This window comes from Lactuca sativa, chromosome 6 (genome assembly GCF_002870075.4).
Source record: "Lactuca sativa cultivar Salinas chromosome 6, Lsat_Salinas_v11, whole genome shotgun sequence".
NCBI classification, from domain to species: domain Eukaryota; kingdom Viridiplantae; phylum Streptophyta; class Magnoliopsida; order Asterales; family Asteraceae; genus Lactuca; species Lactuca sativa.
Genome location: NC_056628.2, coordinates 14,884,680 through 14,956,768, shown reverse-complemented (window position 1 = coordinate 14,956,768; position 72,089 = coordinate 14,884,680). Strand labels below are relative to the sequence as shown.

The window sequence follows — 72,089 nt, the reverse complement described above, 5'->3', positions numbered from 1 at the left end:
ACCAATCAAGGCTCTGATACCACTGATGGGTTTTGGTCATAAGACATCCTATGTGCTCATACAAACCCTAATGCTTGGATCTAGGTTTCTATATTGTACATGCTTTGAATCCAAGACTATAAACCCTAATTCTAGCATATGGAAATCAATATTAACATATAATTAGGTTTATGATATTACCTTGATTGTTATGTAGCAACAACAATCCCAATTCCTCCTTGAATTGGCTTTGGAAGGCTTAGAGTCACAAGTGTCACTCCTCTAATGGCTTACAAACACCATAAGCAAGTGGAGAAGGTATAAGGAGAGAGGGGAGGTATTGAATTCGTTTCTAGGACCTCTTGGGAAGGCTTAGACGAATTCATGAGGCTTAGGGGGTTTATATAGGTGTAAAGATTAGGGTTTTAGTCCTTATCCTTATCTAGTTGCTTGCCCACCAAGCAACCATAAGATAAGTCTTAGAAACCCTTATCCTAGTCGAATTCTAAGGCATTATCTCCTTAGATTCGTTCACCATATATTTAAGATAATCCTTACCTTATTTTGTAACTATCACATAATTACAATTCAGCCCCTCTAGTTTAATTAATTACACTTGATCACAAGATTAATTCTTAATTAATTATTGACCAATATTAATTAAACAAATATGATTTCTCCTTTAATATATTATTCTTATAACATATTAATAAATCATAATAACCTCTCTCTCTATTTATTTCTCCAATCAAGTTGCTTTGGTGAAGGCAACCCAAAAGGACCATGCACCATCGGGCCAAGTACATACCAAAATAGTTATGGACTTAGACACTAATCCAACATATACGCCCAGCGTACTAGGGTGCGCCTAGTACAACTTAGCGTACAAGTCTTGTTTTCAAAGTTTCAACTTTAGCCCTTAGGCTTCTCATGGCTCGACTCTTCCAAACCTAGGGACTATAAATGACAAAATAAATAAAGATGATTCGGAAATACCTGCAAATCTCGAGATGTTAGATAAGCATAAAATTAAAATATTACATCAAAACACAACAAACCTATTATTATAAAATTAATTATAATATTTATAAATGTACATTTATTTATTATTGACTTAGATTAAAATATTCAATGAGAGTTTGCATTTGTTTATGAATCAAAATACCTGAGATATACAATTTGTTAGTTGATATACATATACATCCATTGTGTTATTTTGTTGTATAGTATTCTTTTAGTTTAATCTCTTGTTATTTTTTTGTTATATGGTTTTTAGCATTGTAATTGGTTTGAATCTTCTCTCATTTACATGATCATCTTATAATGTATGGATGGCTCATATGTATATGTTATTAATAAATGTTTATAACATAGCAAAAAACAAAAAGTAATAATGATGATTTTATGATAAAAATTTATTGATAAATTTATTTTGCATTACTTTATATTGCAATTAAACACCTCATAATGTTGTCAAAGATTTTCTAATCATATAAATTTATATAAAATATTCATCAATAATATAATTATACATACGATGGATTCTCATAACCCTTAGGAAAAGTAAAATTTCTATTGTTCAAACTTTTGCCACAAAATTTTCATGACTTTGCCTCTTTCCGTGTTGCCTCAATTTTTTTTATCACATTAGCCACAAATGTTTTTAGCTTTTAGTGTTTAAACTTTTGCCACAAAAGTTTCATGACTTTTCCACTTTTGGTTCATCCTCAACTTTTTACCATATTAGCCACAAATATTTCTAATATTAACACATTTAGTCTTCATGAATTATAAACATTAAGCAAATATTTTTAATATTAACACATTTAGCCCTCATGAATTATAAATTTTAAGTAATTCTGATTTTTACCACAAATGTCTTGACTTTGTCACTTTCGGTCTCTTCTCAACTTTTTACCACATTAAACACACATGTTTTTAATTTCTATTGTTCAAACTTTTGCCACAAAAGTTTCATGACTTTGTCAGTTTTGGTCCATCCTCAACCTTTTACCACATTAGCGAGGAATAGTAAAGTTTCTATTGTTCAAACTTTTGACATAAAAGTTTGATGACTTTGCCACTTTTAGTCCCACCTTAAGTTTTTACTTCATTAGCTACAAATGTTTTTAATACTAACACATTTAGTCCTCATGTTATAAGCTTTAAGAAAATATTTTTAATATTAACACATTTGGTCATCATGAGTTATATAAGCTTCATGCAATTCAGATTTTCACTACAAATGTCTTAACTTTGTCATTTTTGGTCCCTCCTCAACTTTTTACCACATTAGCCATAAATGTTTTTAATTTCTCTTGCTATATTAGTTACATATCCAAGGACGGAACCGAATAGAAACGATTTTATAAGATTTTGCAAACTAAGATAATACATCTTCAATTAATTATAAAAAAATAAAATTAAATAGTCATATTTTTCTTTTGCCTCCAAATATATTACCAATAATATTTTCTTGAAATCTAAAAAAATAGCATGAAAAATATATGAATATAATCTTCTTATATAGGAAAAATATTTCAATTAATTAAGTAGTTTATTAACATAAGATGAAAAAATGGGAGTTTTAAATAAATATGGTTTAAGATAGATGATTTTTCTTGAACTATATAACCATATTGATTTGAATCAGGGCAGATGTAGTATTTTGTACTAGGTGTTATTGCTGACACTTTTTTTTTACATAGTGACACATTTTTTTAAGTAGTTGCACAATAATAGAAAAAAATCAATAAATTTTGCATTTCACACAAATATGTGAAGTGTTGCCGTTGCCACCACTAGACACCAAGCAAAACCATCATTAATTTGAATTATCTCATTTACAAAAGTTATAAAAATAAAGATATAGATAGATTGATAATATATTAAATTACAAATATTGATCTTACAGTGATGAGAGGCCTAAAATGAAATATATATATATATATATATATATATATATATATATATATATATATATATATATATATATATATATATATATATATATATATATATATATATATATATTATCCAATTAAAAAACTAATCCATTACTTTGGCATCTACCTAATTTAATTAATTAGCGATGGGTTGTGTTAGCCATGTGATACCCACTTACCCACCCACATGAATCTCTCCCTCTCCCTCTCTCTCTCCAAAATTTCGTATAATCTATATGCAAATTAAAATTTTTATTTAATTGTATTCATCGGAATTAGTTTAAGCTTATTTATATTTACAAATTTTGATTAGTTAATTTAAGATAAGCGAGAAGATCTAACAAAGAAACGTGGACATTTAGATTAAGTTCTGTTGCGTAAAAATATATATATTTAATACTATCCCAAAAAAATTTGATAATATATTCACATAAAAGATTTTTAAATCTGTCACCAAAAAGGAAAAATTAAAGAATAAAAAAATTAAAAACATAAAAAACATAAAAAAAATTCAAGTTTGTTGTGTCATATGGTGACGAATGTGACAATTGTACTTATGCTATTTAAACTTTAACTTAAGATTGTTTATTACAAGAAACAGAAATTGTTACATACGAAGTCGTTGACTATCAGAATTAATTGCATAAAGTTACATCAGATAATGATGTATTTTAAATAATTCAAAAAATTTAATGAAAGTTTAAGTGTCTTTTATATATATATATATATATATATATATATATATATATATATATATATATATATATATATATATATATATATATATATATATATATATGCTAGGTTATTTTGTTTCTTACATCTATTGTGTGCCAGAATGCACCAATAAAAATTTAGTAAATTAAGTAATTATTTAATTAAATAAATATAGATATTAAATGATTTCCATAATTATATATATATTAAATGATATCCATAATTATAATTCTCTTTTTATAGAACTAATTAAATTAATCATTAATGTCAGCAATAACATTCTTTCAGAATCAATTCGCATCTAGGTTTTTATATATGAGTTCGTATTTTGTTTTAGGACTCACTCACTTAAAATACAATAAAGTTGAATGGAATATGAAGAACGAGAGTGTATTCTACTAAAATACATTTTAGTTTTGCTGGAATATACTTTCATTCTTCTACATATGATTCATTCTAAAAGAATATTATTATTGACATTAATGACGAATTTGATTAGTTTCCATAAAAATGAGTTATAAGTATGGAGAGCATTTAATATACATATAATTAATACTAAATTATTATTGGTGCATTCTAGCACACAATAGATGTGAGAAACATTTGAACCTACCACTATATATATATATATATATATATATATATATATATATATATATATATATATATATATATAGAGAGAGAGAGAGAGAGAGAGGATGGTTCCCTTTAAATTAATAAAAAAAAAATAGAGAGTGAGAGACTAAACATCAACCAATTAAACTTAACATCAACTTCCGTCAACTGTTAAATGATACAGGGGTATAACAGGAAATTTCAACTTAATGTTTAGAAAGCGGACAGCTTCTTTTATCGCTAAATCATTTATTCCCAATATCAATCACGTAATCGTATCATTCAATCTTCAAAAATCATTCAATATCATCATAAAAGTTCATATTTTTACTGAATCTGTTATCAAATTAATCGCAATCTTCCAATCGAAGAAAACGATCGAAACAGAACATCAGTTCATATCTTCATAAATACGAGAAATAATCCTCAAATCGAAGTAACAAGCACATCGCACTCATCAACGCAATTCAAGATAGCATTTGAAAATTGAATCAAAATCAATTTTCATAAATGATGTTGAATTCAAAAGAAATTGACGAGTCGATCGCAACTGATACTATTGTAGCTGAAATAAAATCATCTCGTAAGAACAAACAAACCGATTCAATTTTTTTGACTTCTAAACAACTTCAAAATACGATTCGTATTGAAGGTACAAATAATTTGTTTTAATACTACATATTACATTATAATTTCTACATTTCATTCTGATTTTTTATTATACATTATAAATAACGATTAATTATATGTTACGGTGTATAATCATATACGATAATACATACTAACAATTGATTAATCGTATATAACAATTTAAAAAAACATATGATTTATCATATGTGTTCATAGATCATAATATATATTTAATTAATTAGATATTAAATAGTATGATCATATATGATTATACAGTATAATATGTGATTAATCACTGTACAAAAAAATTATGAATATACATCATCAAATATGATTATATTAGCATGAATAATCATATATGATTATTCCTATATATTTATAGTTTGTAATTCTAATTTATCATATATGTTTCAAAATGAAATATATATTAATCTTATATTAGGATGAATAATCATATATGATTATACATCATAAAATATGATTAATCATATATTACAAACTACAAATACACATGATTAATCATAGATGATTAAACAGTATCAAGTATGATTACCTATAAATTAATATGTATAATCATTTATGAATACAAAGTACAGTATATGATTAATCATATAAGACAATGAACAAAAACATATGATTTAACATCTAATAATATATTAAATTTATAATCATATATGATTTTTCATACTAAAATATAATGAATAATATATTACACTATATAAATATATATTGTTAATCACATATGATTATTACAACATAAAATTATATAATAACATATTTGATATTCTCTTCTTTTATCAGGTGAAAGTTCCAATTCAACAAATGAATCAAATTGTGGTAACATAATTGAAGAATCTGAATATAAACCAGATGACCCTATTCCCTACTGAATTTGTACCCGTTGTAAATAATGTTTTTAAATCACTAAATTTGGAAGTAAAAATGTATATTGATTATGTAGAAATTGTATGTGACAACCCAAAGTTTATTCCGTTACATTACCCCGTTACCGTTAACGGAATATTCCACTGTATAAAGGTTCCGTTCATTAGATGTCGTCAATTAAATAAACATTTCATTGTTTATGTTTAATAGGCCGTTAAGTCGTGATGAAAGAAAATAAAAACACATAACATACATTTCCATTTAATTGGTAAAAGTTAGTTTTTATTATTACGACCACTAAATTGGATGCGACCAAAAGCCCCGTATGACGGCAGTATCGGGTAGAATTCCACTGAGCTCCAACTCCCACCCATATATAAAGGGGAGTAAACTCCATTTGGAGCTCTTTCCACCCTCTCTCTCTAGACTCTCTCTCTAGACTCATTTTCGCCCCGAATCCGCAACCAAACGCTTCCCAATTGTAAGTCCGCTTACCCTAGCTTGTTCTAAACATTACTAGCTGTAGTTATACACCAAAAATCGTCCAAGAAGGCAAGGAGTAAGGAGTTTACGGCCCAAGAACACTCTAGGGCCGTAAACCCCTAAAATGATACCAAACTTGCCTTTAAACTCACCCTTAAGCTTGGAAACTAATTGGGGATTTAGCCTAGGAGTGTTTAAACATCAAAACATAAAGTTTTAGGACATAAAAGAGAGTTTACGGCCCAAGCACATGCTTAGGCCGTAAACCCCTCTAAACCATGTCAAAATGCCCCAAAAACACCCCCAAACCACTCTTGGACTTAATTCATGAATTAGGGGCTTATCCTCTTGAGTTTAGACCATTTAAACATAAGGATTTAGGGTGTAAAATGGGGTTTATGGTCCAGGTATGTACCAAGGCCGTAAACACCCCTAAATGTGCCAAAATGATAGTTTTAATCCCCCAAATTGGCATAACACTTCATTATAAATTACTAACAAGGTATTAGGAGCTTTAAACTTCACAAAACTCTAAGGATGAGAGTTTACGGCCGTAAACTCCCTTAGGAGTTGTCCCTAGGCCGTAAACTCCAATATAATGCCCTTAGAAGCCTTAAACCCACTCATGCCTTTTTGGAAAAGTACTTAGAAAAATCCCATGAACAAGCTAGAAGCCTTAAACACCCTAGAACCCATCACCATGAGTTTACGGCCGTAAAATCATGGTGAGTAGTCCCTGGGCCGTAAACATGGTGTTAAGGTTTTACTCTCGGAGAGTAAACTCCATTCCTAAGCCATACACACCTTTAGACGCTACCCGGGACACCCAAACACTTATTTAAAGTGTTTTCCGATCCTTTGAGTGCGTATATTTGTTTAATTAGTATTAAATATACTAATTGTATGTGAACATATGTTATCATATGTTAAATAGGTCATTGTGTGTGTTCGAGTCCTTGCGTGACACCGAACGCCCAAACGACACCTTCATCGGACCTACTTACACCAGGTGAGTTCATACCCCTGAATGAACCTTTTAAATGTTTTCACATGTTTTATAGGGGGGAATACAAGTTAAACATGCTTGTTATCATATCAATCACATGTGATTGATAACCCGCATGCACCAGATTTTACTGCACTGTACACTGTTTTACCGAGTAGGACACTATAAATGGCTTTCAAAAAGGGTTTTCACTTGTTCAAGTTCTTACTTTTATTGCTTTATCAAAGTTCCATTTCAAAATGATTTATGAAAGATTCCCAAAGATTTCTAAAGGTTTTCACACTTATTTTACCAAAGAATACAAATGCGATTTTCCTGAGTATAAAGGTTTTTCCAAGGTTTTCGTGTATACTTTTACTTGTTAGTTACTGTTGCTTCACTTATACTTATTTTTAAACTCCTACTCGATAACGCTTTCACTTCGTGATGCGTTTATACTTGTTATTGTCTCTATACTGCTTATACTTGTAGCCTCTTATACTTGATAGACGCTCTTACTTCACTTATCGTAGTCTCCACTTCGTGATACACTTACACTTGGTACACTTATACTTCACGATTTGATTATCCCACTCTGTACGCTTATACTTCACGACTCGGATGTTCCACTGTACGCTTATACTTCACGACTCGGATGTTCCTCTGCATGCTTATACTTCGCGACTCGGATATCTCACTGTACACTTATACTTCACAAGTCGGTTATTCCACACCGTACACTTATACTTCACGATATGATTCGACTTGATACATACTCAAGCGTAGTTAGATGTATGTCTGTGCTTGTATAGATGCATGTAAATAATGATTGAAGGACTTAGTAAGGCTTTTCCGCCCTATTTCCTTTTCTTTGTTGAGATGTGGTCTGGTGGGATCGGATGTCCATCCGAAGGTCGTTGATTCATTAGTTATATATTATGTACACAAGCATAAACATACGGGTTTATTCCAGTCAATTCAGTTAAGAGTCTCTACCTCCAGTTCAACACTTACATTAGAAACCCACTAGTTGGAAGTCTCTACCCACTATTTGGGATGCATCTTCAGGACACGACCTTCTCCGTAGTCTAGTTGGTAACCAGAGTCTCCTGTAGGGAGAGCGGACATTGTGTGTATAGATCTATACGGGATTGACACCCCCGCACCCTGACTGCTAGCTACAGTCCATGGCCCACCAAGCCAAGGGGTGACAAATGTCATATTCTTTAGACGCTTGTAGGGTGTCTGGTACTCTAGTGTCGGTTAGTATGGTTACGAGTATCCCAGGTTGCCTTATAATTCATGGCCTTAAGTTAACGGTATCTCACCGGCAATTTACACTGTATGCTGGTAATTCATTTTCAGAGTCACACTGTTTTGACCTTACAAGACGTATCTTTCATTTGATATTGTCTGGGGTCTGTTATCTCTGTTTTGACCTTACAAGACGTATCTTTCATTTGATATTGTCTGGGGTCTGTTATCTCTGTTTTTGACCATACAAGACGTATCTTTCATTTGATACTGTCTGGGGTCTGTCTTTCACTGTTTTAGACCTTACCAGTTGTACTTTTCATTTAGTACCTTCTGGGGTTTGAGTCTCTTCTTGTTAGACTGAACCAGGCGTGTCGTTAGTTCGATACTCTCCTGTAGTCTATGATTCCCTGCCTTAGTCAGCAGTCCTCACTACTGAGGCATATGTATTTACCTGATGTCACTTGCTTCCTTAATAATAATAAAATTCAGTATTTTGATAATGATAGCAATTTAGGGAAAACTACTTTTTACCACATAACACTGACCAGTCTTGGTAGAAGGCTGCTTTATTGAAGAAAATATAGGATTTTCTGGAAAGAACTTTAATACACAGTAAACACTTAAACTAATACTTTATAAAGTTATTTGAATGAAATGTCACTAAATACTTATGAACTCACCAGCATTTGCAAAAATGCTGATACTCGCTTTTCAAATAACTTGTATTCTCAGGTTAGCATTAGACAGGTACATCCCCGGAGCTGTTGATGAAGATATCTTAGTATCGCGTTGTATTTATTCTATTACTTGTATTACTTTGATGTATTAATGTAACCATGTAAAACTATTACTATTAATGCAATGTTTTGTTGTACTTTTGATTACTATAATGCATCTGTTGTGATACTTGACATGACGTCATCCACCCCAGAACGTTTCCGCCGTTTCGGTTTTGGGGTGTGACATTGTAGGTTTCAAACAAGACTGGGTAGCCAATCAAAATACAATATCCAATATAATAAAAAAAAATATGTTATATGCAATAAGGGTGGCAAGGATAAACCAAAACCTTGTGATACGTTGGCTACAAGTTCTACCAAGAGGAAACCAAATTCAAACAAGATAATTAATGTATGTAAAGGAAATATTATATTTGAAAATGTTTACGGAATAATAGATTACAAAGTTAAGAAATTCTTTGAATTGCACAACCACCCACTGGAAAGTATTGAGGAAAGACCTTATACGAAATAAGCAAGAAAGATGTCATATTCTAAAAAAGAGTTTGTAGTACGTACATCAAAAGCTAAAATTGGTCCAACAATGGCTCACAAAATACGAGCAATTTTGAAAGGAGGATATGAATATGTAGGGGCAAAGGTAATAGACTACAAAAACTTGAGGAAATGAGTAAATAGAATCTTATGTTACAAGGATGCTCAAATAATGATAAACAAAATGAATGATCGTAGATATCATTACCCAAATTATTCATTTGAGTTCCTTCATGATGGAGATATGTTGGCTGACATGTTTTGGGCAGATGAAAGAGAAAAGGCTTTTTATGTAGAGTTTGGAGAAGTTATATCTTTTGATGCAACTTTTAGAACAAACAAGTAAGTTAATTTATATGCTTTACATAAATTTTACATTTATGATTAAAATAAAATGATTGTACTAAACACATTTTCTTTATATAGGTATAAAATGGTATTTGTTACATTCACAGCAGTTGACCACCACAAGAAATCAGTTACCGTTGGCGTTGGGTTGCTGAGTAGAGAGACAATTGAGTCGTATGAATGGCTAATTAAATCTTTTCTTAGAGCTCATGAAGGGAAAGAACAAAAATTGTTCTAACTGATCAAGATCCAGCAATAAAACAAGTAGTGGAATTTGTCTTACCAAATTCAAGGCACGGACTATGCATGTGGCACATAATGAAAAAACTACAAGCAAAAGTATAATAAAAATAAAACTATATAATCATATATGATTAATTATTCTAATAATATCAATTATTAGATATCATAATGTATAATCATATATGATTAAGCATTGTAAGAATATGAATTATCAGATACCATAATGTATAATCATATATGATTATATAGTATGATATATGATAATACAGTATATAATCATATATGATTGTATAGTATGATATCTGATAATTCATACTATTATAATTATTAATCATATATGATTATAATGATATGAATTATTAGATATCATATTGTATAATCATATATGATTAACTATTCTAATAATATGAATTATCAGATATCATACTGTATAATCATATATGATTAATCATGTATGATTATAGAGTATGATATATGATAATACAATACATAATCATATATGATTATATAGTATGATATCTGAGAATTCATATTATTAGAATAGTTAATCATATATGATTATATACTCTATTATCGTATATCATAGTATATAATCATATATGATTAATCATATATGAATATATAGTATAATATCTGATAATTCATATTATTATAATAGTTAAATCATATATGATTATAATAATATGAATTAGCAGATATCATAATGTATAATCATATATGATTATATAGTAGGATATATGATAATATAGTATTTAATCATATATGATTATATAGTATGATATCTTATAATTCATATTATTAGAATAGCTAATCATATATGATTATATACTTTATTATCGTATATCATAATATATAATCATATACGATTAATCATATATGATTCTATAGTATGATATCTTATAATTCATATTATTATAATAGTTAAATCATATATGATTATAATAATATGAATTATTAGATATCATACTGTATAATCATATATGATTAACTATATATCATTATATAGTATGATATATGATAACACAATATATAATCATATATGATTACTAATATATGATATATCCAAATAAGTATATAATTTATACTTATATAAGTAAAATTGTTCATTCACAGGTTATTGGCGATTTATTTAAAAACAAAGACTTCAAGAAAAGATTTAACAAGCTTGTATGGAACATGTATATCAAACCTGATGAATTTGAGAAGAAGCGGGAGTTGATTATTAATGAATTCAACCTCGAAGATAAAAGATGGTTCAATGATATGTTCGAATTACGTGAAAATGGATACTTGCATATTTCATTGACACTAGAATGTTTGGATTGATGAAAACCACTTCAAGATCAGAAAGCATGAATTCCTTCTTTAACACTTACTCGCAATCTGGAAATTTACTTTTACATTTCATGATGAACTTTGACACAGCAGTTCAAAAATAAATAAATACACAAAAGGAGCTTGGTCATCAAACAAAAAGAAATCTACAAAGGTTCATGGTACTACCAATACAAACATATTGGAATAAAAAACGAATGGGAGTTATACGAAGTGGAACAACTGAACAAAAACAGTGATCTAAAAACAGAATTTGAGGTAATATATTCTTATTTTAAGTTTTGATGAATCAAAACATAATATACAACAATTTTCAGTTATGATTATAAAACACTTAATGCTTTAATTTTATTTTGAATAGGTAGAAATAAAACTTCCAATAAATGATGTAAAATGTACTTGTAGACACTTCAACTACTTTGGGACTTTGTGTAAACATACATTCAACATACTCATGAAACATGGAATTAAGGAAATACCTTAACAATACATTTAGAATCGTTGGAGAAAGGATGTGATACCAAGGAATTAGCACTTTGGTAGGCATGTATATGATATAGGTTACAGTGAAATTAACAGATCTGTCAATCAATCATACTACAACTTTGAAGCATGCTTGGAATACGTAAGAAAAAATAAAGACAAAATGGATTTGTTTGTTAAGAAAACAGAAAGCATGTTGAAGGAATACAAGAACGGTCCTATAAATGAATTGCAGAAAAATAGGACTGATGTTGAAGAGGTAAGAAAGCTTATGGGCGTTTCTATTCCAAAAGACATTGAAATCAATGTTCCAAATGTTCAAATCAATAAAGGAAGTGGAAAGAAAAATAGAATTCAAAGGGCAGCAGAAATAGCATATAAAAATTCAAACAAGCAAACAAGAAGATGCTCAGGATGTGGAGAAAGGGCTCCTCATAACTTGCGTACATGCCCAATAAAACTTGCAGCGGAATAATCATCAAAATCTACACAGACAATTACTAGTTTAATCAGTAATGAATAATTTAGGATTTTTTCTACTCTTTGTTTGGTACACTTTACTCTTTTTATAAAACATAATTTACTTTGATAATTCTTTCTTTGATTTTATTAGTAGTACAACAAATCACTTTTCTTGAATTTTTTCTATCTTAAACCTTCTTCTATCTAACTTTATGTATTTTATGATTACAAAAGTATATAAGCATTTATGATTAAACAAAACATATGAGGTGGTATTACGTAATCATCTATGATTATACAAATAAAAATAATTATGTAATCTGTTAACTCTTACTCAATACATGCAATCATTTATGATTACATATAAATAACATCTAAGTTCTACTACAAAACTCATTACATATAACCACATACAATATCCATCTGTATAATCATAAATGATTATGTAATACCACTTCATATGTTTTGTTTAATCATAAGTGATTAAAAATATGTTTACATATAAATAACATCAAAGATCTACTACAAAAATCATTACATATAGCCATATACAACAACATAGTTCCTAACAAATATACAACACTGTTCATAAAAAATATAAACATAAAAATATCCATCGAAAAAATCAAATTCTAATCACCCATCATATAATTTCATCAAACATTATAAAATCTTCAATGTCAAATAATATCAAAAGTCTCAAATATCAAGTTCCTCATTTTCCAAGATTCTTGTTCTTCGCATTCCTAGCTAGATTTTTATACAGATTGTAGCTGACTCCAAGAACACTTCCACCATTACTTAGAAAGATTATCTCCATTGAACATACAAAATATTTACTACATATATGAAGTAGAGAAATGTTGTTCATTAAAAAGAAATCTTCTTTAAATGAACAACACCCCTCTACTTTAAAGACATCTAGTAAAGATGTGATATGTTCAATGAAGATAAACTTTTTAAGTAATGGCGGAAGTCGCATTCTTGGAGTCAACTACAATCTGTATGAAAATCTAGCTACAAATAAAAGAACAAGAATCTTGAAAAAATGGGGAACACGTTATTAGATACAGCAAAATTAGATCTTTTAGACTTATAGACTCCATATTTTACCTGAAACAAAATGGAAGTTGTTTACATCATAAATAAATAGTGGTGATATTTAAAATTGAAGAAATTAATAAACAAAACTAACCTATTGGAAGTATAAAGAGTCATCTTTGAAGAAATATAAGGGTAGCACGAGGCTACCCCATTTATACAAACATAATCACTTATCAAAAATACAATACATGGTTGTACCAATCAGTTTTCATTTATAAAGAAAAGTGATGAGATTAAAACTTAATCTTAAAGATCGATTAGATCTCAAACAGGTAATTAAATACTCAACAGCAAGAACATGAAAATAAAGAACAAGTCAAGAATGAATCAAACGTGTCGAATGATTAAAATAAAACCCTCAGAAGAGCTCGATTAAGAACATCAACTGTAGAGGATTAGTAGGTTTACAAGAACGATAAAGAATACTGTAAATCTATCGTATTTCTCTAAAGCGTTAACCTAATATGCATGCAAGCATATACTTATATAATAAATCTAAAAGGCTTCTCGGTTGGACAGGCCCAAACTGGAGCACAAAACATATGGACTAACAGCCGAGCCCAATGACGCAATCTTTGAACGAATCTTCAACCCAACAATCTCCCCCTTTGCGTCAATTGGAGCGAGATCTTCACTTGTTACTTGGGCCAGCAGCGGAAGCAGGTACCTTCTTCTTCACGGTATTAAACAGACGCGAAACAAGAGCCAGTATCGTCTGTCTAAACCTGATGTACCATTGGATCATGTCATTGAAGTACTTAACATCATCCGCTGCATTCTCTTTACACCTTCGGATGATCGACAACACGTGCTCTAGACAAGAAGTGGTGTAAAGATGTTTGTCAGCTAAAGCAAAGAGACATTTCTGTCCTTCTGCTATAGTGAACATGACCGAATTGCGTCTGGGGTCGATCTTGCCCATCTTCATTTGATTGAGATCACTGGCCGATCCCACAGGAGCTATCTTCGGTTTCTTCTTGAAGACAGTGGCTACCTCCTGATCCATTAGGGCTACCTCCATGATGTAACATACTAACATCCTTTTGAGATGGTCTATAATCGGACCATATTCAGCTTCATTTGTCAAGAGGATGTTATGCAAAACGATCCAATCATGAGGATTTAAGTTCGGTAGATCTGCCAGGGATATAAAATGTTCAGTTCTTGCAGATCCTCGAATCACCTTGAACCGAACATTGATGAATCTTCCTTCGGTATAAGGCTTCAAAACCCGAACATTCACTATCTTCTGGGCGCTCCATGTTTGATACTGAGGACGAGCAGCCTTCAGATAGAATTCGATCAGTTCCCTATCAACCTCAGGGTTCGGATGAGGGACTTCAAAAATATTGGAGAAGGCGTGGAAGATAAACGCCTTTCGAGTCAACGGCATGTCGAACTGCGAATCGACAGAATTATAGCAGTCGAAGGAGATAACCGGCTCGAGCCATAGGATGCTGGGAGTATCTATGGCCTCCTTAATCATTCGCTCCCGAGTCCAGGCAGGGAAGAGAGTCTTCCTGCTCTCAAGGAGATCGTGGGCTTCTTTCTGCTTGCGTTCGGCTTCTTCAGCCTCTCGCGCCACACGATTGACATCATCATCAACATTGCGACTGTTTTTACGTTTCAACATGTCCGCAATGGTTTCTTTATCTTCATCTTCATCTTCTTCCTCAGCTATGTTTTTCCCTTTATCCTTCACACCCGAACCCGAAGCTTGACCAGTCGGAGGTGGTTCGGTTGTGTGAGTAGCTTTGGAGGAAGGAGGTGGTTTCGATCCGGACTTTACTTCTCCCCCTTGTTTCGGATCGGACACGAAACTAGGTAAGCCTTCGATTTTGCTGAGAAGGTCCAAGGCAGGATCAAGTTTTTCAGCAAGGGTTCGCCTCACCGAATGGTTGAGAATCGGATCGTGTGCTTCTAGGATGTTGGATAGAGCAGCGTGTACATCCGAAACACATGTCTTGATAACCTCCCGTTCGGATCGAAGAGCTTCAAGCTGTTGCTGTGAGTTTGAAAGTTGAGTGCTCTTGACCTTTAGGGCGGTGGTTTTGTTTGCCAGAACGTCCATCAATGAGTTTTCAGCTGCGAGATCCTCTTGAAGCTTAGCGAGGCGCTCATCAATGGAGGCACGAAGGGCCGAGTTGTCATCGCTTATGGTTTGGCGAAGAGTAGCGAACGAGGTCAACTCCGTTGAGACGAACTTTGCCAATTGCTGAACAATCGGTTCCAAAGTTGTCTTGGTGGCATTAGCGCTCTCCTGTAAGGACTTCAACAGGGTAGAAGTGTCTGAGAATAGTTTATCGACTTTTGCGGTCGCAGCCTCACAGGCTTTTGTAGAGGCGTCGATGGTGGCAGTGGCTGAACCTACCGAATCATGCTGAGCCCTGGAGAAGGCATAAACAATCTTCTGAAGAGCGGCTTCAGAGAGAGATGATTGAGTGTTTGTGGATGACGCAAGAAGCAAATCAACCTTCTCGTTTAGCTCCTTAAAATGCTTCTTTGTCACTGGAGCATCATCCTCTTCGTCACTTTGAACCTGAAACGGACTAAAGTAGACCGAATCGAAGGTCATGTTTTCATCGCCAAGGAACGGGTTATCTCCATCAGAGGCATGATCTGGAGATGGTGGGGTTGGTGAAGCTGGGGGTGTTGTGGGTTTTGTAGGTTCATGTTGAGTGTTGGTTGTGGTAGTTTCGGGTGGTGGTTGAGTGTGGGTAGGTTCGGTTGTATGCTGGGTTTCGGTTTGAGGTGGTTCGGTTACGGGTGGGGTTTCGGTTACAGGTGGTGTTTCGGTTGCACTGGTATGAACCCCCATATCAGATACGTTGGTTGTAACCTTTGCAGCTGTTGTTGTAGTTGTATCAGTGAAAATGGGTGGTGGTATAGGGAAAGAGGTTGGTAGAATAGTGGTAGTGGGGGTTATGGTGGGAATGGAAGTAGGGATTGTTTGAGTGGGTGAATTTGGGGTAGGAGATCGGGGTGGGGTGTTGCCTCTGGGAGGAGTTTCGCCTCTTTGAGAGCCATCCGAATCCGAACTCTCGCCTTCTGAGTCACTCGAAGAAGAAGGGATTACAAGCTTTCGCTTCGGTTGAGTCTTTCTTCTCTTCGGTTGCGGTGACTGGGCAGGTTTTGATGGTTTCCTCTTCTTGGGAGAAGGACCTTTAGGAGCTTTGGTCACTTGCTTCCCTTTATCCGCCTTTTTGCCCCTGGGAACCGGTTTGTCAGCATCATGGATGGACTTTAGCATTTCCGGTGTAAGTTGCCTAGGTCCAGTCGCTTTGAACTCCTTGATCGTCCGGATCAGCCTGCTGTCAGAGGGAACATTGCCATACATTGTCTCCGGAATGGAGCCAATGAATGCAAACTTAGATGCATCAGAGACGATGATCTTTGTGGTATGAAAAGTACCGACCGAAGACATCGATGCACCAGCAGCAGTGGGAATATCCAACTTATCCATCGCCCATTTGGTGATGAGAATCCAGAACCAGGAAAACGACACCTCAGAATGTCGTGATGAAGAAGAAAGGCTCTGGATGAGCTGTTGCCAGAGGACCAACCCAAAGTCTAAGTTGACTCCGTTGTAAACTGCATACATAATCGACAAGAACAGTCGACTAGCACCATTGGAACCTGAGCTCCGTTCAGATAAGCCCTTGAAGAGGACTGTGAACATGCCATTCCACTGCGGCGGCAAGCAGGATTTCTTGAACTTCGCGACGGAGGTGAGCGCCTCCGTGTACCCCATATTGTAAAACATGTTGTAAAGATGGCCCACCGGAATTGTCTCCGGATTGATTCTTGATGGGTCAGTAGCCAAACCAAGCAAAGTACCAAATCGTTGTCGAGAAATGGAGGTCTTGTGATCAGCAACCTCGAAGAACACCCGCTCGACTGCTTTGTCGTAATAGGCAGTCGCATACACCTGCGAGAGAACCACCATTGGCACAGACTCAATCCTGGATAGAGCTGGAGCGATTTGGGAGTACTTCAGGCACTCGATGATCGGCGACATGTAAGAGTCGTACGCCAGAGGGTTTAGATCGATCACCAAGCATTATTGTGGACGAATAGGAAGAATGTGTGAGGTAGCATGGACTGAAGAGGATTCTGCCATTGTTGAAGGTAGGAAGAAGAAGATGAACAGTAAAGCTTTTTCGAGTTGTTGCGCTCTTGTAAATTCTGAAGCAGTAAAGAGGTAAATGGTAGTGAAGACTGCTTTTTATAGTGGGTGAAAGGAGAGAGAAAAATCGTTTCAAATCTTCTATGGAAATACGAAAAGGTTTCCGGAAGGACAGATGCGTGACAGTTAAGGCATGCGATGATCACGTAGGAGAAAGAGTGTCAGATTCCTAGGATCACGCCGCCCAACAAGCGCCGTTTCAGAACAAGCCGTTTCAAATCCTCACGCGCCTTTAAGTGCCAGAGAGGAATCGCTTGAAATTCTTACACGCGTCCATTACGTCAGTAAAAGAGTGGGCGTTTCAAATTCACACGCGCCCCTTTTTACCACCGGTTGAAATTCAATCCTTTTATTTCCCGCCTGAGTCAGCAACCCTTCGTCTTATCTTGTAAATGGCATCTTTTGAATAAATTGCCCACGTGGATGATTGTTGACCACGTCTTAATAATTAACCACCAATGCAATAAATCAGCCTGAAATTAATTAGTAACGGAATTTTGGAAAATCAAAGATTTTCGTGCAAAGAGTGTAAAAAGAAAAGAAATAAAGCAACTCTTTATAGGAATGACTGTGATGTCAATAATGACACGAAACTAATGATCCCGTGCACGAATCTCTTCCTTCAAGGTCAAGAGAGACCTCAAAGTGCTAATGTGGATTCCCGTTGAATTACGATCAAACACTTATTAATAAATGTTGAAAGGCTTCTTTTAATTAGGCTACTTCAGGGTGGCTTTCGCTTTGATGCAACAATTCTAATCTTGAAATAAGAAAGAAAGTGATCAAAGTACTTGTGAGACCAGTGTAGTCTGTTGAACAAGTAGGTAGGAATTAGATTTACATTGGCTTGGAAAATATAAAATCTCAATAAAAATTTAAAATTAAAAACTGGATCCCAAGGGAAGAAATGTTATGGTGTTTAACAATTTCATAGGAATCACACAAAATAAAATTTGAGATTTCATGAAGGTACATCCGTCAATTCTTTGGTGAGAACTTGAGCAAATTAATTGATCACCGTCAATTCAGATTTGGTGTAGAATTTTGGGTTTCACTCAGCTCGTAGTGGCACGAAACTAAGATCATAAACTCAGATGTTGTGTAACCATAAACCTCAGTGGTAATTTCTGAGAGTCTCAAGGGTTACGTTGATGAAACGAATGTAATGGAGAAATATAATGGAGATGGTGTAAGAAAATAAAGTACCTCTGCTGCGAAAAAAAAGGACCAAGCAGAAAACTCTTAACTCATGTGAGAAGAGAGTGAGGTAGCTCACGATTAGAATAAATGTGGTAGCCTTATTGGGAAGACAAGGTTTGTTTATACCAGGTCAGGAAGGCTATTATTCAAAATCTTATGAGGCTTGGGACACATACAGCAGCATGCTTCTAGGCACACTTAAGTAATCCAACAATTATATCCCCATAAACGAACGAACACACAAACAAAAATAAAAATATATTTTTGGAGTTTTTGAGATAAATTAAAAAGATAAAAAAAATTATAATAAGAAAATAAAGGAAAATAAAAAATTATAATAAAGATAAAAAAATAAGCAAGAAGAAAAAAAATAAGACTTAGAAAGAGTAAAAAAAACTTTGGAAAACATTTGAAAAACCGAACCCGAACGTTCGGTTGGTTTCGGTTGGGAAAAATTTGAAAAACCGAACCCGAGCGATCGGTTGGTTTCGGTTGAAGAAAATTTTAAAAAACCGAACCCGAGCGTTCGGTTGGTTTCGGTTCAAGAAAATTTTAAAAAACCGAACCCGAGCGTTCGGTTGGTTTCGGTTCAAGAAAATTTTGAAAAACCGAACCCGAGCGTTCGGTTGGTTTCGGTTCAAGAAAATTTTAAAAAACCGAACCCGAGCGTTCGGTTGGTTTCGGTTCAAGAAAATTTTGAAAAACCGAACCCAAGCGTTCGGTTGGTTTCGGTTTTGGAAAATTTTGAGAAACCGAACCCGAACCTTCGGTAGGTTTCGGTTTTGGAAAATTTTGAGAAACCAAGGAATTTAGACATGCAATCAAAAAATACTTTTAACAATAAGATAAACAACTTTGTACAAGAAATATACAACCAAGAAAACTACCTTTGTGGTGATGAGCGAGTCAAATGATTTAGCCGAACCTGAACGTTCGGTCAATTTCGCTTCTTACGATTGAGGTTGAGAGGTAGTGTGAGGTACTGACTCTGATTCCATCATACCTAGCCCTTGCAGTATTCTGTTGAATGATGCTTCAGGAAGAGCTTTGGTAAAGACGTCAGCCAGTTGATCAGTGGTTCTTACAAAGTGTACTTCCACGTTTCCATCTTCCACGTGATCTTTGATGAAGTGATACCGCAGTGCTATGTGTTTGGTTTTAGAGTGTTGCACTGGGTTATGACAGATCCTAATTGCACTTTCAGAGTCACAATATAGTGGGATCTTCTTCATATTGAGTCCATAGTCTCGAAGTTGACTCTGAATCCAAATCACTTGGGAGGTGCAGGATGCAGCGGCTATGTATTCCGCTTCGGCAGTAGACAACGACACGCACGTTTGTTTCTTGGATTGCCAACTGACCAACTTCCCGTCAAGGAATTGACAGCCACCAGTGGTGCTTTTTCTGTCGAGTCCACATCCTCCAAGGTCAGCATCTGAATAGGCTTGAACGAAGAAGCCTGAGTTGGAAGGATACCATAGACCTAAGGAGGTGGTTCGCTTGAGATAGCGTAAAATGTTCTTCACTGCAAGCATGTGAGGTTCGCGTGGGTTTGCCTGAAATCGAGCACAATAACACACAGAAAACATGATGTCAGGCCTGCTAGCTGTAAGATACATTAGTGAGCCTATCATTTGACGATAGAGCGTGATATCAACAGCCGGTTTGTCTAGGGATGGAGTTAGCTTGGTGCCGAATGCCATTGGGACTTTGACTTTGGAGTCTCCCATCATACCAAACTTTGCTAGGAGTGTCTTCGTGTAAGCTTCCTGATTGATAAAGATGCCTTCGGGTCCCTGTCTAATATTTAAACCAAGGAAAAAGTTAATAGGACCCATTGAGCTCATTTCAAATTTAGTCTCCATCAGCTTTCTAAATTCAGCTGTTAGGCTGGGATTCGTAGAGCCAAAGATGATGTCATCGACATAAATTTGAACTATCATAAGGTGGTTACCTTCCTTTTTGCGAAAGAAGGTTGGGTCAACCGAACCTTGTTTGAATTTAGACATCTTTAAGAATTTAGTTAGCGTTTCATACCAGGCCCTCGGAGCTTGTTTGAGGCCATACACAGCTTTATCCAGAATGTAGCAATGATTTGGATATTTTTCATTCACGAATCTAGGAGGTTGCTCCACATACACGGTTTCTTCGAGTTCTCCATTAAGAAATGCACACTTGACGTCCATTTGGAAAACTTCAAAGTTTTTGTGGGCATCGTAAGCAAGAAATATTCTAACAGATTCCAGCCTAGCTACGGGAGCGAAAGTTTCTTCATAATCAATCCCTTCCTCCTGACAATATCCCTTTACTACCAGACGAGCTTTGTTCCTTATAACATTCCCTTCCTTGTCCATTTTATTCCTAAAGACCCATTTGAGACCAACAACCGAGGCATCTGGAGGAGTTGGAATGAGGCGCCAGACTTTGTTCCTTTCAAATTCGTTCAGTTCGTCTTGCATTGCTTGAACCCAATCGGAGTGATCGAGAGCAGTGTTAACTGTCTTCGGTTCAACTTTTGATACGAATGAGTTAAACATACAAAACTCAACCTTTGAAAATAAGGATGTCTGTTTTGCTTTCAGTTGTGATCGGGTCAGAACCTTTTCGGAAACATCACCAACCACATGAGAGATAGGATGATCTCTGGTCCATTTGGTAAGAGGAGGATAGTTTGGATCAAAGGTTGGGTCTAGTTCAGCATTGATCATTTCTTCTGGCTCGGATTGGCTTTCGTAGTCAAGTGATATATCATCATGCTCCCCCTCGATTGATGAGCTATGAGAAACTTGGGGTTCAGAGGTTTCTTGTGGTGCTGGACTTTCAGGCGTTGATGCACCTTCGGTTGCAATTGGACTTTCGGTTGGAGAAGCACTTTCGGTAGCAGTTGTAGAGCGTGGCTCCCCCTCAACATGTGAGCTTGGCTCCCCCTCGACTGAAGCATCGTTGGATGGAGGTTCATCAGAATTTGATCCTCCTTCATTCATTCTGCTGGCAGCTTCTTCGACAATTTGCTTCATGTGGTCTACCTTGTTGTCTGCTGCGCCTGCTTCTGAGAGAGTAGCTTTCTCTGGTTCGTCAAAGAGCTCCAGAAATTTCTCGTATAGATTAGCGATCGAGACTGTGACTTGGCCAGTTTGAGAAAAGATTTCCCCAGCTGTGTCTTCTTTGGCCTGTAGCTTTTTGACATAGCTATCGTCAAAAGTCACGTAGTAGGTCTCTTCGATTTTTCTCGAACGCTTGTTTAGGACTCTGTATGCTTTGGATGTGAGAGAGTAGCCCAGAAAGATTCCCTCGTCGGCTTTGACATCGAACTTGTTGCGGTGTTCTTTAGAGTTAAAGATGAAACACCGTGAGCCGAACACATGGAAAAATTTCACATTGGGCTTTCTATTGTTGAGAATCTCATAAGGTGTGAGCGTGAATCGCTTGTTGAGATGGGACCTGTTCTGTGTAAAACAAGCAACAGAAATAGCATCAGCCCAAAAATAAAGAGGTAAGGAAGCGAAACTTAGCATAGTTCGGGCAGCTTCACACAAAGATTGGTTTCGTCTTTCGACAATTCCATTCTGTTGAGGTGAGTAGGGAGCTGAGAAGTTGTGACTTATTCCCATTTCTGCTAGAAATTCTTCAAACTCCCTGTTATTGAATTCCAGACCATTGTCGCTCCTGATGTTGCGAACGACCTTCTTGAGCTGTACTTCAATCTGCTTGACGAACACTTTCAGCTTATGAGTCGCTTCAGATTTGAGCTTTAGAAAGAACACCCATGTCAATCGTGAAAAGTCATCAACAATAACAAGAATATACTTGCTACCACCGATGCTTTCGATAGATGAAGGACCACACAAATCAATATGAAGTAATTCGAGTAGTTCAACAACTTTTGTGTTAATTACAGATGGATGACTTTGACGACTCTGCTTCCCCATTTCGCATGCAGCACACAAATGATCTCTGTCGAACTTGAGCAATGGAAGGCCCCGAACATGACCTCCAGTGACAAGTCTATTGATATCTTTAAAGTTGAGATGAGAGAGTCTTCGGTGCCACAACCAGCTTTCGTCAAATTCAGCTTTTGATAATAAACATACAGCCGGGTTTCCTTTGATGGGTTTAAGGTTTAGAGGAAACATTTCACCCTTTCGCTCCGACTTGAGAATTACTTTCTTTGTTTTCTTCTCAATAATTTCAGAACCTTCATCATCGAATGAGACTTTGAGACCTGTACCTCCAACAAGCTGAGATACACTGATGAGGTTGTGTTGGAGTCCTTCCACATAAGCCACCTTCCTTATAGTAAAGTCACCGTTAGTTATCATTCCGTATCCCTTTATGATGCCGAAAGAATTGTTTCCAAACTTGACGTTGCCACCATTTGAAAGAGACCTGCATTCCCTGAGCTCCTCTTTCCTCCCTGTCATGTGACGCGAGCAGCCACTGTCGATGTACCATTCTTCGTTGAACTGCTCGTCACTTATAACCTGCAAAAATTAAGCAGATTTAGGAACCCAAAGTTTCTTGGGTCCACGTGAGCCTTTCACAGGAACAGGAATAGTAAGAGAGATGTCAACAAGATATGTTCGTTTGATGAGTGTTGTTACATCTTTCTTTTTAATGGTAAAGACTTTTATTTTATTAGGATTAGGAGTGTTTGGTTTAGACTCTGGTTTGGATGCATTAACCTTCTGTTTGCCTTTTTGTTCAGCTGACGAATTAGATTTTTGAGAATGAACAGAATGAGCTTTAGAGCAAGATGGAGATGAACTGGAAGAATTAGAAGAATTAGATGAATGAGAAGAAGTGGGTTTAGATTGAGATGATTTCTTAGCTTGAGACTCTAGGTGACCCTTTTGCTTTTGATCACTGGTGGGACTAGCCTTGGAGTTTTGATCTCTTTTGACTTCAGAAACGAACCTTTGCTTTCGGTTGGAATCGTTCTGTGACCCGAACCTTTGCTTTCGGTTGGAGTCATTCTCAGAACCGAACCTTTGCTTTCGGTTGTTGTTCTCTTCTGAACCGAACCTTGGCTTTCGGTTGTTGTAGCTCTCATGCTTTTTGACAGGATTGTTCTCAAACTTCAGATTCTTGTCTTGATGAGAGAAATATGCATTCTGGGATTGCCAGAATTGTTTCCTTTCAAAGAGATTCTTCCTGTATCTCTGGTTCCTTTTACGTTTCTTATTCCTCATCTGCTTCGGTTGATGATGAATATTGGCTTTAGCTTTCGGTTTCTCCTTGGCTGGTTCACTTTGAACTGTAGGAGTTTCACTTTGAACTGAGGAACTAGAGGGAATGTCTTCTTTTGCCGAACTTTCATTCTCTTGAGGAATGTCTTTCGTACCACTAGTGCTTGGCTCATCGAAATTATCCGGCTTATTCAAGGGTTCTGGTATGTATCTACCTTTACTCATCCAAGAGGTTCTTTCTGATAAGCCTACCATTCCGTTTGCATTATCTATTGGAGCAGACCAGAAGTACTCATCACAGCCATTAGCATTGTCTTCGTTTACAATAGCTGTGAGTTCAGCGGTCTGATGTTCGGTTACTCCAGTGACCTTGTACACTTGATTTGGAGTGGTCCTGACCTTTTGATATACAACCGCTTTCTCTACTAAGATCGGGGACTTTTGTTGGGACAATCGAGCGAACTCCACTGAATTTTCAGAAATTAGATTCTTGTGGTTTTCAGGTTCGTTTTTTACAAATTCTGAGCAGTCAACCGTGTCCTCTACAGAAATTTCACGCATGTTATCGTCCTCATTAAGCTCAGATGCATTTTCAACATCAATTTTGTTTTCTGAGCTCAAGTTGGCATTTAAAGAGTCAAATTTTTGTATGGTTTCGGTTCTCAGTTTAAGTCTATCATTTTCATCCAAGAGGTTTTTAAGCATGTCCTTGTGGTCCTTGGATTTAATGAAAGATTCTATTTTGTCCAGTCCATACATGTAGGTCGGATTGACATCATCAGATGATATCACACTCTCACAGTTATAGGCTTCGGCATCAATTTCATCCTCCTTAAACTCAAGGAAGGGCAAAATCATGCGATGGATCTTTTGGCCTATTTCACAGTCCAAGTGAAGCTGAGTAATATTAGAATAAAGACGTTTTGCAATTAAACAAAAAACATTCCGTTGTTTTAACAACTTTAAATTGTCTCTTTGTAAATAAATGTTTTCGTCTTTTATTTTAACTAATTCAGACTCCTTCAGCTCGATCCACATCCGCCGCTCCTCACTCTTCGAAGACACCCTGCTTAATTGATCAGTTAGGTTAGAATTGGTGACACGAGTTTGAGTTAAGCTACTATCTAGATGAGAAATTCTTGTATTAACATTTTTTAGTTCTTTCTCATATGAGGATTGTGGTACTTTAAATGAAACGAAAACCGATTGTACCTTCTTAATCAGTTCATCGAGCTCATTGAACTGCACGCTGAGCGGTTTGGCTGTAAAGCACATATCTTGCTGCTCTTTCGGTTCATTGCTTCCACCATCAGTGTTGTATCCCCTCAACTGAGATACATCGGACACCATGAAGCATCTTCCTCCACTGCTCTCCTCCTTTGCCACATAAGCCTTTCCATGAGAAGGCTTCCTCACTTCATCGTCTTCTGAGTCAGTTGACCAAACTTCCACGCTACCGAACTCGTCATCAGCAACCGAACCCTGCATAATTAGAGCATTCATGGAAGGGTTAGCAGTAGATTTCTTCTTTCTCATCTCATCAAGCCTTTTCCGCAACAAGGCTTCCTCGTCCTTTTCCTCATCCTTTTCAGCCATCTTTTTGAGGACACAATCCTTAGCATAGTGGTTTTTCCCACCACAGTAGTAACAGCTTACTCCAGAATCACCATCTGCCTTCGGTTCCTTGTTGGGCTCTTCAACCTTCGGTTCATTGTTAACCTTTTCTGAACTATAACTCCCCTGCCAGTTTCGGTTTTTGTTGTTGGGGAATCTCTTCTTAATGAACCTCTTGGGGTTAGACACCATTATAGCATAATCCTCAGACGTGAGGTCATACTTCTCCAAGTTGAGGTCTTCGTCCTCCATCACAGCTTTACTTTTTGACAGAAGGGCCAGCGAACCTAGGCTTGAAACAACGTTCTTTTCCTGCAGCACAATCTTCTCCTGGGACTTGAGAATACCCACCAGTTTCGCCAAAGAGTATGATTTAAACTGTTCATGGGCCTTAACTGTTGACACCACTGCTCTCCATTCTAACCTTAGACCATTTAAGAACGTAACCTTCTGCTCGATAAGCTTCCTTTCAATGTCATGTTTGATCATCCTGCTGAGAAGATGATTGAAGCGATCGAACGTCTGGGTCACAGTTTCTTCGGCTCCTTGCCTGAATTCTCCAAACTCAGATAAGAGCAAGGTTTGGATAGAATGTTCAAGATCCTCGTCTGTAGAGTACAGTTCGCGAAGTCTATCCCAAACTTCCTTTGCCGTCGTGCATGAGCTAACCAACCTAAAAGTGTCGGACTGAAGGGCGAATCTGATCAATCTTAACGCCTTGATATTGCACTGGAATTTATCTTTTTCATCTTGCGCAATATCTTTGACATCCTTCAGCAGATCATTATATTCCTTCTGAGTTTTAATAATCCTTGACGTCGCAAAATGAGAAAAAGGTCCATTAATGATTGCTTCCCATATGAGATATTCATTATCCTCAGATCCTATAACGTAGTCTTCGAAGTGATGCGCCCAGACTTCATAATCATGGGTATATAGGATTGGAATCTTCGTGGTTGAACCGATGCTGTTGGAAATATTGATGGGGTTTGATTGCAACTCGTCTATTATGATCGAAAAACCTGTTTAAAGATCAGACTTGTAATAAATCAGATTAGGGCAAAACAATAAATATCAAGATACGTCAATAATGAGATGACGGCTCAATAAATATCAGTAATTGCGGAAAACCCTAATTGAAACCTTTTCACAGAAAAGATGTGTATCGATTACACAACCTCCTGCTCTGATACCAATTGATGAGATTAAAACTTAATCTTAAAGATCGATTAGATCTCAAACAGGTAATTAAATACTCAACAGCAAGAACATGAAAATAAAGAACAAGTCAAGAATGAATCAAACGTGTCGAATGATTAAAATAAAACCCTCAGAAGAGCTCGATTAAGAACATCAACTGTAGAGGATTAGTAGGTTTACAAGAACGATAAAGAATACTGTAAATCTATCGTATTTCTCTAAAGCGTTAACCTAATATGCATGCAAGCATATACTTATATAATAAATCTAAAAGGCTTCTCGGTTGGACAGGCCCAAACCGGAGCACAAAACATATGGACTAACAACCGAGCCCAATGACGCAATCTTTGAACGAATCTTCAACCCAACAAAAAGATTCTTTAATTCAAACACTAAAAAACAAAACTAAAATCTTACAAAGATTCTGTATGGTGATGTATTCCATGCAGTAAAGATAAGCTCAATTATAAAGAAAAAGATATAATAAATTATAATGTGCTCTACAGCAAATATAATCATTTATGATTACAAAAACAGAAAAAAAATTGATACAATCACTAATGATTACATATAAGCAACATATAATCAATAGTAAAAACATAAATTACATATAAAAATAAACATAATCACTTGTGATTAACATTTAATAACATAATTCACACAAACAAACTTACATAATAAAATCCACCAAAATACATATTAACTTATTTTCCATCATCATCAAAACCAACATTCTTCACAATATCCATAACATACACTAACATAAACAAACATGTTCTTATAACATCATCAATAAGAAAATATTCAATCAAAAAAAATTTGACAGCCTTCTTTCTGTATTCTATTAAGCATCATATACATGCTTACCATGAATCTTTTGATCAACTTTATGATACTCATATGCAGCTTTCAACACATCATCACACTTTGTATTAATCTTAGAAGTTAACATCGTTGCTGCATATTTCATTCTCAACTTTTCCAGAATTTTTTCTTGAGAACCACCTTCTTTTGGAAGACCACATTTCCATTTAGAACCTTTTTCGCCAAAATAACTCTCTATATGTCTCATACCAAAAATACCACAATCCATTTTGTTATAAACTATCCTCCATGTCATTATCAATCTTACTAGAGTAATAGTTTTATCAGCCATTTCATTTGCTTTAACATGATTGATCTATTTTAGATACTTCAAAAAACACTTTTTCTAAAAATCATATATGATTTCACATCAGAAAAATATAAGTATTATAATTATAAAACATATCATACATGATTTCAAATCTAAATTATAAATATGATTTGAAACTTACAAGAGGTTTAAAAACTACACCATACTTATCATCAAAATCAGCATCATCTGCACCATTATCAATAACCTCAAAAGCACGTTTCTTCATATTAATAACAAGAACATATATGTGCTTTTGCCTCCAAATAGGGAAAAATACCTAACATCAACATGTATAATATTAGAAAAGAACATTAATATATATATATATATATATATATATATATATATATATATATATATATATATATATATGTATAAAAAAACTAAATATACCATATCAACATCCTTCAAAACCTTCAAGTCTCTATCACCATAAACACTACGAGAGAAGTTCTCTTTGAAAACTTTATATTTTCCAGTTTCATTCAAATGATTATATTCAAATGAAAAAGTCTATAATATAAATAATCAGAAATGATTATATAATAAAATGATTATAAAAATATAAAAAGAAAGGAACAAAATAAAACTTACAATGTCAACATTCATGAACAATCTGAGTGGAGAATTAACAACAACTTTGAATTTCTCTTCATGATTTAGTATACGATACCATGAATCAAGAACACTTACATGCAAATAGGTTTTTTTATAAAGACTTACATAATTAGTTCTAAAACCCATAACACTTATATGCACCCTGGTGACTCGGTGAATTCACACATGTTCTCTAACACTTGTCCCGCTTGACATGTCGAGTCCCTCCCTATGCTCGACGAGTCATACCAGGCATGAATCGCGGTGCCACCCCGACTCAACTCGCCGAGTCTCAAGAACAACTCGGCGAGTACCGCCTTGAACTCCAGTCCTCTAACCCCCTTCTGACTCACTGAGTCATTCCCTCAACTCGGCAAGTCTACTCACTGAGCAATTTACATGAAACCCTAGCCCTACTCGCCGAGTCTCAAGAACAACTCGGCGAGTTCATGCCATGCACAAACTCTATGTAACGCCCCGGGTTTTCTCGGTACGTTTGGTTATTTTAATTTAATTATCCTTGTAACCTTGGGTTAATTTATTTAACCAATGTCTAATTTCTTATGTTATTGGACTCTTTTGATCATCTTGTAAACTCCTTTTTGAAGTCCATGGACTATGGGCCTATTTGCAATGTCCATCTAGTTAATAGTACTTAATGTGTAAATTGAATCATTTGGAACACACACAAGGAAAACACTCTAAACCCTCCCTCTCTCTCAAAAATCGTCCCTCTCTCTCTCTTTGGGATCAAGAGCAGCCAAGGGGCTGTTTGGAGCTTAATTCTTGTTCATTTCCAGCCTTGATTCGTATTGGTATGAACCTCCTTATCCTTTCTTACAACTTGATTCATAACCTTGTTCTAGTTTTATGATTTCATCTTCACCTCTTCTCCTTCTTATTTTATTTGTAATTGTATGTTATACATCATCTCAAGATCCTATCTTCACCCCATATATGGTGGATGATGGATCTAGGGGATTACATGTGGCACAAGATCATGGAAACCCTAAAAGGGAGAATGATGATTTTATGTGCTTATGTTTATTTTCATGTTGATTATTATTACATCCTTGAGGCTAAATGAAATCCTAATGATCCCTAACCCTTTTTAGTACCACCATTATCATGGGGACTGAATTGGGATGATGAACACATCTTAAAATGTGTTTCAAAAGGAGAAGGATGGATAAGCCAAAAGGAATCACGGGTGGCTACGATTCTGTTTTCCATCAGATCTGTAGTCATTTTGTAAAAATCATATCTGGAGCTCTAGAATTCAAACGGACCCCAAACTAGTTCCAAAAGTTCACAAATTGAGTTGGCTAACTTTCTTAAGAAGGCCAACCTCACTGATAAGGGCTTTATCTATGTGAAAGAATGGCATCTTTGCTGTTAGGTCAGATCCGGGTCTGTTCTGATATGTCATTTTGTTTTCATCATTTCTAAGGCTTGGAAAAGGATCCAGAGTGATTCCAAGTTTCTATATGTTCCTTATATTATGAATTTAAGATCTGGAGAATATGGGGTGTTATTTCCAATTATAAATTGGTTAGAATGGATCCACACTCCAGGTCAGTGGGCAGTCACCAGCTTTTGCTAGTGCTGTGATTGTCCACAATGTGAATTTTGTATCTGGAGTTTGAGAGATGCTTTTCATTCAATTCCAACTCTGAGACTTTCACTTGTATGTCCTTTACTTCTCTTAATTTTCTTTTGGACGAATTCTACTCACAAGTTGGGTAGAATTGGCCAACATCACTTGACTGTATTGTTGGAGACAGAAGTGATACACCATTTTGTAAAATTCATATTTAATTCATCTTTTGGAGTTAGAATGAGTTCTTTATAGTTATGGAATCCTGAGAAATCATAGTTTCCTATAAAATTTAGTTAAAACCATGTTTTTGTTTTAGATTTTGGAGTAAATAAGTTTTGAACAGCAGGTCTGTTTTAGAGACCTTGCTGTGATTACTCTTTTCTCAACTCATAGCTTCATTACTTCTCGTTTCTAACCTTTAGTCCTTCTTAGGCGAGGTTTTGAAGTTTGCTCAAGCTTGGTAGCATTATTTGATTGTTAGCCATCCTTAATACTCACTCAAGGTGAGTTCTCTCACACCTTTGTATTGATGATTGTGTTTGCTAGTTAGCTCGTGTGTGATTATTTGAATTTATACTATATAAGTATTGTTTTAATTCGTACATGTGCACTGTATGTAACTAATTATTGATATGGGGACACCACCAAAGGATACGGATTTACCGGTGCGGTGGGTAGGTAAGATCACCAACGTAATACTCTTCGTGAGGTGCGGTGATTAGGGCCAAATGATACGGGATCTTCCCGGTGCGGTTCAAACCTACAAGTCCTTCTCGTAATATAGACATTGATTCGTTCTTTGTCTTTATCATTATAATTAGAAAATGGATTAGGGCTAGTAAATATGAATGTTAGTACAATGTCTGTGTTTGAATTCACTAAGCTTCGTGCTTACGTTTTTCCCTTATAATTTTTCAGGTGTTAAGATTAAAGAGGGTAAGGCTTGACATGGAGCATCGGGACATCGCTACTAGTTATTTTGTTGGGACCTTATTATTATTATTACATCCGCACTTATTTTATATGGTTATTAAGTTGATGGATTATGTTATGACTATTTCAGTTGTTTTAATTTAATTTAAGATGGGTTTTTAAAAGTTTAAAATTGTTGCAAAAAAAAAAAAAAAAAAAAAAAATTGGGTGTCACAAGTTGGTATCAGAGCCACAGTTTGAGGGAACTAGGCATTCTTGTGGATGTTCTAGACTCAAATTTGAGGCTCTATAATAGTTTATTCTCTTTTTTAAAAGATTTTTTCAAATTTTCTGAAGACTAGTAGTGAAAGATGTCGCGGTGTGCCAGTCGGCCAGCCAAGTAAGCCTTATTTCTTATGTTGAATGTTTATGTTAAATTGCTGACTATGAATTGGATTCTACTAGTCTTAAAATGCTAGATTACACACTTATTTAATGTTAACATGTGAGAGAGATGTAAAATTAACGGCTAGAGCGAGCTGGAAATTTTGAAACTAGACGCGATTGCGAAATTGGAACTTGTGTGGAAGATAGTAGAAGGGCCCCTACTATTTGAAACATCGGTGCCGGTTTCGGGTCGGGGCAAGGTTGAGAAATTTTCGGCAAGCTGAGTGTTTCGTCTTCCTAGAAATATCTAGGCTGAATTATTTCTAAATATTTTCCTCCTTCTACGGATACAGATGGCTCCGCCTGCTCGCCTTAATCGGCTCCAAATGGAGCAAGTTAGGAATATTGTCGCTGAGGAATTCAATAACGCTTTCAATGAATTAATCCCGGGCGTGACCAATGACATAATCAACCAGGTCAAAGCTCTTCTGGATGAGCGCCTCGCAGCTATTCCCGGGGGAGCGTTATCGGCTCCGCCCGTTCGGGATTCGGCATACTACTTTGAGAAGTTCAACAAGTGTAGCCCTCCTCTTTGGAATGGTGAATCCGACCCAGTTGCTGCTAAGCATTGGGTGTCAGATGTTGAGGGCGCCTTCATGACTGTTGGGTGTCCGGATCAGTACAAAGTTGTAATCGCCATGAATCAGCTGCGAAAAAGGGGAAAGACATGGTGGAACACCATCACCGCTCTATTAAACGAGGAAGAAGTGAGGGCCATGTCTTGGGCCCAATTTGTGGAGAGGTTCGAGGCACAATATGTGCCCAAGGTGGAGCAGCAACGGATGCAGCAAGAGTTCATGGCCTTACAGCAAACTACCGAGTCTGTTAGCGACTTGAACGCCAAGTTCTTGGAGATGCTATCTTTTTGTCCCTCATTTGCTGGGAATGAGGCCTGGTTGGTCAGCCAATACACTACCATTCTACGTACCGAGATTCGGGAATTCGTTAGCATGCAGGAGTTCCCGACTTTATCCGCGATCATGGATGCAGCGAGGAGGAGGGAAATCGAGTTGCAGACCCAGACCAAGAGGAAGGCCAATGACACCTCCTCCAAGACATCCGGAGATGCCCAGAAAAAGCAAAAGCAGGGTGGTAAGTCAAGGTATGAGTACAGGCCGTCTTCAAGTCAGGGCGAGAAAAATCCGTTGATATGCTACAACTGTAAAAAGCCAGGGCATCATTGGAAGAATTGTAGGGCTCCCCCTGCGAGTGCAGTTCCTCAGATTACTTCTGCTGCTCCCGTCTGCTATCACTGCAACGAGACGGGACACAAGAAGCCCGAATGTCCGAAGTTGAAGGCTGGTAAAGGAAGCGGGGGTACAAATCCTGCAATTGCATCGTCTTCTAGGGGACCCACTATGGTGACACGAGGTCGTGCCCACCAGATGACTGCGGATGAGCCGGTGATTACCGCGACAGTGGCAGGTAAATTTCTTTTTTTTCTTTTCTCTCCTGCCATTATTTAATAAATGGTAATTAGAATTGTTTACATGATTGTATGTGGTAAATCAGGCACTTATTTGCTAGATTCCGAGCCTGCTGTTGTTATGTTTGATAGCGGTGCTACCCATTCTTTTGTATCTCGCACGTTTATTAATCGTCTGGGGTGTAGTATCGGAAAATTGGCTCGCCCAATGGTTGTCGAAGTTGCCGACAACCGCGCTATTTATGTCACCGATGTCTATCGGGGTTGCACTCTCGAGTTTTCTGGAGTTGAATTCCCTATCGATCTTATCCCTATTGCGATGCGAGAGCTCTGCGTTATCGTAGGCATGGATTGGCTTGATGCGTTTGATGCGGAAATCCACTGTCGTAAGAAGCAAGTTCGTGTTCGAAACCCTAGAGGTGGAGAACTTATTATTCAGGGGGACATTCCCCGCCTGGCTATGGCTTCTTGCTCTTCTGCTATAGCACTAGACGACGTTCCTATCGTTTCCGACTTCAGCGACGTCTTTCCGGAGGAACTCCCTGGCTTGCCACCTGTTCAGCAAGTGGAGTTTCGCATTGATTTGGTGTCAGGTGCGACTCCGGTAGCGAAATCTCCTTACCGCTTGGCACCACCTGAAATGAAAGAGCTCCAAGATCAACTTCAGGATCTAAGTGATAAAGGGTTTATACGGCCAAGCTGCTCGCCTTGGGGTGCTCCTATTCTCTTTGTGAAGAAGAAAGATGGATCCCAGCGAATGTGTATTGATTATAGGGAGCTAAACAAGCGCACGATAAAGAATAGGTACCCGTTGCCACGTATTGACGATCTTTTCGATCAGCTTCAGGGAGCATCTTGGTTTTCCAAGATTGATTTACGTTCCGGTTACCATCAGATGCGTGTTCGTGAAGAAGACATTGAGAAAATAGCATTCCGTACTCGATATGGGCACTTTGAATTCGTAGTGATGCCTTTTGGGCTCACCAATGCACCCGCAGCATTCATGGATCTCATGAACCGGGTGTGTAGCCTGATGCTTGACCGTTCGGTCATAGTGTTCATAGATGATATCTTAGTCTATTCTAAGAGCAAAGAGGAGCATCAGCAACACCTTCGGGAGATTCTGGAAACTCTGGCAAGAGAAAGGCTTTATGCAAAATTTTCAAAATGTGAATTTTGGTTGGAAGAAGTTCAGTTCTTGGGGCATGTGGTAAACAAACAAGGTATCAAGGTCGATCAAGCCAAGGTTGATACGGTTAAGCAATGGAAGATTCCGAAAACACCTTCTGAAATTCGCAGTTTCTTGGGTTTAGCCGGTTATTACCGGAGATTCATTGAAAATTTCTCTAAAATCGCCTTACCACTCACCCGATTGACCAAGAAATCAATGAAATTCGTTTGGGGCCCGGAGCAGCAACTGGCGTTTGATGAGTTAAGGAAACGATTGTGTGAAGCTCCGATTTTGGCCTTACCTGATGGGGTTGAGGATATGGTGGTTTACTGTGATGCATCGCTTCAAGGTCTTGGTGCCGTGTTAATGCAACGAGATAGGGTGATAGCATATGCCTCCCGACAGCTGAAACCCCACGAACGAAACTACCCCACTCATGATTTGGAGCTTGGGGCTGTTGTTTTCGCTCTTAAGATTTGGAGACACTATCTCTATGGAGTGAAGTTTATCATATACACTGACCATAAGAGTCTAAAATATTTGTTCGAGCAGCGGGATTTGAATATGAGGCAGATCCGATGGTTAGATGTGGTAAAAGATTATGATTGTGAAATTCACTACCACCCCGGTAAAGCTAATGTGGTAGCTGATGCTCTTAGTCGTAAACAATCTGCCGAACCAATTCGAGCTAAGTGTCTCCGGATCACGATGGTGTCGTCTTTGTTAGATCTAATCCGGGACGCCCAAAAGACGGCAATACTGGAGGAAAACATCAGGCGTGAGAAGATTGGGAAAGAGTTGCCTAAGATGGAACGAGACGGGCATGGTTTGCTGACTCGCTACGGTAGGATTTGGGTTCCATATACCGGGGGAAATCGGAAAACCCTAATGGATGAGTCTCATAAGTCAAAATTTTCTATCCATCCTGGTGCTACTAAAATGTATCGGGACCTTCATGAGGCTTACTGGTGGCATGGAATGAAGAATGATGTGGCTCGATTTGTGGAAGAATGTATGACCTGTCGAAAGGTCAAGGCGGAACACCAGAAACCGCATGGGAAGTTGCAACCATTGGAGATTCCTGAATGGAAATGGGAGCATCTAACCATGGACTTCATTACAAAACTTCCTAGAACTGCCCGAGGATCAGATACGATATGGGTGATTGTTGATCGTTTGACTAAGAGTGCTCACTTTCTGGCTATAAAGGAGAGCTCATCGGCGGAGAAATTAGCCGAGATCTTTGTTCGGGAGATTGTCTCATTACATGGGGTGCCCGTTTCTATCATCTCCGATCGAGACACCCGATTTACCTCTCGGTTCTGGAGGAAGTTTCAAGAGGAATTGGGCACACGATTACATTTTAGTACCGCCTTCCATCCGCAGACAGACGGGCAGAGTGAGCGGACGATTCAGACCTTGGAGGACATGCTTAGGGCGTGTGCGATTGATTTTGGGGGTAGTTGGGATGACCATCTACATCTAGCTGAGTTTTCTTATAACAACAGCTATCACTCGAGCATTAAAATGCCTCCGTATGAAGCCTTGTACGGGAGGAAGTGCAGGACGCCCGTTTGTTGGGGCGAGGTTGGGCAGAGGGTACTTGGGAGTACTGATATCGTGCTACAGACTACGGAGAAAATCCAAGTGATTCGGGATCATTTGGTCACAGCGAGCAGTCGTCAGAAAAGTTATGCTGACAAAAGACGCTCCAATCTTGAGTTCCAGGTGGGAGATTATGTGTTGCTTAAAGTCTCCCCCTGGAAAGGTGTGATTCGATTTCGGAAGCGGGGAAAGCTCGGACCCCGATTCATTGGACCCTACAAGGTCATAGCTCGTGTGGGGAAGGTGGCTTACCATTTAGAGCTTCCTGACGAGCTTAGTCTAATTCATAATACGTTCCATGTGTCTCAGTTACGAAAATGCGTTGTTGATGAGACCGCTATGATACCACTGGAGGACATACAAATTGACGAGCGTCTCAATTATGTTGAGAAACCAATCGCTATTTTAGAACGAAAGACGAAAGCTCTCCGCAACAAGACTATAAACCTGGTTAAGGTGCAATGGCAACATAGGAAGGGTTCGGAATGGACTTGGGAACCGGAATGCGAGATGCGGACTCATTATCCGGATCTGTTTCTAGGTGTTGACTTCGAGGACGAAGTCCGTTCTTAGTGGGGGAGAGTTGTAACGCCCCGGGTTTTCTCGGTACGTTTGGTTATTTTAATTTAATTATCCTTGTAACCTTGGGTTAATTTATTTAACCAATGTCTAATTTCTTATGTTATTGGACTCTTTTGATCATCTTGTAAACTCCTTTTTGAAGTCCATGGACTATGGGCCTATTTGCAATGTCCATCTAGTTAATAGTACTTAATGTGTAAATTGAATCATTTGGAACACACACAAGGAAAACACTCTAAACCCTCCCTCTCTCTCAAAAATCGTCCCTCTCTCTCTCTTTGGGATCAAGAGCAGCCAAGGGGCTGTTTGGAGCTTAATTCTTGTTCATTTCCAGCCTTGATTCGTATTGGTATGAACCTCCTTATCCTTTCTTACAACTTGATTCATAACCTTGTTCTAGTTTTATGATTTCATCTTCACCTCTTCTCCTTCTTATTTTATTTGTAATTGTATGTTATACATCATCTCAAGATCCTATCTTCACCCCATATATGGTGGATGATGGATCTAGGGGATTACATGTGGCACAAGATCATGGAAACCCTAAAAGGGAGAATGATGATTTTATGTGCTTATGTTTATTTTCATGTTGATTATTATTACATCCTTGAGGCTAAATGAAATCCTAATGATCACTAACCCTTTTTAGTACCACCATTATCATGGGGACTGAATTGGGATGATGAACACATCTTAAAATGTGTTTCAAAAGGAGAAGGATGGATAAGCCAAAAGGAATCACGGGTGGCTACGATTCTGTTTTCCATCAGATCTGTAGTCATTTTGTAAAAATCATATCTGGAGCTCTAGAATTCAAACGGACCCCAAACTAGTTCCAAAAGTTCACAAATTGAGTTGGCTAACTTTCTTAAGAAGGCCAACCTCACTGATAAGGGCTTTATCTATGTGAAAGAATGGCATCTTTGCTGTTAGGTCAGATCCGGGTCTGTTCTGATATGTCATTTTGTTTTCATCATTTCTAAGGCTTGGAAAAGGATCCAGAGTGATTCCAAGTTTCTATATGTTCCTTATATTATGAATTTAAGATCTGGAGAATATGGGGTGTTATTTCCAATTATAAATTGGTTAGAATGGATCCACACTCCAGGTCAGTGGGCAGTCACCAGCTTTTGCTAGTGCTGTGATTGTCCACAATGTGAATTTTATATCTGGAGTTTGAGAGATGCTTTTCATTCAATTCCAACTCTGAGACTTTCACTTGTATGTCCTTTACTTCTCTTAATTTTCTTTTGGACGAATTCTACTCACAAGTTGGGTAGAATTGGCCAACATCACTTGACTGTATTGTTGGAGACAGAAGTGATACACCATTTTGTAAAATTCATATTTAATTCATCTTTTGGAGTTAGAATGAGTTCTTTATAGTTATGGAATCCTGAGAAATCATAGTTTCCTATAAAATTTAGTTAAAACCATGTTTTTGTTTTAGATTTTGGAGTAAATAAGTTTTGAACAGCAGGTCTGTTTTAGAGACCTTGCTGTGATTACTCTTTTCTCAACTCATAGCTTCATTACTTCTCGTTTCTAACCTTTAGTCCTTCTTAGGCGAGGTTTTGAAGTTTGCTCAAGCTTGGTAGCATTATTTGATTGTTAGCCATCCTTAATACTCACTCAAGGTGAGTTCTCTCACACCTTTGTATTGATGATTGTGTTTGCTAGTTAGCTCGTGTGTGATTATTTGAATTTATACTATATAAGTATTGTTTTAATTCGTACATGTGCACTGTATGTAACTAATTATTGATATGGGGACACCACCAAAGGATACGGATTTACCGGTGCGGTGGGTAGGTAAGATCACCAACGTAATACTCTTCGTGAGGTGCGGTGATTAGGGCCAAATGATACGGGATCTTCCCGGTGCGGTTCAAACCTACAAGTCCTTCTCGTAATATAGACATTGATTCGTTCTTTGTCTTTATCATTATAATTGGAAAATGGATTAGGGCTAGTAAATATGAATGTTAGTACAATGTCTGTGTTTGAATTCACTAAGCTTCGTGCTTACGTTTTTCCCTTATAATTTTTCAGGTGTTAAGATTAAAGAGGCTAAGGCTTGACATGGAGCATCGGGACATCGCTACTAGTTATTTTGTTGGGACCTTATTATTATTATTACATCCGCACTTATTTTATATGGTTATTAAGTTGATGGATTATGTTATGACTATTTCAGTTGTTTTAATTTAATTTAAGATGGGTTTTTAAAAGTTTAAAATTGTTGCAAAAAAAAAAAAAAAAAAAAAAAAATTGGGTGTCACACTCTACTGGCCTCCTCAGTCAGGTCTGTTTCCCTAAACCCTAGATCTGTCCTTCCCAAGCATGAATGTCACGTAAAGTCCGAAACTTGATGCTTGTATAACAACAACAAGACATCAAAAGGAGATTTAGTCCCAAAAATGGAAACCTAAGTCCAATGACCCCAAACTGATCCATAAAGCTCCAAGGGTTAAGGTCTTTGGACCTCTTTGAGTCCAGATCCAAGGCACAAACTCGAAGAGGGACCATTTGCTCCACATAATCACTCTCCAAAGGGGTTAGAAAACCCTAACTCTAATGATCAACACCAAAACTGAAGGAGGTTCGAACTAATACCTCAAAATGAAGTCTCTGAACTCTGGAACTGCTAGAATCGCATCTCCACCTGCTCTTGGTCACCTTCTTCTTGCTAAACCAAAGGTACAAAGATCAAAAGTGACTTCTTCTTCCTCACAACGATTTGGCTCACTTAGGGTTCTCTCAAGGGACTGGTAGCCGCAATGGGAGGCTATAAGTGCCCTTAAATAGGCTCCATACCCGGGGGATTAGGGTTTCATTAAACAGCGTGGACTCGCTGAGTCCATAAATGGACTCGCCGAGTCCGGACGTGAACCCGGATGAACATCCGCGACCCTACTCGGCGAGTCTTGGCTCCAACTCGTCGAGTTCCTCCGCAAACTCCAAAATAATTAAATAAAAATAATATACCTGGAAATCCGGATGTTACAAATAATTATAAATTAATTACCTCCATCTTTATTTTTATTTGAAAAATCTTCTATTGCTTTCCCTAAATTAATTACCTCCATCACAATCTTCTTCATCCTCATCACATAAATCCTCATCACCATCACATAAACCCTCCTTAGAGGACTTGGACGAATTCTTATAGGTTTCCCCATAGATTTTGTCCAGTCCAACTTCTATGGAGTCAATTAGCCCATTTATGCAAATATCTTATAATTACACAATCAATCCCCTTTATTTAGTTAATCTCTTTTAGCCACAAAATTAATTTTTATTAATTCTTGACTAATATTAATTACACAATATGATTTCTCTTTTAATATATTATTCATATAATATATTAATAAATCATAATTAATCCTCTTTCTCCTTAGTTCATCCTATCAGTTGCTATGGTGAAGGCAACCCAAAAGGACAATGCTCACAATCGGGTCAAGTACATACCAAAATAGTTATGGGCTTAGACACCTAATCCAATAGTCTCCCACTTGGATAAGTCTAATAACCATATTGTGTATGACTTCGGAACCTGATCAGCAATTGTAGCTTTCAAAAGCCGTTGTCGAACTCTGATCATATCATAAACGTTTCCTTTAGATAAGGGATCATATATTCCTCCATTCTAGATATCGTATAGACATGAGACATGGATTATAATCATTCTCTCAGTCTATGTGTTGTTTCTCGATTTCCGATTTATGACGACTGACAACATACTATAATTGAACACATCAACTTAGTCCCAACTTGGCCAAGCACTTAGGGTGTCATCACTAAATCATCGAGGGGCCCACATATATGGAATTTATCCCACTTTGGATAAAAGGAATGGATAAACTTTGACTCAATTCTCGCTTGTACCTACTCATCAAATCACACAAAACAATATGTTTTATAACACCAAGTTACTGGTGCATTTAAATATTATCAATGTGCAACCAACTTGCAGAATACAACTCACATGTCTCGGTTTCAAGAATATAAGATATTATCGTCTCACCAATCACTCGTGATAAAATTCATGAACTGATCCAAGAGAGCGTGGGTTTAATCCAATGCTCAAATCATATTCATAAGCACTCATGAACGTTGCAGCAAACCTTTGCTATGTCTAATACACTTTAGACAATCTACAAACCAATTCATGACAATCTTCTTTCATACCTACTCCCAAAGTATGAGCGACTATGGAACGTTCGAATAATCTTATTATTCATGAAGTCAAAACATGCAAAGTGAAACACAATAATAATCGAATCCAATATGGCCCCAAACTTTTGAGTATAAATAAAACTCCTTTTTATTTAGTCACCATATTTATTACACATTATTCATTGTATAATGTTTCGGATAATCAACTTATTACTTGAATTATAACAGCAGTTGTCCCATGCACCAAGCATGTACACTCTGTTTACCTATGGTCCATACTTTGTGAAATAGATCAATTGAAAATATTTCCAATGATGCTCATTTCACAATCCCTAACCCTTACCGTTAGTGTGATAACATAAAATTCTTGTCACTATAAGAATATGTTTAGATTCTAACATTTTATGCAACGGTCCTTTCGTAATGTCACAGCACCAAAGCAACCAAGACTTTGCCAATGATATTACAAAGTGCTCTACTGGAGATTTTTACAAGACAATTCCATAGATGTGAAGTCTCTCTTTCAAATTACATTCCTCTGAATAACTTTCTTGCATAAAAGTTCTTAATCTAGACATAAATTCTTAACGTCTAACTCCCAATATGGAAACATTTCCATATTTGCCATATGACAACTCATTATTAATAGAATCATATCTAATCATAATAATGTCAGTGTGGTCCATTCGTTACTATACTTCCAACTGCTCACTAGCGACCAATCCTAAGCGAACCTTAGATTGTCGTTGACAACTGTTCAATTATTTTAGTCAAACCGGTTCTAGTCCCTTTTCCCTCTTAATGCCCTAGGCATTTGAAAAATTTTAGAACGGTCGAATATTACAGCATATGCAATCGATCCTATACCCGACGCGTATGGGACATGATTCATAATGAAAAACGTGATACTTTACTAGTTCCTTGCTACAATATTGCAATATATAGAATCCTTTTAAGTTGAATCTTTTCAACATAACATCCATATATGTCCTTTGATTAAAATTTCTCGATCCAAGCTTTTAGATTCCGAAACGAAGTATAATATTCTCTCCCTTAATTATAGCAAAACAACTATTCAACCTTTGCAAATTGAAACTTTGTTTTCTATAATTAATATTGTTAACTTGCAATACTTAAAATAATAATCATGCTCCCACTAACATGATAATTATCTCCATACCATCATAACATTTATGCTCCCACTAGCTTTGACACGTATGTAGAAAACATTTGGACTTTTAGAAAGAAATACTTATTGACTTCCAAAGTTCATATTTCTAATACGATATGCTTTGATAAGCCTTTATCTAAGCTTCTCAAACTCATACACCTTTCCTTAGACAGCTTATATGTGTGTCTAAACAATTTCAACACTTATAGCAATAAGTCTTAAATGTTTAAATTAATTGCCAAATCTCACATTTCGAACTATGAATAGGGATGCTGTAATCATAATTGAATTTGAGAATGCAATTTACACAACAACTAACTCCTTAAAATATTCCTAGTGAAAGGGTTTTCTCACAATCATTTTCATGAAGGATAGAAACCTTATGACACCTAGATTTTATGGTGTATGTGTTTCTATCCATGTGAATTTGTCATAACCATAATCATAAGATAATATTTGCGACAAATCCAAACTCTTATGGACAGAACTTGTTCATTCTTAATTTCTTGTCATCAAGGATCCCACCAATGTTTCCAAATTATTTAGCAGCTCACCTATACTAGTCAATGTACTTTCATTGAACAAGGTGTTTGTCTTTATGCAGTCTATTGAGAACTCATAAAACTCATATGCATAGTTGACCAAACTGGAATGGCACAGAAACAAGAATATGTCAACACGATAGGTTACAAACCTCAAGTCGTGTGCTAGTGTTTAATAATAGGTTTACTCTTGATTAGTTCTTGAAACTTTTCAAGATCATTTAGACTCCCATTGACCTCTTGACATATAAGATTCTCTTGTCAAGAAACATTTCCTGACAAACAAATATTCAGGAGTTAGTGCAGATTCTTATCAAGACAAACACTACACACAATTGGTCTTAGTTAGTCTTTGTTATATCCAAGACATCACAACTTACCAATTTTAAACGTGCAAGAGTAAGAAAAACATTTTCTACTCTACATTTGATGAGTGTGTTAAAACTTCTTAAGATGTGCCACTCAAGTCACAATCTTGGAGTATGACTCTAAGACTTGATTTTGGAACGAAGTATGACTCATCCTTTTTTAATTTAACCATTTCAAAAATTTCTGATTCCTCTTCTTAGCCATACTAGTGCACTAAGGTGACTTTAGAGGATCAATTGTGATATGGTTTCATAATCAACAAGACGATCAAAAAACATGATACTAAAGTACTCTCCCACCTTTTCAGACTGGAGAAACTTTTTATCTTTCTGCCTATTTGATTCTTCTTATTCGTTCTGCCATTCATTGAAACTTTTTAATGATTCAGAATTACACTTAATCTTGTAAGCATAACCATATTTACTAGACTTTTAGTAAATCATGACGAATAATCATATTGTTCTTTGTGGTGGACTAGACTAGCGCACAACATTGTGTACCAGTTCTCGTAGTCCTTCACTTGACTCTTTGTCAAGGAAGAAGCCTTAATTTTCCAAATATGAAGGTTCTCATTCATCATACAATACAAGTTTTATGATTCCAAGTTTCTGTCCAATTGAAACTCGGGCGACAAGAATCTTTCCTTATTTGGTAAATTCTCGACATGACCACAAATAACATAACTAAGAATCACATCCCTTTCAACATTGCTAAAATAGATATAAACATCAATTTTCATACATGCCATTGCAAGGAAATAGAAATAAGACAAAAAAACTAGAATTTATTTTATTTATAAAAGGTGCGGAAAAACTTGTCCTTACAATGCAATTCAAATGAAAACTATGGTATTACATATTCCTAAGCAATCTATCATAACTCTTAGCAGCAGTTCAAAAATCCGATCATCGAATCATGCTATCGAAATCCATATCTTCGCGATCAGACTCAACACACTTTTTCCTTTAATCTTCCGTTCTTTTCTTCAATCCTACAAAACACCAAATGTAATCTTATCACATCATGTATTTAGAATCTCCAAATAGGAACTTAATAGAGTTAGATAGTGGATTTTACCTGAAGTATAGTCATACATCTTCACTATCCCATCTCTTAGATCTCTCAGATAATTAGGGCAGCTTTGTAACCAATACTCCCTCTTTTGGCCGTAGAAACATATGGATTATTTTGGAATGGTACACGGTACTATCTTAGACTCAGCATTTCTCTTGCGTAGAGATAACTTTTCTGGACTTCCAATGTTTCCATTGCCCATAGAAGGTTGGGATATTGATTTGCCAGACAAATTTGCTCTACCAGTGTGCCAAATCATTTCTGATTCAACAACAATAAGCAAATAAGTCAAATCAATGAGCGTCACATCGTGTTCCATCATATAGCTCTCTCTAACGAACTTACCATATGAATCGGGAAGTGAGTGAAGAACCAAGTCAACACTCAACTTCTCCAAGACATCGACGCCCAACATTCCCAATCTATCAATATGCAACTTCATATCCAAGACATGAGCGCATACCAACTTCCCATCTTCGTTTCTTTTCGCCAATAGGGCTTGAGTGGCCTTGAACTTTTCAAGTCTTCGAACACGTGGGCCAGGGAGAATTATTGGAGGAGGTGGAGGAAGTGAAGAGTGATTTCCATTTCCACAATCCAATCGTGAAAAATCATCTTCAAGAGGAAAACTTTTTCCAACGGATTCAGGAAGATCATCGTTGTCAGACCTTGACATCTACAAAACGGGAGAAATTCAAGTTAATTGATTGGAATTCTTGATATAACACCCAAATGAAATATCAAGGCTAGGACCCAACACAATATTCTACAATTTGGAAGAGGGGTGCCAAAATCCAAATTGCAGAACATTTGAAGGTAGGTAAATGACGATTTACCAATTTCCACCATGAAAAATGAAATTTGAAAATTAAGTTTTAAATGAATTGAAACTCCTAGATCTTTTAAAATTCATTGAACATTTCAATGGAATGTTTAAATTTCGAGTGTGCCCTTCGTTTGTGACTAGGATGTCGAGGTTCACAAACAAGTTGTGGATAACCATGTAAATATACATGGTGCCCCCAATGTTACAGTCACCTAATCGACGTGCCGGTTAACCACATATGCTCCATCGATCTATGACAAATATCGAGTCACCCTTTACCACCTTTGCTTAGAGCCCACTTAGTGTGTTGGTTAACCACACATGCTCCACTAACGTCTTAGTAAGGGTACAAAGTGTAATTTCATGGAATAGCACCAACTCCACATTTTTCCTAAAGTAACTAAGATTTGGGAATTTATAAAAGTGTTTAATTACTTCGTACTTCATTATATTTATAATGGAAGGTTGCGTCCTATCCTACCCAATCGGCTAACGACCCTCCACTAGTCAAGAGTGCGGTTGGTAAGAGTGGATACTCATTCAATCGTCATTTTATAGGCAATTTCCTTAAACACCCCTTATAGACCAGTTTCGTGAATGAGACCTACTAACAGTAAGACTGACATTTTACTTATACATATATAATATTAAACTTTTAATTCTATATAGTATAAGGGTGTATTTTACACTTTTAAAATACTATGTGGTCTAATTTAACAAAATTATACTTTTAATTTAATTAAATACAAACCATATCATTATGGATTTATTAACTCTCTTTCAATTATACACTTAATTAATTTAATAAAACCATAAGGGTGTAATTTGAACTTTTCAAAATAGTAGGGTCTTAGAATTTAATAATTAAAATTTTAATTAAAACTTTAAAAATCCAAAACTTGAGGGCAAGTTTTGAAACCTTTCAAAACTATCTAGATCAAATTACAATTAATTTAACTCTTTTACATGAAGATTTTAGCAAATTGATCATAAATTCAGCTCTTTTACATGAGGATTTCAGCAATCGCAGATGAAGATTTCAGAATCGATGATAACTTCATATCTTCTTATGCAACTCTATGTTTCACGAATCAACATGGATTTGACAAAGATTTAAACAATTCATCGTTACTTCACTTTATGTTTAGAAATCCTTGTCTTCATCAACAATTTGATATCGTTTTCTACAGAGTTTCAAGGTTTGATGTTTTTTTTTTCATTTGACATCAATTTCAGCAGTTACAATCTATGATATTTTTCATAAACTTCATCAACAATTGATCATAAATTGAGATCATTTAGTGATTTTTCTGTAAAACTACTAATGTATATACACAGCAGTTACTGTTCTCAAGCAATTTCTCTTAAACTATACATGCATTCTATGTGTTTGATGAAAATCCTGAATGAACAAAGAGTCTGATGTATCATTCCTCTTTCCCACGACTAAAGTCATCTTTAAGAATAGGTGTATACATCTTAAAATATGAGTCACAATTGGTGTAAAACAATGTAATGTTAACTACTACTCTTATTATATTTACCATAGTTTTGTTAAAACATGTTTTTTTGTCGAAAATAAAAATGTTGGAGATGTCTTTTTAGCATAGTTTTGTTTGAATATGCTCTTGTTAAGTTGTAGAAAATGATTGTGCTAAAGAAAAGACTAGATGCTCTTAAATTTACCATATGTAAATTCAGGTGTATGGTATACATAATATGTTTTAAGAATGTGATCATTATTATAGTTTTTTTAATTCTTTTTTCCATCAAGCACAAAAGGTTGGATGTCTCTGTTAGGAATGTCGATTATTCTTATTAATATGCAGTACAGGGATGTACCAAGAAAGATTATTAGATTCAGAGTATTTTTTTGTCAATGTTTACATTGTGTCTTATATGATCACTTACATTACATAATACATTATTCTGATGTATGATCACTTATAGACTTCATTTTCAAATCTTTAATTGTATCCATACTCGATTCTAACAATTATTTCATTTATGGTTACAGATAGTTGTAGCTGATGAAGCTCAACTTGAAAGGAACTTGAATATTTCAAGCTATAAGTTTTCAACTACAAGTGTCGCGATTAATGAATATGTAATAGATTTTATATGTCACAAACATGTAATATATTTTTTATTGTTTTTGGTCCAGTGTTATCTGACTATAACTTTGTAGGACCCTTCTGAGATTCATATTCATCCTTTTATTTAACAAAACAACCTAGTGATTGAGTTTTATGGTTTTCAAATTATCGGTGTTTTTCTAATCGTTGGGATTCTTTGTTTTAGTTTCATCCACTCTGTTGGCTTTTGATCTTGTTATTTTATTCGATTCATTTAAATAAACAAAATTAATGTAAGATATTTAGAACTCAACTATAATATCAAAACTATACCTTGATAAACAACACATTAATCATTAAACTAACAATAATCTTGTAACATTAACTTTTAATTTTAGAATATTACATATTCTAAAATCAGAATATGAACGTAATTTAAAAATATGACAGATGCTTTAAGAATATGAAAAATAATTTCAGAATATTTCACATTACTTAATTGTTAATCAAGTACTATCACAATACTTCACAAAAGATATTTAAACCAAGTCGTTTTTAACAAAAAAACAAACTATCTAAAATCATATATTACATATTATGTAACAAAAATGTTAGAAGCAAGTTGTTTCCAATAAAACCAGAATGTCTAAATAATAGCATGACACATAATTTCATAATATTTCACATTACCTTATAGTATGTCAAATACTATCACAATATTACACATTACTTTAGTGAAATGATTAAAGCAAGTAGGTTCTAACAAAATAACATCTACTATGAAAAAGCAACAACCGGCTCGTCAAATCATATGTGTATAATATCAAGTTATCAAGTAGAAATTTATAATATTAGAATGCTTACATAGTATAATTTCATATTACGCATTACAAAATATTATAATAATAGACTTTAATATTAGAATATTACATATAATTTTAAAATATTACATCTTAACAAACTAATATTAAATATGGAACATTTAGAATAACTAGAATAATAACATATCAACGAGTATTAAAAAATCCAAATTTTAATTAAGTATTATTCTATCATAATACTCTACATGTAACTTATAATATCCTATAACATTATTTTGTTAGAAAATTCTAAATATAAGTTTTGAAAATAGATAACATATAACAGGACTCTACTAGAATATTCTAAATATACACATTATTTTCATTTAATATATCAACTTATTCAAATGAAAACATAAAACATTATTCTATTAGAATATTCTAGTTATACACTTATAAGAACAAACAACATATAATATTATAATACTAGAATATCATACATATGTGTATTATAACATAAAACATATAATACTACCATAACATAATATTCACAATAATCAACTTAAAACAGCTTCGAAAATTTAGAATATTTTAATTGTAATATTATAGTTCTATACATGTTACTAATCAAATTATAACATTATTGTGTAAAAATATTCTATATGTAAATGCAACATATTTTTTTTAGAATATTCTAATTTTATACATGTTTGCAGTTAGCCTATAATTTATGATAAGAAATAACATATAACATTATTCTATTATAATAACATACATCTCCTTTTTATAATATTATATATATATATATATATATATATATATATATTTCAGAATATCCTAGAACATTAGTCTATAAGAGTATAAAAAAGTCTAATTTCAATAGAATGTTATACATATAAACTTTAAATATAAACTCATATAATATGAGAAATATGTTATTGACATTACATGACACAAACTTAAAACATTACAAGTACTATTCTTGTAAATACATAATATGAGAAAGATTTCTAGGGTTTGTGGAAGAAGATTGAGAAGATTTGGATCGATTTCATATTCTATGGAATAACGCTTGAGAAAAATCCAGATCAAGAAAAGTTTAGGGGAGAAAGAATAAGCAAATCACGACTGGGAAGAAAAGAATCAGTCCCCACGTGATTTGAGTGCAAAATGACAGGACTATCCATTCAGGTCCGTGGTTAATCACAAACTTTGACATATTCTCAAGATTGTCACCGTCTACATCAACATTTTTATAGTGTTTTTATGTTTTATTCCTAGCCATTAATTATTTTTGATGAGTTGTCAAGATTTAGTCCATTTGTCTCACATGAACCTAACTATATATATATATATATATATATATATATATATATATATATATATATATAGGTGGGTTCAATTGAGAAAATAAAAAAGGTTGAGAATGGGGGAATCATTCTCAGCCACTCATTTTATTCAAGCATAAAAAGACACGGTGGCAAACTTGTTAATATGAGAACAACCTTTAATATCAAATACGTATCTGTAGTTCAAACTCATTCATCGTTCATCATCCAAATTTCTTCTCCAACTTTCAACAATCATCCATATTTCTTCAATTAAACCATCATCAATCCATTTTTTTTATCGGGTAAAGCTGTAAAGGGGATACGAAGCAGATGATGGCGAGAGGAAAACGAGAAGCGAATCGATAAACGAACACAGCGGGCTTTGCAGCAACCCTTCGTTCACCTCCCGTTGTCGGCAGCAAAGGAGACCAAGGTGAAGATTCTTCGGTGCTCGTCTTCGTCTAATTAATGGGGAGAAGCACGGAGGTTCGTCGCCCGAGTCGCAAACCGAGATGGTCTCCGTGGTTTTGACTAGACCAAAGGAGGAGGTGTTTGGTTTTGCTAGGAGATTGCGATCGGAAAGAAGCCAGAAGCGAGGGTTTGGTTTTGCTAGGAGATTGGGTCGGACGTCCGTTGCCTCTCATTTGCTTCCTGCCGGCGAGAAATGAAGAGAGAGGGAGGCGAGGAAAGATGGCATCGGTGTTAGTGGGTCAACGAGCCAAGGCATAAAGGGAAACCGAGGTTCCAATCGATGGAAATAGTCTAGAAGATAGTGGCTTTTGGCTGTGGTAATCGACGGGAAATGCTGAAGGATCTCGATGGGGCAATTGCTGCTTCAATTGGTACGGTCCTCTTCTCGTTTCTTTTATTTTGATTGTAAATCAGTTAGGTGGGTGTTTGGGTGATCGATGTTCAACGGGTGAGTAGATGGGGGAAAAGGATTTGATCAGGTTTGGTGTGTTCATCATGAACAGATGGAGAAAGGGGTTTGACTGGAAATCAATGATAACGAAGGGAGTTTGGTTTGTTTCATTTGACAGGAAAGAAAATAGATGACAATGATTTCATGGATGTTTGTTTGCTATTGTTTAATCTTGTTTGGATAGAAATGTATGGTGTGTTTGGTTGGATCATTTGACAGGAAAGTCTGTATGTTATTCATATGTGAATAACATATAAAAATTATATATATTTGTGAAAATACATTATAATATTCATATGTGAATATATTGTGTAATATTCATATGTGAATATACTGTGTAATATTCATAAGTGAATATATCATCTAATCTTCACAAATGAATATACTATGTAATATTCACATGTGATATACCATGTAATACTCTGTAATATTCAGATATGAAAATATTATCTAATATTCATAAGTGAATATATCATCTAATATTCACAAGTGAATATACTGTGTAATATTCATAAGTGAATGCATTGTCTAATATTTAAATATGAATATACTATGTTTATTATATGCTATATTCATATATGAATGATACTTAAATTGTAAAAAAAATAAAAAAATAAAAAAAAATAAAAAAAAAAATTAATCATAGTTTTTATTCATAACTGAATAACGAATGTACTGTAGTAAAAACCTGATTCATTTTTATTCACTTATGAATAACGATAGCTGAAAATATATAAAAAAAAATTATTTTATCTTAAAACTATATCAATATGGATGTCTATTTGTAGAGAATAAAAAATCATGAATTTTGGTATATTTAAAATCATTTTTCGATAAAAATAGCTTCTTAAAAATTAAAAAAAAAACGAAAAAACTATGTTTTTGTATATATTAAGGTAATGATTAACATAGTTTAAGGAAACATGTTTTGTTGGAAAACGCATTTCTATTCCTTTTCCATTTCTGCTGGTAGGACGAAGGCTTTTGCGGCAAAAATAAATGAGTGACTGAGAATGATTCCCCCATTCCCAACCTTTTTTTTTCTCAATTGAACCCTCCTATATATATATATATATATATATATATATATATATATATATATATATATATATATATATATATATATATATATATATATATATATATATATATATATATATATATATATATATATATATATATATATATATAAGAAGAATGATTGGCGGATAATTAGGAATATGATGTATATTTCTATAATTAGCAAGTTGTCATGTATCTTGAGATGACTATAATTTTAATAGGTAGTAATGTATCATAACCAATCATTAGTCAGTCCCAGCTTAAAATGAGGTTGCACAGAACAAATAATGTATCACTATAATCAACTAATTTATTTCCTGCAATATCAAAAGAATCTTATGTTAACCAAAAGAAGTAACGATGCATAAATTAATTTGTATTTTCATAATATATCCAAAAACCATATGACATTTTAGCATTTATGTAAAACTATAATGTGAAATTTTGTACTATATTTTGTTAAAAACAATAAACAATATTCTCTGTTCAAAGCAATTTTCATCTACAACATGAAAAGACTTCAACCTAGTAATTAACAAATGTGATTTTGAAGTTTAAGAATTTCAATTAATAGAAGTAATAGAGTAATGCCTCCTAATTCCTAAAGTATAAATGATGTCGATGATGATAAATCATGAACTTTACTTATAGTTGTTAGTATGTGATTTGAAATTTGTTGAGTCAAATGTATAACCCACATGAAAGGAAGTGAAGAACCCCTGACACCGTAACGAAATAAGTGTTTGGTAAGAATTTTTTTTAATTATTCGAGATTTACTTGTACAAAGGTTATCCCTATAACTGTTAGAGCTTTATGGCAATAAATATTTGTAGTTATGATTCCATTGTAATCATTTTTGAAACACTTTGATAATAGAAGAGTTTTCATGTTTTTGACAATTGATGTATATCACATCAACCAAACCATATTAAATCATCGAGTCGGTTTTATTGCTTTATTTTGATTTCTTGTGAAGTAGAACCTTGTTTTATAGATATATTGGTGAAAGTCAGAAGATAATGGTGTCCGTCATAAAAATCTATCTAATTAATGAAAACGTTCAAATAGTTTAACCTTGTTTCATTGATACCGAACTGGTCAATGGTCATCGTTATTCAATCAAGATTTCAACTTTCAACTCAAAATATCTTGAAAATTATTAAGCACGTTTCGTGGGCCTTGTACAAACCATCAGTCCATCACTGTGCAAAAGCCAAATTAAATAATGGGCTTATCTCAAAGTGGAATTGTGTACAATGTTATATAATTTGAAAGCTACAAGGCCTGAGCTTAGTATATAACCCGATAAACTTGGGGTATCAAATAATTTGGACACAATTAGATGATAAATATTAGAGATAATGACTTGATAGGGTAATATACTTTTTGAAATGTACATATTTAGTCCTTATTCTTTTTTTTTTTGTAAAATAAACCTTTATACTTTATTTTTTGTAACAATGCAATCCTTGTGACCGGCTATACCCGGTATACCGGTCATGTACGAATTTTCTTTTAGGGAAAATGTCTTGATAGGGTAAGATACTTTTTGAATTGTACACATTTAGTCCTTATTCTTTTTTTTTTGTAAAATAAACCCTTATACTTTATTAATATGTACACATTAGGTCCTTTTCACCTGATTCTAGAGGTTTTGCTGATGTGGAAGCACAAGTGGCACTAAATAACAATTAATTAGCTTAGTCACCGGAGGTGGGTGATCCTTTAGCAACAAGAAAAGGGCGGAGACCCTTCTCTTTCTCGTCTCTCTTCCTTTCGGTCGAACAACAACAGCCAAACACCCTTTACCTGTTGTGTTTCTCCAATCTGTCTCTCTTTGCCTCCATCTTTGAGATATGTTGCCAAAAAAAGAAGAAATAATCGACGAGGGGGCTACTAGAGCAGCTCCTCACCCCCAACTACCGTCTCTACTTCCTCCTGCCTCCCCTTTGTTTTTGTCATCATTCCTCCTTGCTACCAGTGATGTGTAGGAACACACAAATGAGTCGCCGGAGATCGGGGTCTCCCTCTTTTTCATGATGAATAAAAGTTTGAAAAATCTCATTGTGGATATGTAGATGACACCTGGCTATTTCATTTCAACAAAATAAAAGAAATGGAAAATGACTTGATAGGGTAAGATACTTTTTGAAATATACACATTTAGTCCTTATTCTTTTTTTTGTAAAATAAACCCTTCCACGTCAGCAAAACCTGTAGAATTCGGTGAAAATGACCTAATGTGTACATATTAATAAAATATAAGGGTTTATTTTATAAGAAAAAAAAGAATAATGACTAAATATGTACATTTCAAAAAGTATATTTCCCTATCAAGTCATTATCCCTAAATATTAATGTATTTAACAAGATGTGTCATCTTCATACTAATAAACCTATATTTCCACCGTATATACCAAGATGTGTCATCTTCAACAAGTAATCATTCATTTTGTATTGACCTAATAAATATGTTGATGACTTATAATTTGTCACTTTGACACACATGATTGACAAACGGCATTTCATGTTAAAACTAACATATATTTCTACATATCGACTGTTTATAAACTGTTTTAGTTAGATTTATAGATTGTTGGTTTTTTATATATGCGTGTATTAACTAATTGTATTAATTTTAGTTATTTTCTCGTTTATTGTCATTGTTGTACACTGTCACCACTACCTTCATGGCCACCATTTTTCTACAAAATACACATCAAATAATAAATATTCCAGAAAACCCCACATAACATATCAACGATTTACTAAAACCCAAATCAAGAATTTTATTCTTATATAAGTGAAATTCAAATGAAAACTTAAAATCCAACCAAAAGAAAATTAAAGACCATAGATAGAAGGAATTTTACTCTAACAACCAAGCCAAGAATGGTGGTATGCGGTTTGCGATGGTGTCCGATGAATTAACTTTTAATTAAACTTTACAATTGTTTTCCGACAATCAATTTTACATCAAACTTTATTTTTCATAATTTTCTTAATCATTTGTATTTTAGACAAAGCATTGATGTACTGTTATCATTAATTGTGTGTCATGTTGTATGATGTTAATGTTTTTGTTTGTGAAACAAATCTTCTATAATATTATGAACAAAACTTTTTTTTTCCTTTCAACACGTTTACTTAAAACTCTCTAACTTTTCGACTTTCCACCATATATATTAAAATTATTAATTTGAGTAGGTAATTAAATGTAAAATATTATTATATTAATTTTAAATTTTGAATTACCGATATGATATATTTCATTTAGTAATTCAAATATTATATTAAATCCAAAACCTAAATTATAATATCAAATAAAATTTGAAAATTTGTCAAATATTATTTTTAAAATAGCCAAAAAAAAGTTTTAATTGTATAAATGTAAATCTTAATCGACATTTATTTGAAAATTCAAAACTTTACAAACAATTGTTAGTATTATAAAAAATCATCATGATCAAAATTAAAATCTAAGCGTTAGTGCATCTTCAAGAAGATAACAAATATGGATGTGAATAAATACATAGTCAAACCAAGATACGTTGTGAAAAATATGTAAGCTTATGAAGTTCATTTATAAACTAAAACAAACATGTCGCAAATAGAATCTTTATTTTAATGACAAAATTCAAGGATTATTGAATTCGAATAAACAAAGATAGATAATAAGATATGTCGAAGCTAGTGGAAGTAACTGGAATCCTTGTTTCAAAGAGAGAATTCAAGTAGTTTGAATTTTAACAAACGAAGATGAATCATATGTGTCAATGCTAGTGGAAGCACTCTTGTCACCCTTGAGACGTATATATGGATAATATACAATTCATAGAAAATGATGTTCTAACTTAGCAAGTGTAAAAGCTTGGCTTAGCTTGGAAATTGTTTCACCTTGGATCATATAGGAGAATCAATACACGTACTAAAGGTAAAGGTCTATTAAAATAGATCCGACCAATTCATTTGATTAATCCAAAGTACATAAAAATGTCGAGGAAACTCAAGATGTAAAACTTCAAAAGAGTCTATGCTCATAAAAGCATAGCATGACATTGAGAAATGCTAATATCCTAGTTCTACTATTACGTTAGAGGAAATAAGTCGAGTCTCAGATGCTTTTGCTATGTGATCGATCATATATGTTATGACATGCACCAAACTTGATGACTCATATGCCTTAAGTATGACAAGTTGGGTTAGGTCAATTTTGTAAGAATCAATGAATCAAAATAAAAAACATTCCTAAGTGTCATAGGAGGACGATGGAGATACTCTTGTTGGTATGGAAGAGGTCACTGTAAAAGTTACACTGATACTAAGTTCTACACTAATAAAGACGATTTCGTTCACATTCGGAATTCATAATTTTATTGAATGGTGAAGTATTAGCTTGGATGAGTACCAAGTAATACACAATAATGGATTTAACAATGAACTTAGAGTACATTGTAGCTAGTTAGACTGCAAAGAAAATTATGTGATTAAAAGAGATTCATTAGTGACAATAGCGTTGAAATTCAATCATTGATGGTCCGTTTGAAGTTTCTTTGTGACTGTTAGGGTGAATTTACCATCGAGTAGGGATCCCAATCCACTAAAGATCACGTAACACATACTTAGTAAGTGCCGACATATTTAATAGTTGCTTGAAAATGTCAAGAGGCATGAGATTTGCAAATGAATTGGCTTGAGCACATTTAGTTTAGTTTGTTTTAGATTTAGGAACCTAAGCAGTATAACTCTTTATTTGATTTGGCGATTATTAAGTGGATATCTTAATATATGATGGAGCTCAGTCATTTCAGTAGCTTATCATTGTGTTCTACTTTTGTATGTTTAGAATCCGCTTCCCAAGTATTAAGTTACTCAAAACTCCATAGTCGGACATACTCTTATGAGTAAGTAGTGATTAAAAACTCTCATGGAGTATCAATAAATGACAAATGGATATTAGACATAGAATGGAGATGTAACTAACACTCATGAGTACTTAAACAGAGATTTTAAGTATTGGAAAACCCGGTCTTAGAGAGATTACTTCATAGATTTAATCACGAGTAATTCTAAGATGATAATATCTTCCATTCTTCAATCGGAGATGCATGATTTATAATTTATATTTATGTTGTGCATTGGTAGTACATAAACACAATCGTAAATGGATGTTATAAAATGTATGTCCATGTATGACATGAGGGTCGATTATGATTATATAGTCAAAGTTTATGTGTTTCTTTTGTCTTAATAGGAAAAGCTTCATCATGGTCCCCTCAGTGATTTGATGCTGACATTATAGTGTTGGGCCTAACCTGGACTAGGTTGATGTGGTCAATCTTGTAGTCTAATAAGGTAATCTTAAATTGGAAATCGGGAAACATAATCTTTAACCATGAGATTGATCCATATCAATGTCTCAAGTTCAAACGATATCTTGTAGAACAAATGAATAACTCATCATTTATCTATGGGTTGTCTCTAAGAATATGATTCAGAGTTCGACGGTTGCTAAGAAAGCATGCTTTGTTGATTAAGTGTAAGTGTTGTAACCAATAGTAGTAGATGACTTATCCAAGTGGAGGACTGTTGGAATAATATCCAATGTCATAACTAGTTGGTAAGACTTACATTAATAGTAGGGTCCTTTTTGGGTTGCGTTCAATTATCCAAATAGTATTAGAATGTTATGAAGGAAATATATAAATAGTTTATTAATTATTCATGAGATGATAAATTAATTAGAAAATAGTTTGGAATTAGTTTGGAACTAATTCAAAGCACAAGGATTAAATGTTAATTATTCAATAGTTGAATACTAGAACGTTATGGATCTCTTAAGAGGGTGGTTGCAACATCCCAAAAACTATAAGGAAAAGTTTCATTTTTCGTTCAACTATAAACACCATCTAATCATTTTAATCATTCAAAAGTATAACATAGTAAAATAGTTATCAGGGTATAATTTTCAAAAATCATATAGTGCGAAAACATGGATGGATGTGTTGCAATCAAGTCGGGCCCTTCCCTATCGAACCGGAAGTTCTTGAAAAACATTTTAAACATAAACCGTAAGCACGAAGCTTAGTGAGTTCCCCAAAATACTGCATATCATACATATATGCCAGCTCAAGGTTGTGTTGGGTCTATTTCCCGGATCTATTTCACCCCGCGTCTATTTCAACTCATATGCCATCTTAAGGTTGTGTCGGGTCGATTTCACCCCCGATTTTATTCAACTCATATGTCAGCACAAGGCTGTACCGGGTCTATTTCACCCCACATACATATAGCAAACAGGCACACATGCATATAATAGATACAACAGGAGTCACAAACACAACAAGTACATATAATCCCTAGTGTCCTACAGTATAGTGAGCAAACTCACCTCAGTCTGTTATCAGTCAAACATATGCTCGGGCTGTTGAACTAGAGAATCTCCGTGCTAACCAATCAAATAAAATCGTAATTAATAATTGGGCCATAAACCATATCCGGGAATCTAGTTTATTTGTCCACACCCAGGGTAAAAGACCATTTTACCCTTCCCTACTTAGCCCAATAACCGAGGCCTAAACTCGATGGCACTAAAAGCCCAATAGTGGCCCAATTTCTAAAGGTCACCCAAAGTACAAAATGGGCCCAAAACCTCACAATGGCCCACATTCCGAAAGGCTAGCTGCCCAACAAAGCCAAAAACCATAATAATCCAAATATGGCCCAACCACAAAAGCCAACGAAAGTCAACAGCTGATGAGTACACCCAGCGTACTTAGACTTACGTCGGGTATACACATGATTAGCCCAGTACGTGCAGCATACAATGGAGTACACCCAACGTACTAGCCATTCCCCATTTCTCAATCAAATATCTTAATCCGTTAAGCCCACAACGCCCAAACCTCAGATCTACTATTGAATAAAGTCTTAATACATAAAGTTGGCCACTTTACTCCTTCTCATGTCTTAATGGGATCCAATACCCGTTTTTATCCATCTAAGTCCATAATATGGATACAAACTCTTATATGGTTCATCAAAACCCATTTTGGTGTTTCTTGTATGATAAATTAAAAGCCTAGATGTTAGGAGATTAGTATTTGACTTGATTTATTATTATGTGATCAATATGATTGATTTTTTAAGTGCTTAAAAAATTAATTTGAATATTAATGGAACTTAATAACAATTTTCAAATAATATTTGGTGTATCTTAAATTTAAATTACCTTAATTTTAAAATTTATTATAAACCCTAGTATTTTGAAAAGTTTAAAATACATCCTTATGGATCTTATTATTAATTTAATTAAGTAATTAATTAGAAGATAATTAATAAATCCATAAAATGTTTAAATTTAATTTAATTAAAAGTTTAATTTATTAAAAGATTAAACCCTTGTGATTTTAAAATGTTTTAAAATACACCTTATACTATGTATATAATTAAAAGTTTAATATATATATATATATATATATATATATATATATATATATATATATATATATATATATATATATATAAGAAAAGTATGTCGAACCACTAGTATGTCTCATTTACGAAACTAATCTATAAGGGGGTATAAGAAAATTGTCAATAAAATGATAGTTGAATGGGTCTACACTTTCACCCACCGCTTCCTTGATTAGTGGATGGTCGTTAGCCGAACATGTTTGATAGGACAAATTAATTCTCATTAATAAGTATAATGAATTATAAAGTAACTAAAATTTTTTATTAACATTCTCACTCTTAGTTACTTTAGGAAAATTTTGAATTTGTATACTAATCAATGAAATTGCACATTACACTTTATAAGTCGTTAGCGGAGCGTGTGTGGTTAACCGACACACTAATGAGGGACTAATAAAGGGTGGTAATGGGTGTATCGAAAATTATCGTTGATTAATTGAGCTTGTGTGGCTAACCACCACATTAAAACGAGATGATAAATGGCATCGAGAGTACCAAGATAATTTGCATGATTTTTCACATCTCGTTTGTGATAATCGGCATCCCAGTCACAAAAGTGAGAGCATAATAAAGATTATACATGTCACTGTTTAGATTCAATGAATCTCAAGAGATCTAGGAGTTTCATAAGATTAAAATTGGTAAAATCGTTACCTACCTTAAATAGATTCGAATTTGATTACGCATCCCTCTTTAACGTTCGTATCGACAAATATGGATCCTAGCCTTAATTTAAATTTGTGGGTTAACAATTAAGGATTAAAATCAACTAACTTGAATTCTCTTTTCTCCTATTATAGATGTCAAGTCAAGACAATAATGGTCTTCCTCTACCTTCTTGAAGATGATCTTCCACATTCTGATCAAGGCGAAAGTATATTCCCTTCTTTGAACAATGACGGAAATGGATATCATGCTTCTCCAACTCTTCGTCCTCCTCATTCAATGACTCTCCCTATGTCACGAGTTAAAATATACGAAACTACTCAAGCCCTATTGGCATGCAAACATAAATATGGAAATTATGTGTGTACACGTGTTCTGAATATGAAATCGTACATTGACAAATTGGAAAGATCGGGTGTCGTTTTATATAGGGAGCAAGCCATTGATTGGCATCTCCTTTCACTTCCTAAGTCATATGAATAGTTCATCGAGAACTTTTATATGAGCGATATCGACGTGGCCCTAATTGATCTGCCACATATGTTGATTGTTGCTGAAGCATAAATACTTAAGAGCAAAAGTGAAGCAAAAGTGTTTGAAGGATCAAACTCTGAAGTTTCCATGGACATTGACAAAGGTGGCAATGGTGATCCAGAAAACATTTCTCTTCTCAATGGAAAGGGATCGGCCAACGTCCAACTATTTGATTGTATGGTAAAGAGAAAGGCTAGTTATGAGATAGTTGCAGGCAAATTCCCAGTTGCAAAAATCTGAGAAGGGTGATCGGTTCAATTATTGAACTAAATTTTCCAACATTTTGGTCACCCGGTGTTTGACATTCATTTATTTAGGTATGTTTTATCGTATATAGATCAAGTTTTTTTTTCGCAAATTGGCGATGTTAGGGAGACTGTCGAGTCAGATACTACGGGAGGTTTGGGCCAACACCAAGTGAGCCGATTCCTACAACGGTGCCCGAGCGATTAAACCTAGTTACACATGAGAGAAACCGGAAAACGTGAGATCATAGTGTACATTTAAAGAAGAACTCCACCCGAGCCCATCCAGTTGCTTTCTCCCTACTACAGATATTCTTCATTGTATGCATGTTCCATTGAGGCTGCGACTGCTCATCCCTCCTTAATCACCTAAAGGAGTTGTCCTGGCTGTGGTTTATGGTTCCATTGTCATCGGATGAAAAATTTGTGAGGTAATAGCAAGATCAATTCTGACCATGTTGACTAACGGTGATCAGGTTCTGTGGTTCTATCCATTCTTTTTATTTTCTCTAGGATAGTTCATCTCAAGTTCATTTTAGTCTTGTCTTACTTGAGGACAAGTAAGGTTTAAGCTTGGGGTGATCTGATAGTTAGTTTTGTTTACTTCTTTTTATAGTTTATTTTAGCATATTTCATTCGTAATTTAGATAATTTCCATGCATATTTTCCTTTTTTTATTTTATGACTATTTCAGGTACTTTCGAATCTTGTGAGCATAATTGTAGGTTTTCGGGTCTAGCGGAGCGAGAGTGTTCAGGACGTATGGGGAGCGATGAGATTTGGTAGACAAAAATGATGTTAGGCTTGGTGATTGTGGAGATGATGCATGGAGCGAGCTTGATGGTTATGTGAAGGCTTGGAGAGAAATAAACTTTAAATTTGCAAGATGCAGGAGTTTATTCGAGCGTGCGTAGATTATTAACCGGGCGAGTTTGGAGGATTTGGAGAGGCCAAATCGAGCTTAAAATGAATAAAAACTTGAAGAAAATGGGCTAGGAGGTGATTGGATTCGATCTGGGCTAGTGGGATATGTTTTGGAGGCCCAAAAACTCAAAGAAGCCCTTGTCAGGCACCACCCGTGCAACCCACCTGCGCAGCAGCATGCGGGTCGCGCAAGGCCCTACAGGGGCATTTCCGGGAATTCATGTTTTATGCTATATGGGGAAGGTTGGTGCCTATCTTTTGCATACTCTTGGACATCCGATTTTTGGAGATTCTCTCTGGAGTTTTGAAGACTTTTGAAGGCCAAGAACACTTGAAGACCATCATCTTTTTACCTCTTGATTCTTGTTTAATGTTTGGTACAATCTCCTCTAACTTTGTTTTTTGAGTTTAGTCATGCTTGGCTAAACTAATCTTGGTTGACTTTTTGTTGAATCCTTTGAACTTTTGTTGGATGTTGAAGAATCCATGAACTTGTTCTTAAATCTTTATGGAAATGTTTTGTGTTTTATCATATTATCACTACTAGTATGTTTTTATTCATGAGTTTAAATGTGTTTGTGGTGATTAGTTGGCTAATTTCTTGATTAAGTAAAGGATCCTCAAATTAGCAAGCAACAAATGATTTTTGTGTTGTTTTTGCTTCACACAATCATAAAAACATTTTCTCCAACATGGTAGTGAAAGCAATTGACTCCTCTTGGATTTGGTGACTTTTTGGTTCTTAATGCTAGTTGACTTTCACTAATTACATGCTATTTGGAATTAGTGACTTTGACTCAAGAAATTGTTATGAGCTTCTCTAGCCATTTCAACAGTTAAGAAAAGTCTAGGTAATCTCAAGCTCCTTGGATTACTATAGCCAAATTAAGGATTTAAATCAAAGTATTGCACCATTGGATTCTAATGATATGTTCATCAAAAGTCAAAGTGAGGAAACTTTAAGTCAACCATCTCTCCCTTATTGATTTTACACCAAACCCTTATTTTTGTTGAAATTGTCTATTTAAATCATAGTTAATTCTAGTTTGTTTCAAGTATTTCAAAACACCAACCCCCCCCCCCCCCCCATTTTGTTTTTATTGTTATTTTATATGTATTTTTACAAAGAGATTTTTCATAGAGTTATAAATTGAACCAATCTCTGTGGATTCGACCCCTTTACCACTATACACTATTTTAGTGTGTAATATTTAGGGTTATTATTTTTGTTGGCCTCGACAACCACCACTTCCTAAGTCATATGAACAGTTCATTGAGAACTTTTATATGAGCGATATCGACGTGGCCCTAATTGATCTGCCACATATGTTGATTGTTGTTGAAGCATAAATGCTTAAGAGCAAAAGTGAAGCAAAAGTGTTTGAAGGATCAAACTCTGAAGTTTCCATGGACATTGACAAAGGTGGCAATGGTGATCCAGAAAACATTTCTCTTCTCAATGGAAAGGGATCGGCCAACGTCCAACTATTTGATTGTATGGTAAAGAGAAAGGCTAGTTATGAGATAGTTGCATGTGCTAACCCTAAAGAGTCCATAAATTTCTACTACCAATTGAAGAGACATTAGTTGCGAAGCTGCCCAAACTACCTGAAAGATCTCATAGATGGTAAAGTCAAGTCGTGTGACTCTACTTTAGGTACATCCATTATCTAACTCCATTATTTTTAACAAGTTCCTATTCATAGATTCTTAATACATGATGTGATGATCACATTTTGATGTTATTGTAGGATCTAAGAGAAAGAAGGAAGCTTAAGAAGAGTGATTCAATTCTGATCGTGAGAGATGGATTTCAGTTACATGGTTTGATGATCAGAATTTGGAGCTACTACTTGGGAGTTAGGATAATTTAATGGATTGGTTAGGAAATATCTAGACAGATTGTTTTCATACATTGTAAGGTCAAGTTCCAATTTTTCGTTTATTAATGATAAAAGTGAAATTTTGGTTTATCTAGGTTGTTTACTTTATATTTCCTTGCGATGGAATTTATGAAAGTGTTGTTTACATTTCTAATATTAGCAATGTTAAATGTGGATTTGATTCTTGTTATATAGTTTGTGGTAATGTCACAATTGACTAAGTGTTAAAGAATTCTCATCACCCAAGTTCCAATTGGATAAAAACTTGGAGTCATGCAATTTGAATTGTGTGATGTATTAGAATCTTGATCGTTGGAAGATTATGACTAATTCATTGATCTCATGTTTATGTGAGTCAAAGTGAAGAACTAATGGATCTGGTCTATTGACATGGACTCTTCAAATCCACCACAATGGATGATAACTCTATTCATCATGATTTACTGATGGTTTAGTAAATATGGTTGTGTTTATAAGATTAAACATAATTTTGTTGCTTTGAAAAAGTTTCAAAGAGTATCAAAACAAATAAGAAGAATCTATTAGGCAGAAAGATAAAAACTTCTCCAATCTGAAAGGAAAAAAGAGTACTTTAGTATCGTGTTTTGTGAACATCTTAGCGGTTGTAAAACTATATCAAAATTTATCCTCGAACAACATCTTAGTGCAATTTTTTGACTAAGAAGAGGAATCAGATATAGTTCAAATGGTTCAATCGAGAGATGAGTCATACTTCGTTTCTAATCAAGTTTTAGAGCCATGCTCTAGTTACTAAAGATCGTATTTTGAAACTTATTTCACACTAAGTAGGTTTATAACACCTCATGAAATGTGGAGTAATAATGTTTTCTTACTCTAGCACATTTATAATTGGAGGTTGTGATGTTTTCATTAAAACAAAGGATAAACTAAGACCAATTCAATGAAGTGTTTTTTGTAAAGAATCCACACTAACTTTTGGATATTTGTTTTAGCTCGTCAAGGAATGTTCCTTGGAGAAAGAAACTTATATGTCAAGAAGTCAGTGGGAGTCTTATTGATCTTGAAAAATTTTAGGATTTAATCAATAATAAACCTATTAGTTATCACTAGCGCACGACCTGTATCGTGTTAAGTTGACACATACTTGTTTCTATGCACCTTCCAGTTGATTTGACAATGATTATGAGTTATATGGTTCTCGTTTGACTTCCAGGGAAAAGAACGTTGGTCAGTGAAAGTACATTGATCAATATGGGTGAATTGATTAACAACACGGAAGCACTAGTAGGCCCTTGTGCTACCAGAGGACAGGAAATTAAGAATAAGAAAAGTTCAGTCCATGAAAGGAAAACTAAATTTGATTTTGGTTTTTCCATAAACATTGTCTTGTGATTGTAGGTTGGAAATGATAGATTCACATGGATGGGAACATATACACCATAAATCTAGGTGGCAAAAGGTTTCGTTATAATTTATGAGAATAATTATGAGGAAACACTTTCGCTAGTAGATTTTAAAGATCAGATAAATATCATTATGGTTAGTATTTGTGAAAATTGAATTCTCAAATTTGCAATATGATTATGACATCCCTTTTCATAGTTCAAATTGTGAGAAATGGAAAGGAATTGTTTGAACCTTCAGGACATATGGTTATAAGTTCTAAAAGGGTTTAAACAAACATACATATGCTATCTGATGAAAGGTGTATAAGCTTGAGCAGTCTAGCTAGAGACTTATTGAAGCATTACATATTAGAAATCTACACTTTAGTAAGAAAGTCAAGAATATTAATTTATAGAAGTCTCGTTGATTTCTAAATACATGTCAAAGCTAATGTGAGCATAATTGTTATGCTAGTGGGAGCATAATTTTTATGCTACGTGTTGCAATTTGGCAATACTATTTGTAGGAAACAAAGTTTACAAATTTTCAAGTTGCAAATTTTGGAAATTGTTTCTCTATGTTAGACTTAAGGGAGATGGCACTCATACTTCTTTCAAAACTAAAAGTTTATATTGAAGGTTTTAACAGAACTTAGTCATGGATATATATATATATATATATATATATATATATATATATATATATATATATATATATATATATATATATCATGTTGAAATGACTCAACCTAGGAAATTCAATATATGGAAATATTATAGCAAGAGATACAAGGTCTTATGAATCCAGTCCCATATGCTTCGGATATAGGATTGATTGCATATGCTATAATATTCACTTGTTCTGATTTTTCCAAAAAAAAAATGCCTTGAACCTTGAGAGGTTAAAAGGACTAGAACTTTGTGTGACTAAATTTGTTAAACAACTGTCAAGAACAATCTGAGGTTTACTGAAGGATTGGTTGCTTGTGGACAGATGGAATTTGGAAGTATGGTATTAGTTGGAAGGACCATAATGACATGTTTTGGATTGAGATTATTCTTGGTCAAAATTGAAGTACATATGGTAATGTGGAAAGGTTTTCATAATGGGAGTTGATTATTAAAATCTACATGTAGATTGGAAACTTTAATGCAAGGAAGGTATTCAAGGAGTGTACCTTGAATTTGAAACTTCATTACCATGGAATTGTTTTTAGTAAAAGTTCCTATGGAACATTCTATAATATCGTTTGCAAAGTCTGTATGACTTTGAAGCTTCGACATCACAGAAGGACAATGCATGTAAGGTTGGAATTCTAATACATTTTAGTAGTAACAAGAATTTAGAATTATGAGATGAGCATCACTGGAATAGTGTCCAGTCGATCTGTTCACAAAGGTAGGACCATAGGGATACTTAGTATGCATGTTCATAACATGACATGATCGATGTTTAATTCAAGTGGATTGTTGATTACTTGAAACATTATACAATGAATAAAGTCTAATTAATATGGTGATTAAATAATAAGAGTTTTATTTATATTCAATAATTTTGAGACCATAGTTAATTGGATTATCATTGTGTTTCACTTTGCAAGTTTTACTTCCTGAATAATTGGATTATTCGATTTCCAAAGTCGCTCGTACTTTTGGTAGTAAGTAGCAATTAAGACTGTCATGAATATAATTGTAGATTGTCTATGGGAATTAGACATAGCAATAGCTTTTCTGCAATGTTCATGAATACTTAGAAAATGGGGATTTTGATATTGGATAAACCCACGCTTAGAGAATTACTTCATGGATTTCATCACAAGTAATTTTGAGATGATAATATCTTATATTCTTGAAACGGAGATATATGAGTTGTTGTTTACAAGTCGGTTGTGCATTGATAACACGTAAACGCATCAGTAACTTGATGTTATAAAATGTACTGTTGTGTGTGATTTGATGAGTAAATAGTGCAAGCATATAAATCGAAGTTTATCCGTTCCTTTTTCCCTAACGGGAAAAGCGATATCTTTGGGCCCCTCGGTGATTTGGTTTTGAATTATAAGTGCTAGGCCTAACCAAGACTAAATTGATGTGTTCGATTATGAGTCTAATGTCATCATCACAAATAAGAAATCGGGAAACAAAACTTAGACAACAAGATTGATTATAATTCATGTCTCATGTCTATACTATATCTTGTAGAATGGAGGAATATTCGACAAATTATCTTAGGACACATTATTGACTGGGTCAGAGTTCGACAGTGGCTTTTGGTAGTTACAATTTGCTGATCAATTTGGTAGTTATACTGACAGTTATAGTTATTAGACTTATCCAGGTGGAAGATTGTTGGATTAGGTAATTAAGCCCATAACTAGAATTGGTGTTAACTAGATTTGATAGTAGCACAGTCCTTTTAAGGTTTCCACTCTTAAACTCTAGCTTTGGCTTTAACATGCCTCACTTATATAAAGGGCCTTAAACCCTCATAATTTCATGATCTACTCCTTGGGAAGATTTTTGGCCGAAATTCCCTTCTCATCTCTCCAGAATCCTAAGTTGCTTGCCTTGGGTGTGAACCATTAGAGTCGCGACACTTGTGGCGCTTGCTACCAAAGGTTTGGAAGAAGAAATTAAGGTTGTTTACTACAACAATCTTCAAGTTTAGTATTTCTTAGTCTTATGAGTTTGTTAGTTCATAGGAAAAGTTTTTGTTGTCTAGGGTTCATAGTATGTTGCTTTATTTGAAAGAAATAGATCCTATTAGGTTGCATGTGCCCTAATTAATTGAAATTGTTTTTGATTATCTTCCTCTTATGGCATTGAACTTGTAACCTCAAAATCCCATCAGTTACTACTTCCTCTCCCATGCTAGTCGATCTTGCCCGAACATCCTGAACTCTGTTTAAGACTCAAGATTCATCCCATACCGATGATCACCACCCAACCCTTCCATCCAAACGCCACCTTAGCAGAATTCACTTATTCATATGAAAGAATGAACCTTAACACTCTGCCCTCAGCCAAAGAAAGAAAGACAACTGCTCTGCCTGAGAACTAACAACCACCTTACTCTTGCCATCTGGAAGACATCAAATCACAGCGATAACCACTCAAACCAAGAAACTTCTCGGAATGAACACATCAATTTCAACCCCATAAATTATTCCCTGGAACTACTGATCATTCATTTGTCATACCATCCCCTAGTCTCTGACTGGGAACACCACTCTACCATGCAGAAGGAATACTCAAAATATACTGATAGTGGATTTCACCCAATCCCCAATCCGGAGGTTGTGCCTGACAACCTTAAATACGACTTGACTTCCAGAAAAGTCATTACAAACCTTCTGATCCCACGAGTATAAGGATGGTCAATCCAAGAATTCTCACGTTGCATGAAAATCCCATATCAGCTCAGGTTTAACCCCCCCCCCCCCCCCCCCCCGACAAATCACTCAATACATTCACAATGAACTTCATGACTCAAGATTCCATAACCAATACCCACATTGGTAACCGAACTCCTGATAAACAGCCTGCAAGGAAACAGGGTTCATAATGCAAACACTCTGCAAACGACTACAAATGCACAATTATTAATCCCAACAACCTTAAACTGCTCACATGATCCAAACCAGCTGGTCATTGAGTCTACTGACTCCCACAATGCACTATCACCCAAATATGCCAAAAAAAAAACTAACGAACTGAGACTTAAGAGTCTCAATCAAAAGACTATCGGGTCTTACCCATATAAATCATACAGCCACTGGTTCATAATATATCGTGACACCTGCTAACCACTAAATGATAAGCTCACAATACTACACCGATCTTGTCGTTACCACATCAATGGCTTGGAGACTCATGACCAATGCCACAGGGGGCTAAGGATACCCAACCATCAGTCAACCGACTTGCAGGAACCCAAATGATAACTATGCCAATAATACTAACCAAGCGGTCTCATGTTATCTTACTCAGTCCACTTGTACCCCTCATGACCATAATCGAGGCACTGCCACAATGTACACCCCAAGGGGGGATAGATAACCAACCCTAGATCTACTGCATTCTTTCATCCTCACAACCTTACCTAAAGGATAAAGCACCAACAATTTTAACGAAATGACAAACCTCAACTGATAACAAAAACATCCTCATGAACGACCGATACAAGATCCCACCTATACGTAATAGCTCAATAAAACTTCCAAAGCCATCATAAATGTTTTCAAACTATGGTCATGTCAATCCAGATACCAACCCCTCCAACCCGACACGCCAAAATTAGATTCTACGCATATCCCAAGCCACACATGAAAAACTCCACAACATTGACCTAGTATCCGAACCTCTAATAACCAAGAACATCTGCCAAACTTGATCCTATTGTGATGAATAACTTTACAACCAACCACTACGGGTACCCATACCTAGAAACCAAAATATACAGTGTATATATTTTTTCAATAGGTTGTCACATCCATTGAACTCTAACTAATACAATTCTAAGCTTCTGAAGAACGTATACTATTGAAGAATAAAGAAAAGACCAACGATCAAGAGTGCATTGATAACTAATCTATTGATCCACTACACTACTCTACAAAGCCCATGAGGGACTAAACATACCAAACTCTGAAACTATTTGACTGATCACCAACTGCCCAATCTTGACTATAGATATCAATCTATAAAACAAGATGACAAATCCTTCAACAACCGATTCTCAACCTGAGCGACTCAAATGCTTTTTGCTCTATTCATCGACATTCCAGAAAGGAACCACTGGTTACAATGAGCTCCTTTTCCAGCATCTTCTTGCCATGAAGACGACTCTTTCAGTCTTGAACAGATACATTTGATGGCAACTTTTTCTTTACCTCCGTCCTTACCAAATCCCGAACCAAAGTTTCACATACCCGAACCGCAAATCTCTATGACCCATTCTTCTGAAACCATAACTTGAATAAGTCACTAATTCTATAAGCAGAATATCCAGCCCTCCCCCATTTAGGGTTCGAACTACCACCAACTGACATTGCAAATAGACTAAAACTAAAATCGGTTCACCCAAAGGCATGGCATCCCTGATCCTTGGAATGTACACAACGCAAGATGGTATTTCAGATAAAGACCAAGCAAACTCAAAGGTATTCTGAATCTTGGATGAAGACCTCAAAAACTTCCTAATCAAACCGTTTCTATGTGTACAAGCAATAATTCTAACCAATCCCTTATGCCTCTTAATCATGATAGACTTCATCAAATCGAGTTCTAATAATCTCATGAACTTACTCCACACTTGTAGCAGGTTACATCCTCACTACACTTCCCAAAGTGCTTTTTCTTACACTTATCACACCATTTCGCTTCGCCTCCTTTTCCTCCACCAAACTTTTTCGAATCTGATTTCGAAAATTTGCTTTTCTTACCGGAACCAGATGTTCCCTCAAACTTTCTCTTCTCACCAACCTCAACCTTGTTGGTGGTTCTCCCCTTAATCATGTTCTCAACAGACTTGGCAGCCCAGATAGCTGCCTCTAGAGTATGTGCCTGACGTACCGGCACCTCGTACTCCTATGGGAGTCCTTTTGCGTATCGGTCAACCTTTGTCAGCTCATCTGGCACGATGCGCAAAGCAAACTCCATCTTATCGGTGAAAGCGTTTGTGTATTCATCAACTGACATGCTGCCTTTCGTCAATGCCAAAAACTTATTCTCCAACTCCAACAGATTTTGAGCCGAGCAGAACTTGCGTTTGAACTGCGTCAAGAACTATGCCCATGACAATTGCAGTGGCTCATTAGGGCTTAAAGTCTTCCCTAGAGTGTTCCACCAACGAACGGCCCCACCCCGGAACCGACGCACTGCATAGATAGTCTGCAACTTGCCTCTGCAGCCACAAGTCATGAAGGCTAACTCCATTTCGGAGATCCAATCCATAACTCCAATCGGATCCTCCTTTCCATTGAAGGTCGATGGTTTTCAAGTTAGAAAGTCGTTGTACTTGCATCCCATTCCATCATTCCTTCCATCATGGTTGTTTTGCCTAACTATCGGTGGGTTGGCTTGATCAACAGACCCACTGAAGTTTCCACCTTCCGAGTGCCCTTCATTTAATTCAGGCTCTTCCACACGAATTGACAGTTCTTCACGATTCTGTTGAAGCAACCGCCTAGTCTCCTCCATTTGACAATCCAAAATTGTTTGAATCATCATTTGCACACCAGCCATGGTTATTGGATCAGGTGCTGCTGCTACGACAAGTATTTGCTCAATCACTGGTGGTTGATTCCTGTTTTCATCAGCATTTCCAACTCCACTTCTTGTTCTCACCATTTTTTATCTATACACCGAATAAGGTGAAATTAGATCCTCATTCACAATAGATATTCAAATCATCCTTATCACTCCGAAACGTTTACATGCTAGTTCTAATATCGTAGATGTACGCTTAGAATCCTACACACATAAGGTTTCTAGATCCGGTCGGCAACAGACCATAGATCCGAACAAATAATATCATATATGGCAACATATAACATTTAGCACATAAAAGCATTTTAGACAACTTTCCTAAAATAAACTAGTGCCCGTGTCTAAAACAAAACAGACACACATCTCAAAATTTCACTTAGCATTTTAAGTTTAAGTCTAGAAATCCTACAAATTCCTAGTTCGTTTAAACTAATGCTCTGATACCAACTGTGACATCCCCAAAATCTCGGCCAGAAAAGACGGATTTTCATTTATGCTTTTAAAATAATTTTAGAGTAAATCCTTTTGATTAGAAAGAGTTGCGGAATTTGTTCCCAAAAACAAAACGTGATAAAACAATGTTTACCAAAGCATTTCATAAAAGAAATGTATTTTCATTATATAATCAAAACTCGGGATGTCATGTTCCGATACAGACCATAAAGCATAAACGATAACATTACAAGTCATTCAACAAATATATACATATACAGACTTGTAAACAAAACAAATTGATGGTTCATCCATCTTATGCCCTTGCGCCACTTCCTGTAATACAAATAAAACTGAGTGGGTCAGGCTTGGGAGCCTGGTGAGCATATAAGGTTTTCAACCCACAATAAATAATTATATTTAATTCCACCAACCAACGATAACCCAATTACACATTCCCGTTATTCTCACTTTACATCCCTAAGACAACTAACATAAGGGACATAGTCTAAGAATATTTCATCGGGGCGACAACACATGCTTCGGGGGTTCCTCAGCAATATAAGTCAAATAAGGCAACCATGAGGGGGATGGAGTACAGCGAATGAACACCCAAGTTCATTAACACCTACAGGTGGCGAGCCTGCTAGTGTTCCACGAGACTATCTAGAAAAGTATGTGGTCGTCATCTAAACTCCGCTAGATGACTGAATCAAAACAACAACGAGGCCTCTCATCTGTTTATTACACACCAACTATCTACCCATGTTCTACCCAACATATTAGTAGATAAAAATACACATTTTTATACATAATTTAAAAACCTGTATAGCATGCTTTAATCAATACATATTCCACATAACAGATGAGGCACACACACATAACACGTATTTCATAGAAAATAAATTAGATCCATGAGATAGAAGAGAGTGAATATGCATTCACACATATAACACAAAATATACACATAACACGTATTTCGTATAAAATACTTCATAATTATGCGTTGGAAGAAAGTAACCACACACTCACTTGATCATAAGATGATCGGACAGCACTACGGCTTACAGTAGTAGTAATCGTCAGCAGATCTGGAAAATCTTCACAAAAATCGAACTTCTCGCGGGCAGAGCTTCGGCTCGGAAACTCTTTTCTTCTCGGGATCTTCGGGTTTTGGAACTTTCTTCAGGTCTCGGGGTTGATACCGGGGCTTCGGGGGGGGGGGGGGTTAAAATAGGGCTTAGAGGGTGTATCGGGAGTGGGAGAGAAGGGATGGAGCAACCATAGTCGGC

At 35.3% G+C, this 72,089-nt stretch overlaps 1 protein-coding gene across 1 annotated transcript; it reads left to right on the top strand.

Moving 5' to 3' along the window:
* Positions 1 to 32,157: 32,157 nt before the first annotated feature.
* On the top strand, positions 32,158 to 59,916 carry LOC128126750 (uncharacterized). The gene is made up of 4 exons (XM_052764849.1): positions 32,158 to 33,289; positions 33,377 to 33,860; positions 59,277 to 59,475; positions 59,716 to 59,916. Exons 1-4 carry the CDS (start codon positions 32,158 to 32,160, stop codon positions 59,914 to 59,916), a joined length of 2,016 nt encoding a protein of 671 aa, XP_052620809.1.
* The last annotated feature ends 12,173 nt before the right edge of the window (positions 59,917 to 72,089 follow it).

Excerpts from the sequence above, each read along its gene's own strand:
- LOC128126750 (XM_052764849.1), top strand. The coding sequence starts at position 32,158 with ATGGCTCCGCCTGCTCGCCTTAATCGGCTCCAAATGGAGCAAGTTAGG. Across the intron at positions 33,861-59,276 it reads CCACCTGTTCAGCAAGTGGA|ATGTCAAGTCAAGACAATAA; the intron begins GTTTCGCATTGA and ends CTCCTATTATAG. Across the intron at positions 59,476-59,715 it reads AAACTACTCAAGCCCTATTG|AGCAAAAGTGAAGCAAAAGT; the intron begins GCATGCAAACAT and ends TAAATACTTAAG.